Source organism: Lates calcarifer, linkage group LG4 (genome assembly GCF_001640805.2).
Source record: "Lates calcarifer isolate ASB-BC8 linkage group LG4, TLL_Latcal_v3, whole genome shotgun sequence".
Taxonomy (NCBI): Eukaryota; Metazoa; Chordata; class Actinopteri; family Centropomidae; genus Lates; species Lates calcarifer.
In genome coordinates, this window is record NC_066836.1 from 11,821,508 (window position 1) to 11,882,455 (window position 60,948).

Sequence of the window (60,948 nt, forward strand, 5' to 3'; positions counted from 1 at the left end):
CACAGTGCATCTAGGAATACACATACATACACATGGTTCTTGTTCTACCTAACTGAGTTCTTTCTGTAAGTTTCACTTTGACTTTAGCTATGGATATATTGAATCCAGGTGACCACCCAGACAAGACATGCACATTGATCTAAGCATTCTGACCCTTTACTCAGTACTTAGTTGAAGCACTTTGGCAGTGATTACAGCCTTGAGTTTTCTTGGATGCGATGCTGTTGGAGCTGGTGCAACTGTGATGGCGTAGCATAATTTATAAGACAATGATATGTTTTGTGTGAAAATTTTATTTGTAAAGTAACTATAAAGTACTAATTTAATATAATCAAGTAAAAAAGTGAAAACTTTTCCCTCTTAAATGTAATGGAATAGAAGTACAATGTCCTATAAAATGCAAATACTTAAGCAACGTGCATAAAGATTTTACTTGTATGTTTAAAAATGCACATACCACATCTTACGTTGAATCTCCTACAATATCACAAAAATATTGCTATAATTTCTGTACATTGATAAAAAAAAAGTTTGGAGTAGGGTAAGTTGAAATGGTCAAAAAGTTTTCACACTGACAGAATGGTAATTTAATGTGTAGCTCTGCAGTCTTCCAAACATCAGTGGTTTTTCTAAATATTGTGCTTACTTCAGCATGTTGTCAGACCTCTGATATGACTAAGATGCTGAGGCTGACTGAATCACCATGCGGTCGCACTTTGTGCAACAGTGCCACTGTTTGCTCAGCAAGCCAAATCTCCCGACTCCTCCCCCTGAGCAGGCTGTTAAACTCCCGTGAGGTGATGCCTGCCTGGTAACGTAATAAAGTTGCTGGATGCAATCCCGAGGCACAATGTGCGGATCATGTTCGTCTGACAGACCTGCTCTCTGCACTGCTCCTGCCTTCGCACTGCCTGCTGCTCTTCTGTAAGTACTGCAGGTCACAGCCGTCTCATTTTTTTTGATGTGATGAAGGGAGAGATGTCTCTGCTGGTTGAATAACTCACCAGGACTTATGAATGAAAACACATCACACACAACGGGGACAGTGAGAGGGAGAGCAAGTTACTGCATTAGGTAAGTTTTTAGCCCTTTAACGCTAGGAAAAAGAGATGACTGAAGTTATCACTGCAACTTTGTTGCCTCAGAGATTTGCTGAATATAATGTAGTGACATTAAATTTTAATATTTGTCTATGTGTACAGTAACCTACACATATTTTAATTAACATAAATCATGTTCTCTTTAGCATCAATAGTCAAGTGATACATTTTTCCTTCATCCTGGTTAACATTGTATGCTTTGACTAGGTGTGATAATTTGCCCATATACACAATGTTTAAAGAATGGTCTGTATGGCGTTTTGTGATGGAAAGTCACTAGCTTAAATCCCTAGTGGAGTTATAAATGTTGTACCCAGAGGCAGCCATCCTGATAGGATTCAGTACTTTTTCAACCACATACACATGCCAGGAATACGTAAGTAGGCTAATCATTTTGCTCATTATTCTTTTTGCCAGGAGGTTCCTGTCCTGGTGTAACTGTCAGAGCATAATGGTGGCATTTAAAGGGATCTGGACCAAGGACTTCTGGAGGGCTGTATCCGGAGAGTACCTGGCCACTCTCATCTTTGTCCTTCTCGGTCTGGGCTCCACCATCAACTGGGCTGCGGGGGAAGAGAATCCTCCCCCGGCCGACCTAGTCCTTATCTCGCTGTGCTTCGGCCTCAGCATCGCCACCATGGTGCAGTGTTTTGGCCACATCAGTGGCGGACACATTAACCCGGCTGTCACTGCAGCTATGGTTGTGACTAGAAAGCTGAGCCTGGCCAAAGCGTTGTTCTATGTGGTGGCTCAGTGCCTGGGAGCTATTACAGGAGCTGGGATTCTCTACCTAGTTACACCTGCTGCTCTTAGAGGGTCCCTCGGTGTGACCACGGTAAGAATCTGACCGTATTCATTTGTAGCTGTGTGTGTGATAAGTTTCTATGAGCAATATCTCCTCTTTCCAAGGTGAACTCCAAGATCTCACTAGGGCATGGCTTTCTTGTGGAGCTCCTCATCACATTTGAACTGGTCTTCACCGTCTTTGCCACTTGTGACCCCAAACGCACAGACCTGGGCGGCTCTGCTGGCTTGGCCATTGGCTTCGCTGTAGCAATCGGTCACTTATTTGCAGTAAGTACCATCCATTGATTTAGATAAGAGATAGATTTAAAATGGTGAAGTTAGGAGAATATTTATAGCAGCGATTCTTGAAGTACTTTGGCCTGTTACCCTGTCTCTATGTTCCAAAATTCTCATGACTCCATCATGAGAGTGGCCAACTAGATAGAAATGATTTTCTATTTACAGCAAACGTTCAAACTGTTATTTACAATGTCTACCTACAATGTAACAACCCAAGAAATCTTCTGCACCCCCATCTTCATATCAGCTGACTCCTCCAATGCTCCCAGCCCCAACTGTGAAAACACCAATTTAAAGATTAATCTCGAAGTCATATTAAATTCAACACACCACATTAAAGAGTTGTTGAACAAGACTAGTTCCAAGTGCGTGCCTCTTAAGCACGCACGGAAAGCTGGAGCACCGACGCTTCTTGAGAAAAAAGCAGGTGCATCAAAGCATCTATTCTTCAATGTGTGATATTGTACTCTTCTTAGATTCACACCCACGTGCACATCTTTATTGGAGGCTGCCATCGCATGGCAACCAATCTCTGGGGGCTCCCCAGTACCCTGCAAATGAATGCACAGGGAAATAGATGTTATCTCTTGCACTGCTCAACTGATTTCTCCCTTGCCCTGTTTAACAAGTGCACATATTTTGACTTGTATAAGACATATTCTTTAGTATCAGACATATCCTGTCAAAGAGAATAAAAGAGACAGTATTATACTTTAAAACATATCTCTGTTGATACTGTTATACTGTAACTATGATGTTTCAAAGCTAATATGTGTCTTTTAGATTCCTTACACAGGAGCCAGCATGAACCCTGCTCGTTCCTTTGGGCCTGCAATGGTCACACTTAACTTTGAGCACCACTGGGTAAGAGATACTTCCCTAAGAGGATAATCTTTCTTTAAGGAGTTTGCATGGCCAAAATATTACTCAGACTCCAGTCAGTGAACATGTGCCACTTCTGTACAAATGATAATGCTTAAGAGTCTTTTTGCACGTCATAAATCAGCTTACTATTTCAAGTGTTACGTCACGGCCTCATGTCAAACTGCTCTGAAATAATTTGCAGCAGCTAATGATGATCTTATTTTACTGTCCCGAAGAGGGCTGAGAATGGCATGTTGTAACCTGGTAAGGTCACAGTTTCAGCACCGCTGCAATAACAGTAAAAACAGGTGTGACCAAAAGACAAAATCGAGGAACATGTCTTTCACTTACATCTGTAAATGTAAAGAGAAAACCTACAGTGGTGAGGTGGTTTGAATGCTCACTAAAAAACCTTACGTGTGAGTCTTGAATTTACAACTTCATCCAACAAAAGCGGTGCCAGAGAATCACAAATTTACAGCTTTCCACCTCTAGCGACATAATGAGATGTCACTGAACAAGGTGTAAAATAGCATTAGCTCTGAATTTATGTATCCAGGCAATTATTTCCACTGAGCTATTTGCAGGCAGCATGGTGTCATGTTGTGTGTGTGCATGAGTGTGTGTGTGTGAGTGTGTACGTGCTGGGTGATGCTCAGTAACTGTCAGTCTGGCTGGTATCATATTCACAACTCTTGGTTGCACATGCTTGATACCAAAGACACTGTGCAACCTTCCTCTGATAAAAGTTGACCCTCTTTTCCCAATCTGCCCGTTTTGGTGATTAGCCAACTGACATAAGGTGCTTGTCTTACTGTTTATGGTCAGGTGTACTGGGTGGGACCCGTTCTCGGGGCCGTGCTGGCTGCCGGCCTGTACGAGTACCTGTACTGTCCTGACCCTGAGATAAAGAAGAGGCTGAAGCAGGTCCTCCTGAAGGACCCATCAGGGAAGTACAGGGAGGTAGAGACAGAGGACATCGCTATCAAGACGGGCTCTGTCGACCTGGAGAAAAGTGAGAAAAAAGATCCTTTCCAGGACTCAACGGGAGAGGTGTTGTCCTCTGTATGACTATCACGTGCACTGGAAATGGAGACCAATCTGTAGAGCAGATCAGCTTTGGAGTATGTATCTTGAGCCCCCCCTTGCTCCAAAAGACTTTGTCCTCATTGCAGATTATGATCTCTGACCACGAGCAGGGTTGAATTACTCTCATTGTCATTAAGCTAATATGACGTTATGGCTCAATCCCATAAAACATCTGCAGCCCCCCCACCCCACCCCCCCACACACACACACCCCACACCCCACCCCCCTGAGTGATTTTGTAGTAGTGTTGGCACACAACGCGCATTGCACGTAATACGTCACATTAAAGAAATATGTGTTGGGGCAGCCAATTAGGTGGGGTCATCTCGCTGAACTGGAGAAGTGAAGAAGAAAATGTAGCCTTGTTATTTTTGGATTAGTGTCACATTTGGTCCATGTATTGTGTGTGTAATAACAGGAGAGACTTTCCTTGTGATCATTAAGCACATTACAGGTCCCAGGCGAAGTAAGACAGTTGTGACAGGGTTTATCATCAGAGTTATAATACAGTGATCTCTATTTTCAGTGCATTAGTCAGGGAAACAACCAGCTCATCTTTACAGAGACATTGTGTCTCTGTAAAGAGTTATCTCTGCTCTTTGATGTTCATCATATCTATTACTATATAATGATTTTTTTTTCATGAAATTATGATACTTAGCTGTTATTTTGCAGATCTAGATTTGGTTCATGTAAAACATTTCTTTCTGTATGATTTGCTGCATTTCATACTCAAGTATTTAATTTATTGATAAGATATTTGGCTGATCTTTGTAATTTTATGCTCAAATATTTCTCAGTTATAATTGCAAACTCTACATGCTACAAGATGTAAAAGATACAAGTTGTAATAATAATAATTTTTCACATTTCTAAGTAATGAAAGATTTCTCTTTGACTTTAACTGACTTCAAAATGTGCAAACAAAATATCTACACAAATCCACTGCAACTTCCAAATATTTATAAGAAATCTAGTGACCATACCTACAGGGTTTTTCACTGAAGTCACTTGTTTTTGGTACTAGGAGCTAAGCACCAGGGAGAGGAGAGGTCTGGATCAATGATGGATCGGCTCATCTACCTTTAGATAATGTCTCCCTATGGCCAGATAAATGTCCATAATGTGTGTTTCTTGTGAGTTAAGTCTCTGAGAATAGCTTCATATAATCTCATTCCATCAGCAGAGAGCACAAAAGAATGATACCATTTTGTGATAGGAAATAGAGGCGATCTGTTATGTCTACGCTTTATTTCCTTTGCTAAACGAACAGGTGCAATTCAGTCTTCTTTTCTGTAATATGGAGGAAATGATCAGCCCCACTGATCCTGCTGCATCAACTGAAGTTGTCTACATGGTGCAGCTATATTGCATTTGTGGAGCTAGAATGCTGGAGTAATTCAGATACTAAATCAAAATTGTTTTTTTACTCCTTCATGGACAAATTCTCTCCCCATCTCACCTTCCTTCCTAACATAGATGTTTTTGTGTTGCAACAGCATCACCTACTGGCTGCAGTGTGAATCTCACATTGAGCAGAAATGCTCCCATTTGTATTTCTCCAGGGGAGGGCAGCCACGAGCCTTGGATGTACAGGTTACGCTGCAGACACAGGCAGACACAAGTCACTTTTATTCATAAGTCTGAGCCACATTTCATTTGAAACTGGTCCAGGCCATTAATTCAGAACTACACAGGAGGATTAAGTGTGGCATAGCCCTGTAACTGAGGCCCAGTGCTCAAGCAGGAGCCTAAGCAAGTTAATACTAAAGTACTTTTTCTGTCAGCCTTTGTATTCTTAGCATTTTTACCATTTCATGAGAGTATGAGAAATGCTTATTTTCACTTGAGCTGCCTAAATTGAATTACATTCCCCATACTTCTCTGATTAAACTCCTAAACACCAGAATGTTGTGGTGTTAACAAATGCTGTTCTTCAAGGCCTCCTGGAGTTGAAAAAGGACAGCACTTAAATTCTTAGCAGCACTATCCTCCACCCGCGGGCACACTGCCTGTATCCCTTAAGGCTCTCAGTGGCTCGAGGCCAGCACCCTCTCAGCTCCCCCTTCATCATCTTTATAACCCAAATAAATGAGTACATAAATCTGATGTTTCATGCATTGACTATTTCCTCTTGGGACAGCGGATGGGAAATGGGCTCACTCAGATATGATTTATCGGCCCTTGCTCATCTTGAGATTAAATAGAGGGAGACAGGTGAGGATAGCACTCCCCCATTAGATCGGGAATTTGGTTTTGTTATGAATTCCATATTGGTGATGGAGAGCAAAATCTTAAAGGGTATTTATTATATGCGGCTTCTGTGCATATACAGAGTAAGACTCAAACCAGTGCCACTACCAATCACATCCTCAGATTACATTAGGACTGCATCCTCTCTGTGTGTTGACGACTTCCAAAAGATTGCCGCAGACACCTCAATTATCAAAAAGCAAACAAAAAGTGACAGCAAATAATAGACCAACACTTTTCCAGCTGTTTGTTTGTTAACATCTGCGGCGGCTTATCAGCAAGATGTTGAGCAGAAAACTGATAATGCGCGGACAGCCTTCACAGTGGCCGACTCTGTAATTCATTAATTTACATTCGCATACATCGCAAATACCAACAATGGCTGTATGATGTGAATATTGTTATAACCAGAGCTTCATTTGCACATCATACAAGATGCCAGCAAAGTATATCTCAAAGTGCATCTTATGCTTATCTAACTGAGAACAGGCAGATTTCTTGCGACTTGAAAATTCAGATTCTCAATTCCCAGCACACAACAGAAGGGGCGAAAGATAAAACACACACCTTAAAGATCATTAGCAATTAATATTTGGGGATTCATGAAGAAAAACAGCGTTAAACACTTGTTTAATAATTCATACTATAAACAAGAAAGTCTCCCACTTCCTTAATAATTTAGACGTAAGCTAATGTTGATTTATTCAGGAAGGTCTCTGCCACCAGCACCGCCTGGAGTGCCCAAATTTGAATTAAAGTAGGACAGTAGCAGGCGAGTCTGTAATAACATTTGTATAATTTTATTATTGCTCTGGGCTCAGTTCATTTCCTCCTCCAGTAGCTGCGTGAAATTGTTTGATTCTGGAAACTGCCTTGAGTCTGCGGCTCTGGGGTTGGAGGGTGGTACAGGAACAGGAAGGCATGCGACACTCTCTCTCTCTCCCTCCCTCTTTCCTTCTCTCTCTCTCTCTCTCTTTCCCTCTCTCTCTCTCTCTCTCTCTCTCTCTCTCTCTCTCTCTCTCTCTCTCTCTCTCTGTCTGATGCTGTCAGACACATAAACACAGACAGACACACGCACACACACACACACACACACACAGCGCCATGTACACACACATACACACATGTAGAGGGAGAGATAAATAACTTTATTATTCTGGGTTTTGTAATACTGTTACATTGGCTCACTTAATAACTCAAGCTGTCTTGAGAATATGATTGATATTCTCACTCACCTTGTCACTTATGATAAATATTTTACTGCATTTATGCGACATAGCTAAGAAACGGAATAACTCATTCATTACATTATCAGATCATATGAATATGAGAGTTTGTGTTTATGTCTTTTTCCAGTAGAGAAATTGCCATTTCTGGTTTGCATTAGAAAGAAAGTCCCTTCCACTGTTTCTGTCTGTGTGAAGAGTTTGTTTGTAAAGAAGCTGATCTGATGAAATTCCAGCTTTTTTGTAACTTTACCACTAAGAAATATTTCATTTCATTTGGCCCACGAGGAAGTATTAAAGTTCATAATCATTTGGAGGTTTTTACTGAGCTATCAAGTCTTATCGTGTGATTTCTAGTTTGTGGTGTTCCTCTACTATATTGTGATTTTGTTTACCAATGATAGGACTATCATTTCCAAAATGGTAATTTACAAAACTCTGATTACTTGAACACAAACAATCAAGTTTGGGAGGTATTAGCTCATGTAACACACACCTGAGACCCCGGTGGCTTTGACACAGGAAGGGAGGGTGGAGAAGTTCTGATTGGTTTCCTCGGGGGCTGTGCTTCCAACTTCCCACCCGCACACATTCCCTCACTCCACCATCCACCCCCCCCTCCTTCAATTCCTTTATGCAGAGCAGCCCAAACTGCAGTTTGATGAAACACATTTGTTTGACTTAACTCTTGCCTCGCCATCACGGCTAAATCTCGAAGGCCTGTCGGTGTAATGTGGCCCAACAGCAATTGGGTTAATGAGAGGATATATGTGCAAGTGTGGGACTTGACCGGAGGAGCTGTTTTCCATTTGGGTTTGGTCTGCTCGTGTTATTAGGGAAACCTTTATTATTGTTGCCCTCTAGTGGGAACCATATAATAGGATTACATTTTATTAGAGCCTCCCAGCATTACCCAGGCAGCCCCCTCCTCTTGTCTCTCTTCCCCTCACAGTCGTGTCACTGACTCCTCTGTCCACTGTGGGTGGGATGGGTGCATTTGGGACTGAAAGGGAAGCAGACAAGTGGGGCTGCTGGTGATACCGTACGACAGGGAACCTTGTCTTCTCTTAGTTACAGATAAAGGGACTTGTCAAAATGAAGTCTTGATTTTCGATCACTTTTGTCAAATAGCAAACTGAAACCCTTTTCATAAGCAGAGTAGACTCTGGCATTTGTGCCACCCTTCCTCTGTAACAACATTACATCACTGTCACTTTAACCTGTTCTGTGCATTAGTCTTTATATTTATTGACCTGTTGTTGTGTTGTAGATGTTTATTTTTATTTCATTCTTTATATATATTTTTATGTATGTATACTACTTTTATGTTTACGTTGCTGCACTGTGGGTTTAAGAGCAACGAAATTTCAGTCCTCTGTATGTGCGTACATATGGCAGAATTGCCAACAAAGCTGACTTTGACTTTGACTTGAAAGTGTAATAACTCCATTGCAGCAGTGAGGCAGAAACTTCCTGTATGCAAACTAAGTTTCGGGAGGATGGGCATGAACACAAGACACAACTATAATACACAGGCTTGTTCATTGTCTTTACTGTTTGCTATTACTAACTGAAAAACTCCTGTGTCATATAATTACCACTGTTAATGGTTAAACTTCAAGGTATGACTTGGATTACATTGCAGCAACAGAGGCATCCTAAGCTAAATTTCATTGTGCCAAAGATAATATTTGATGAACAGTTCTGGCCTAAAACTGTGCAACCCTGCAGGGCAGATTGAGTCAGGCTCTGGAGCAGCTTCAGCACTTTCCTTTATCCATCCCACTCCCTTACATAACCACGGGCCATTAGAGGGGTGTGGCGAGTATAGCAGCAGTTATTAATATGATCTGAGGCTAAACCAACCATCTCCTCTCAGTCCATTCTGACTTGCAAGGACCAGGAACCCCAGTGTCATTCAGTAGGTACAGTGGTTGCCCAAACAGCTTACCCACTTAAATAATATCTAACACTAGAAATAATGGTTATAAAGTACCTTTATTCCTAGACAATTAAATACACACTCAGATGCAGAAAGGTCTCTGCTATGTTATTGTGTTAAAGTGTTAAAATGGGGTCAGAGTCCAGCTTTGATGTGAAATATATAACTTTTGATAAACAGCAGCCATTTTGGCCATAATAACTACTGGGTGACGGTAAATGCTAAATGCAGTTTAACAATAGCACAAGTAAAAAAGGGACATAAAGCCAGCAAACCGACTCAGTGATGTCTGTCTTACCGGTATCTATTTAAAGTTTGCCAACATGCGCTTCAATTAGCTTTTAATTTGTAAGAGGATGAATGTGTTATTTCTTCCTTTAAAACTTAGTCACACTCCCAGTGTTTAGGTTGTGTCACAAAGGATTCATAACCAAACTAATCATTAATCATTTTCATACAATTACAGGCAGTTTCTCAACATTACATCAATCCAAGTAAGTTTTCCAGGGTTCCTCTCTCCTGTGTATGTGTTTCTAACCCTATGATGTCATTCAGGCTAGGGCAGTTTCTGTTTGGGGCAAATGCACACATCTGCAACCAATCTGGATAATTTGTCCACCAAAATATGGCGCAGCCAGCCAGTGCTCGCCTGCTGTTGCTGCTGTAGCAGTTAGATCCAAGGAAAATACTACCTCTCCACAGCAGCATTAGGACAATGACTTTGTTTTTTTGGCATCAAGCACCACATGCATTCAAAGGTCTCCACTGGTTTCTGTGCTCTCAACAATGTCTGATGCGTATTTTAAATACTGACTTTAGGAATGGGCTCTATTTCTGTGGAAAATGGATAACATATGGAATTTTAAGGCCTCAGGTGTTCTCCATTCACTATAGTTTGTCAGATTAATGGCATAAAAAATGTGCGTGCGAGTGTGTGTATCCTTAGTAGTTGAGGCTTGGTGCATTGTGTGTTGGCCGGTAACCTCTGGGGGCAAAAAACCCTCAATGTAACACTTTAATCCCGTTTGTTTGTTTAGTTTTCCTGTGGGACACGCTGGTCAAAAAGTGGAAAGTTTAATTTTCCCCTGGATCGGATGGGATAGCTGGCCCTTCCTCAAGAGTAATTCTGTTTATCATCTACAAAAGATGCTCTGAGAGAGAGAGAGAAAGGGGGGAACTCTTTTGATGAGGAAAGCTGGAAAATGCTTTTTTTGTTTGCATCCTTCAGTCAGTCAGGGCCCTTGACGTGGCATTCCTCCTCCACTGTTGCCTGAACTTCAAAATAAACTCGGATTCAGTTTCCTCCCCTTGGATGAACATTCAAATCCTCAGCCTGTTTGTAAATATTTGTTTCAAATGGATGCTCTCTCTGTTCTTGTCTTATGTTTGTCTGCCTCTTATGTTGGGTAATGTTACAATAACATGGCTAAACTGATTTGCTCTCATAGGCTGCTGCTGAAAAAGTTGAAGCTCTCAACAGTAGGGGGCGCAGGACTTATTCTGTTGCATATGATGGTGGTGGATAAGTGTTGAGAATGTAAAGAAATAACTGTGTCAAACCCACGTCCAGATGGGCACAAAGTAGCAGTCCTGACTCTGACAGAATAATTATGCGTGTTCACATGAAGGGATTTTACAAAAGGAATGTCTTTAAACAAGTAATTCCTTCACTGTCTGCATCCCCCAAGTAATTCTGAAAGCCTCAGAAGTGCCTCAATCTTCCTGAAATCATGCATGGTTGAACATTTGAAATGAGCTCGCACATCACCCTCAGGCACTGATTCAGACTTGATTGGGGCAAGGCAAGCTGCAAGTGCTTATTTATACAACTACGTCATTTGGAGGTTGTCCAAAGGGAGGAAAGAGACTGAAAAGATCACAAAGGAGAGAGGAACACAGTGAGAATTTTATTAACCACATTCCATTAATTTAATAAGTTGATTCCAGGCTAATCAACAAGTTGCCCTAACGCACATGCAGTGTGTACGGCATGTGTTAAAGACTAGATAGGTTAGATGTTTTAGAGGTAAGAGAGAGTGTGTGGGGGGGGGAATCAAAAAGCTCCACCAACAATCTATATAATTATCATCATCTGCTGCTTTTCCTCCCTGGCAAAGAAACACTCCATCCATTTGTAGAAATCGCCCCGGGGAACGTTACATCAAAACTAATCATAACGATTAAAATCAGCTTCTCTGCGAGAGGGAGGCAATAGGCAAGTTGGAGGCAGGAGGAGTGAGGGTGTTGTAAATGCAGGAAAAAAAAAAGATTTCTTTATTTGATTTTATAAAAACATAAACTCAACAAAGACTGAGGCGCTGCCGCTGTGATCTCTTTGCTCGCAGTTTTATTCTGAAGATTGGTTTAGACTGGGGCAGAGACATGAGCTAATTGTATCCTGATCTTTGCCTTGAGGGGTTTCGGGAGCCCTGGAGCAAGTATTCTCTGTATTTTGTTCTGTCTACCTTAGCCAAGCTATTGCATTTCTCACTGGTGTAGGAAGAGAAGCAGATCGTGGGGCCAAATCGGAAGGGAAAAGGTGCACAAAAAGATACTTTATGCCGCTCTATGTTTCAGGTAAGCGGAGATTTATTTGGTTTGCTGTTATTTCCGAGGCTGGATGGACTGGGACATTGAGGCGCAGCAGCTTTTACGCATGTGCCAAGCGATTCGAGCGGTACAGTTCTTAAAAATATTTAACCACTTCCTGGCTATTGTTCCTTAGTTACTATACAAATGTATGCGCGTAACTACAATATACGAGGCTCTGGTACGTCTCGGCTAAACGAACGGCGGATTAGACCGCGATCTTGTCGAGCAAACACTCTTACTTATCCACCGTGTGAATTCGCTCCTGGCGCGTTTCAAGCTCCGAAACACACATCGCCGTCTCTCCGGCGTCGCTGTTGTCGCCGTCTAACTTGCTCATAACTTAACTCAAACCTGCCCTTGTCGTCCCCCCCACCGTGATGATTTCTTTTGTTGTGTTTTTGGTTTTTTGAAGTCAGTTTTTTCTCTTTTTTTGGCCATGAAACAGTTCTGCTTCCTGGCTGCCCCATATCTTCTAATGAAAGACGCCATTGTGGAGTAATTTTGCCGCAGGCGTTTTTTTCTTATTCTGTAAGACAGGATGTACCTTTTACACACGTCAATGCAGAATCTGTGAATCATCCTTTAATACGATCCGTGTCCGTGTTAAGAGAATCGTATTTATGTAAATGAAGCCGAAAATAGGAGCGGAATTTCTAACCTCTCTCTCTCTCTCTCCCTCCCTGTCTTGGCTCTCTGACCGCGCCGTGCGTAATCAACTCCAAGGTCCGGATGCGAATCGGAAAATGTAGTTTACTAAGTACTAATGTGGACCTGTGTCGCCGGTGGGATCATGTATTGTGTAAATAAACACCTACTTCTCCTCATAAAGTTTAGACTTATAAAATGTATATTACACCCTTAACAAAAAAAAAAAAAACAGGTTGTGTGTTTGGTTACTTAAACGTTTCTCCTGGCACCGCCGGCAGGGCGATACTTTAAATGACATTTATTCAGTGTAGCATTATAAAGAAAACCCTCTAAGTTTCAGTAACCTGAAATGAAAGCCAGTGGTCGGATTCACCAGTTTCAGAGGCTGCGTTAATAAACAAGAGTGAGGCTGAGATGTTGGGGATGTCAGGACCGATCACTTGATGGCGCTGTAATAACAAAACCGTATTACTTTACTATATGTACAGCATCTCCACATCTGTTTACCATTAAAAAATACTTATTTTTTTTTACCAGCAGACTGATCATGGAGAGACAAATATTTAGAGGGCGAATCAGTTATTCTACTTTACATTTGTCAGGCTGCACCGTCGGCTCTAAGTTAGAGGAACTCCTTGGAGAGGTATACTGTTATTATATTTCATATTATGGCTCTGCCACTCCTGTGCCCTGGGACAGTTCAGTCTGTGCCAGGGAACACGCACCGCCGTCTCCAACAGCCTGCAGCAACACAGCCCTGATCACACTTCCTCATCTGTGATGTCACTGGCAGCAGTAACTCCACAAAGAGCTAGTATAACCCTACTTTGAGATCAAAGTCAGGGGATAATTATGTGCATGTATTTGATAAATACTGTAGCTCTGTGCTGTGATCTGTAACCTGATTGGGTGTAAAATCTGAAACTTCATATGAGTTCAGATTGTGTGTTTTTTTTTTTTTTTTAACTCATTGTCGACAGAACGGCTTAAGTTCTGTAACATTGTTGATTCTGTGGATTCTAAAACACAGATTGGATCACCCTGATCCTGAGGCGCTGCAAAGGATCATACCCCTCATATGCCACCTTTACCTTTCTAGAGATAAAATGCAGTTCATCCAGATATTGTAATTTCACTTTAAGGAGCACGTCTCCAAAGTCTATTTACTCTGATAACTTTTTTTCTTCCCGACAACCTCCTAATCCTTTCATTTAACGCCAAAGTATTTTGTTGACACTCAACACCCCGAATTTATAGAGCTGCTGCTGTTTGTGTGAAATATGCTCTTCAGAAATACCTTGGTATTTTTTAAGAGCCAAGGTTAAACAATTATATTAGAAAACTATTGTATGTTACATTCTCATAACGACCCGGCCTTTTTGCTTACGACAGTCTCTCTACCTGCTATTTTTCTCCTTTCCAGTCAGCAGTGACTGAAGTTAACCCAAAGTCTGTAGTTGCCTGTGTGTGTGGACATTTGAAACAAATGGCCGCGGGCAGCAAAGCAGAGACAACCCATCCAGATTATGTAAATACCAGTCTGCCTGCCTCAAACTGAATGTTAATGCTCTGATCTGAAATGCTAATTGTGTCTTGTGCGATATGTTGAAACACTGAAGAGCTGCATTGTGGGATGGAAAATTGAAAGCTAGTTTGTTGTATATGCTGATCCCAACAGTTGCCCTTTGATTACTGCAATAGCAGACAGATACTTGCTTCCTAAGTTTTGGGAGCAGTAGTGGATAATAGCCTGTGTTGTACAAGATGTTGAACAAGAGCTATAGTGTTTGTTGCTTAAAATACAGGGGAAGAAAATGATAGTTTTGTGTAATAGGCATGTCACAGAGAGACTGCTGGTGGAAAACAACGGGAGAGAGTGGAACAACCCAAGAACTCCATGCTTTGATGCGCTGTGTCTGTTTTAGATTTGTTTGTGCATACTGTGGTGCAACAAAATTACACAAGCTGAGTAAACAAGCAAATGCCCCTAAACACATACGTTTCGACTTGTGTCACAAAGGCTGGAGACTCTGGGAACATGTCCACAGACACGACTTTTGTAGCTCATGTAACAATGAGCAGTGGCAACAGGTTGTGCAGTTGCACATCTGATGGCTGATACATTAGCATCAGTGATCCTTACGTCACATGCTTTCTGATGGATTCTGGATGATGCGGTGACCTTTGAACTGTCCTTGTGATGACAGATGTAAAAAGCGCGGCGGTGTGACGCGGACATCGACCCAGGAAAAGGGTCAACAAACGAATGTTATCTTCACTTCCACCAACTCAAGAGTGATTCCGTGATACAAGAGCACAATCCCACAAAACCCCACTACCCTGCCGCCACATCCCACCCACCCAACCACCCGCTCTCTCTGTCACTCTCTCTTCTCTCTCCCTCTGCAATTTTCCATAATGCCTTACAGATTTTACACTCAATCCACCTTTGCGATGACAAGGCTTTGAGGAAATCCAATTCCACCAAGCTGTTTTCAGAACTTACTCTCCACAGGCACACACTCACTCACTCAGTCACACACACACACACACACACACACACACCACCATCTCCACAAATTAGTCAGGGAACAAATTACCTGCATTCTGAGTGTGATCCCACGCACTTTGCCGGCTGCCTTACACAGGTCCCCTTTTGAAGAGCAGCCATGTGATTTCTCTCTCTTTTGCCCTGCAGGCCCCTTTGCCTTCTGCGAGGGATTCTGGAGTTGAATTTTAAAACTATGTATGGCTGCTGCCTGTGCTTATCAGCGCGTGCACAAGCGGCATGCAAATCAGACCAGGATCACACACCGCATTGGAGGCCTACACTCAAAGGCAAGCTTAATTGCTAATTGGGTATCTAGGTGTGAAACCCACACTGCCAATGAGAGGCAGGAATGTGGATGTTTTAAGGCCAGTGGTTGAACTAATTAATTTTAATCTGAATGTTATTAAAAATTGTGGATTCCTTGCATTTTCTATGAAAAACAGCCCAGGAGAGTGCTGTGGCAGTAGTTTTAACAGCAATTGGGCATGTTGTGGTCTGGTTTTATGCTCCATGGTGTCATTAGAGCGGTGGTTTTGCCGTGTTGTTGTGGTCATCGGTTGTTATACGGTAAATCTGACGAGTTTGTCGAGCATAAAGCCAGTGAGAAGCTGATGGAGAAGATGTTTTAAGTGTCTCTATCTTCTCTGAGGGATTGAGGTTTTGATGTTTTGTTGTAAAGGGCGCTTGAGTCATTCATATTCTGTATGTAAATGATGAAAAGAGTGGTTTTATTAACAGTGCATCCGGGCAACTGAGAACGCTAATACTGGGTGCTTTTGTGTGATTGGAAAGATCATGATCAGTCAGGTGGCTTATGAATGATGTGTGTGTGTGTTTGTGTGGGTGGAGGGTATAAGGGTTTTTTTTTTTTTTTTTTTTTTTTTTTTTTTTTGGTCCAGGTTAGGTTTTGTCACTGACTTAACTTTGGACTTTGTGGGACTGCATGTTGTGTTGAAGGAGGGTTTGACCAGCTGAACAATGGGGCAGCAACAGTCAAGAGGAGGCTGACCCGTAGCGGCGCACGGAAACGCACACTGCTCCTAAAGGGCAAAGGCCAGCTGCGGGAAGGTCCAGATGTGCGCCTTGACCGCCCCCCAACCACCCACCCACCCGGTACCCCACTCCAACTCTCACACAACCAGACGATCACATTTTTCTTTTTCCTTGTATTGTCAGGCGGCGGAGGGGGTTTGTTTTATTCTGAAAATGCGACACACATACCTGCCACTGAAACAGCGACAGCCCAAAAGAGCCGCGGGCGCTACAATGCTAATGTTGTCGGGGGCTTTGACTTCTCCCAGCCATTGCAAAGACGCCGCTCCGTGTGACAGCCACGGCAGCCCCGCTCTTCCCCCGGTGCTCGCTATATATCCATCTCCACCGCATTTTGGCAGGTGTGTTGGAAAGAAGAAGAAGAAGAGGAGGAAGAAAAGAAAGAAAGAAAGAAAGAAAAAGCCCGACCGCGTCCTATCTGTTAACCTTAAACCCCTCCGCGCGGTTAAATGGACGAGACGGATATCATGGACTTAACGCATCAGAAGGCGAGAAAGCGACCGCGTCCAATCAGTTCCGTGGATGAGTCCGTGCACGCTTCCCTCAAACGGCTCCCGATCCGAGCGTCGGAGTGCAGGGAGCCCTCACTCATGTTCGCAGTCAGAGGAGAGCCTGCTCCCGCAGCGTCTCTCAAGCAAAATGACCACTCGGTGACTTCATCTCCAACCACAGTGATGCCGGCGCAGGTAAACGCGTAAAGTCCGATATTGTCTGGGGGGGTTAGGTGGGGGGGAGAAAAAGAAAAAAAACAGAAATAACTGTGGAGTCTGGGATCGACCTGTCACTTGAGCTGGAGGAGCGAAGTGAATACACTTAGGTTTGAATTGAATGCTGTGTGTGAGTAGATTGTCTTCCTGCTGTCCTTAAATGTGGAGTGCGCACTTAATTGTCACGTTATTTCAATATCACGCACGCACGGCCTTCTTGTTCGCTACTTTCATGTTCTGTTAAACCTTTTAAAGTCGTTTTTCCAACAAATGTTTGTAACATTGAACCCAGTCATCCTCAGTAAATGGTGAACGGTGATGGCACAGACGCTATTCTTTCTTCCCATCCATTTATCCATCCCACCACTCCACCACTGTGTGTGAAACTTTTGGGGGTGAAGTAATTTTCCTTTTCTTTTTTTTTTTCCTGAGAGCTTGACAGAAATTGTCTGCTAATGGTGTTTGTAGGTTAACAGGAGACAGTTTCTCCAAATCCTATTACAGTATTCAAATCAAGAGTCATTATTGCTCATTTCCAAGACTGCGAGATTGATGCTCCAAATTAATTTGGTTTTGGAGATTATGGCCCACAGGAGTGGATGCATGTGCTTTGTGGCAACATTCAGGTCAAGGTCAGGCTGCTCTAACTTGCAGAGAGAAATCTTCCCTTGCACTCCTGGCTGTGGAGTGTGGTGCACAGCAGAGATATCTAGATTTTGGTGGCTAGTTTTTCTTTCTAAATTGAAATATTCTGAATATCAAAGCAGTGTTTGCTGCTTTTTATCTGCAGAAAGCCAGAATCCGAAGGATGTACTATCAATCTTTCTTTGCACATGTCATAATATTTTCCCTCCCCCTCGTGTTGTGTGAAACAGGATAATCGCTCCAGCATGTCCAGGCCCATGATCACACGGTCGCCAGTGTCTCCCTTGAGTAACCAGGGCATCCCCACACCTGCGCAGCTCACCAAGTCCAACGCCCCTGTGCACATCGACGTGGGAGGACACATGTACACCAGCAGCCTGGCCACCTTAACAAAATTCCCAGAATCCCGGTGAGTCTGCTCACACCGTGCTCGTGTATTTTAAAGTGTGTCACAGAGGTAAAGTTTGTGTTTTTCGGGGGCCTCTGGTGAATGCTTGTGTCTGGGATTTTTGCTTGTATTCTGTGTTTCAGAGGGAGTTTGTTCTGTTCAAGTCAGATGTTTTTTGTCAGCATCAGAATTTCCTCACAGTTTAATGCCAGCCAGTTTGATGTTTAATGTCATCCTGTGACATTAAACAGTCAAATGTCACATCTCCTCAAATCACAAATATATCTCATGGATGCACTTGGTCTTTTTTTTTTTAATGTTTGCTCCTCATATCTTCTCCATCAGTTGCTTTAGGATTTCTCAGGTAGTATTACAAAATGTCTCCTTGTCAAGCAAAGCCTACAGTTATTTTGAGCAGTAAACAATTTGTAGGCGCTTCAAGTGCAGAGTGCAGCGCTCAGACAAAAGCAACTTGGTTATTCTGACAGATGTCACAGCAGCAGTAAAAGGGCCAAAGGGCATGGGGCCATCTGGAGGCCGGGAGGCCGCACTGTCGCTCCAAGCACGAGCCCGAGGGTGACTGGCACCCTGCCTAGGGCGACCAACTACCAGCTGGCCCTGACCTTTCCAGACCACCTCTGTTTTTAATCCTTTCCTTTCTTTTTCTTTCTTTCTGTCTGTCTTTTCGCCCCCCTCCTTCTGTCTTTCTTTCTATCCTTCCTCCTTTCTCGTTGAGGCGTGTGTTTAGCTCGGTAAATGTGTGCTTGCCTGTGCAAAGGTGTGAAAAACATTTCAGAGCTTTAGAAAATTGAGTGAGTGAGTCACAACCCTTTGCACATGCCCTTGTTTTGCTGTAGCATTTTGACTCTTCTTTCTTTTTTTTTTGTCCTTTCTCCATCCCTTGTCTCCCTCCACACAAGGTCACGTAAACTCCAGAGTAGCACTCCAGAGATTATGTTTTAAATAATGTTATGAATAATGTCATGAACTTCTCTTAATATTGACATACTGTCCAATCCACCCCCGCCCTCCTCCTCCTCCCCCTTTCCCTTCCTTTCTGCCACCCCTCCCGTCGTCTCTGTGGGTAGAATTGGTCGCCTCTTTGATGGCACAGAGCCCATAGTCCTGGACAGCCTGAAGCAGCACTACTTCATTGACAGGGATGGACACATGTTCCGCTACATCCTCAACTTCCTCAGGACGTCCAAGCTCCTCATCCCAGATGACTTCAAAGTGAGTGGTTGTCCATCCTAGAAACTGTAAATTCCCATCAGCCAGTCAGCAGTCCTACAACTTAGCGCACACACACACACACACACACACACACACACACACACACACACACATGCACAATGAATGCTGAGGCCATGGAATGCCTTTTGGTCACTTGTGCTTGTTGAATTGCTAAAAGTGGTTCCCATGCTGGAGACAAAGTACGAGATGCTCTTCCAAACAAAGCTCAATCACGATGCTTTTACTCATCATGGGGCACAGTCTGGTCCCCTCCAGCTGTTTAGCGGCCAAAAGATTCTTTGAGATATTTGAGGAAAGCAATAAGCTTGAATTAAGACAAATAAATAAATGCCATGGCGCCCCCACGACCACATCGCATGTGCTAGATTCCTCCACTGCTCTATGTTCTTGTGCCAGTTGTCCATCCAGAGTGAGTCTCACTGTATGTGACACATTAGCATTCCTCCTTTTTTTTTTTTTTTTTTACTCTTATGTGTCATTTAGTCAGTAATTACTTAGCTTGCCCTGGGAGAAAACAAATAACCGCATTATCTGATGGACTGTCCACAGTGTGACTCAATCAGCGGAAAGTATGTCAGCTAAAATAAGCAAAGACAAAAGACAGGCTCAAGTTCAGGCTAAGGCCACATTCACATCGGGTAGATTTTGAGAGGAGCATGAGAAAGCTCGAATGTGGTGCGATTTTAGGCCCTGCAGTCCTGTGGGTAAAGGATCTCCTCCTCTACCCCACGCAACCCTGTGTTGCATGTCGCACTACATCTCCTCTAGTCAGTATCTTTTGTAATTTTTGCTGAATGGTGTCTTGGCCAGGGTTTATTGCCCGTTCATGTAGAACAGCAGTTTCAAACCTCTCTGTTGCTTCTTTTTTTGGGGTGGGGCAGTGTTACATCGACATTAGAAAGAAAAGCACAACCTTGAACTGATTAACTTTTTCAGTTTTTGGTTATTTTGTTCTCTGGTATAGTAAGAATGTACTGCAAACTGTGTTTAGCTAGTAGCTTCCAACTCCAATCCAGTGCAGGGGCACCTTGATACCCAGGGGATGTATCTTTTAACAACGTGTGTATATATGAAAATTTTACTGTGTGACTCAGCATACTTTTATCACTGTCATTTTGTAATTTTATACAGCCTGTTCGTGGGGTATTTTTGACTTAATAGACTTAGTAGACAAGAGACAATATAGTGCTGGCAGGAAATGGGAGAGAGATCACCTCTAATCCACCAACAGGCCCCAAACCTTTTTTCATTGATGAGGCTTTATTTTCCGTAGTTCAAACCATATTTTTTGTAAGGACATATACTCACACATCTCTTTCCACTCCTTCAGGACTACAGTCTGCTGTACGAGGAGGCGCGGTACTTCCAGCTGCAGCCCATGCTTGCCGAGCTGGAGCGCTGGCGCCAGGACCAGGAGCTGGGCCGGGTGTCGCGCCCCTGCGAGTGCCTGGTGGTGCGCGTCGCCCCCGACCTGGGTGAGAGGATCACGCTCAGCGGGGACAAGGCCCTGATCGAAGACGTGTTTCCAGAGATCGGCGACGTCATGTGCAACTCGGTCAACGCCGGCTGGAACCATGACTCCACGCATGTCATCCGCTTCCCGCTCAATGGGTACTGCCACCTCAACTCTGTCCAGGTAATGGGAATTTTTGGCCACTGTGGGTATATGGTTGTTTAGAATGACTGTAAACACTCAAAGGTTAGATAAAGTAGTATTTTTCCATTGTACACCCAAGGAATTGACCAAGGTGATGATTTGTTCATTCAGCTTCTTTTCATCTGCTGTTATACTGTAGACTTTTCAAATTTTAGTGATGTCTGATTGCAAAATCTTATCTTTTTTAATCTAATCGAATCACAAGAACAGCCTTGCAGAAAAATAATCTCTTTGATGGGTTCATCAAAGCGTCAGTTTAGCAAGCCATCATTACACAAGTCTACCACCATCTTCACTTTTCTGTGATCTGACTGGAATAATGATTTGGACTTTGGCTCTGGAGCTGGTGAATAGTCAGCTACAGTAGTTACTTCTTATGTATCTCTTTGCAACACTCATAACAGCCCTTCTGTGTTCCATGAATAAACTGTTACAATTAAACCCTTGAGCCATTTAGACTGTTTTAAACTTTCAATGTTAAGCGGGCATCGGTGCCAACCTGCTAAAAATGGACAGTAAAGTGGCTAATAGTAGACTTCATGCCATCAAGTGAGGGGAAATTGGACAGCTTAAATCACAGCGGAGAGTCACATGAATATGGTGGTGGGGAGACTGCAATTCTTGTCCAAGCCAGTGGTAAAGGTCTACATCAAGATAAAGCAAAGTTAGAGAGAAAAGTAGTAGAGGCATGTCTTGTCTTCACACTTCTAAGATGTTGGGAAAGTTCTAGTGGAGAAAAGCTATAACTTGAAGTCTTTCATCATCCAAAGATGGATGTGTAAATAAGTTTCTTTTAAGGACTAAAGACTAGTGTCCTCTTGACACTTGCTATTAAATGTATACTATATAGAAAAGTTGAATAGTATCCTTTCTTAGGCATAATGGGTACATGGCCAAACCATACTTGTAAGACTAAAACAGGCCTGTAAAAAGAAATTCAGACAAATGTGTTAAATTCATCTTTTATACTAGCATGTATTTGGCATTATTGTATTTCTCTAATTATATATTGATATTCCACTAATTCATTGATGGTAAAAATCCTCAGATATGCATCAATAAATGATGGGAGAGGCATATTTAAAAAGATTTCACAATGATTTGGACTGTGTCTCCATCTGAGGAAGTCAAATCTCCATCTCCTTCCCAAAAACACACAAACAAACCCGTCTCTGAAGTGTGTGAGTCGTGGAGAGCGAGCAAGAGAGTGAGCATGCTCCCTGGCAGGTTGTCCCCAGGCAGGGCCCATAATCCTGTTTGGTTATTAAAGCACGCCGGCGGTGGATGCTGTATCTGCGGCTAATGGAGGCAGGGCGGGGGTTTTGAGAGAAGGAAAGGGGGGCATAGAGAGCTGCCAGCAGTAGGGGGACCTTTGTAGTTTTGGCGGAGGCTTGGGCCTGGGGGCTGGGGGGAGAAATGGGGAGAGGGTTTTTTTTTTTTTTTTTCGCTCAGCGGCCCACACTGAGCCAAGTGGCAGAGAGAAAGCCTCACTGCTCCCTGGGGCCTCTTCGATGGAATGTGATCCTACAGCCCCCCCGGTCACGTCTGTAGATGTCTGCAAGGCTGTGAGATCAGGAACAGCTACACACACACGCAGACAAACACACATATACACCAGAAAACAATGAAAATGAGGCATGAGGCAAAATGAGAGGCTCTTGGTTTTGTGAAAGTCTCATCCAAATTCCCGTCACAGGCCGTATGTCGCTGCAGCTCACTCCCAAAGCTGTTTTCAGTGCTAGACTTAGCACTAACTCGGCAGCATATAACTGGAGGAGTTTGAGATTATTCCATGCTCTCCAGCTTTGCAGTGATAAACAAAAGGTCAGAGGTCACATGTTTGTTGTAGCACCACAGTTTATAGTGACATGTAACCCCCCACAAATAATTTTTCTGACATCTTAGGATTAGAACTGCTTATATAGGGTGTGAATTATGTTTTTTCCTCCTGTAACTGAGTTCTTGTATTCCTCCTGACATCTTCCCCTTTCTTTTAATTCCATCTTTTTTAGGTTCTAGAGCGTCTCCAACAACGTGGCTTTGAGATTGCCGGCTCCTGCGGTGGAGGCGTGGACTCCTCCCAATTCAGTGAGTACGTCCTGAGGAGGGAACTGAGGAGGACAGGTCAGCGAGGACCCAATTCAAACAGGATAAAGCAAGAGCAGCTGGACTAGAATCCTCCCGAGCAGTAGGAGGTGCTAGACTTTCCTGTGGCAGCAAAAACGCTCGATGCTACAGAGCTCTGTGGACTCTGGTTTTCTTCGTTTCCTTGTTGATGTTTTTGTTTTCTTAAACTTGAGAACCATCTAGAGAATTAAAAAAAAGGAGATTTTTGCCATAAGAAGATACAAGACATTTGATAAGTTTGAGATTGCAAGGACATTTGTGATTGTCTAGCCCCCATAAAACAATTTAAAAAGGATTTATATACGCTGGATCCCCAAACAAAGTTTGTTTTAAAACTTGGAGCCTACATTAGGTTGAATATGATTTCTATTATTCCCATATAAATTAAAAAGGCTTTTATCGCTTATGTAGTACGTTGCATAGCTTGTCACCAGTGACTTGATTTTGTTGTCTCACTGGCAAATTGGCTAAGTCTGTTTTTATCCCTCGCTGTAAAAAGGTCACTAATGTGTTGCTTACAGTACAGAATGTCTCAGTTGTCATAAACAGTTAGTTTCAAAAAGCATCTTTTTTCACAATTAACATGATGTTGAATATTGTGATACAAATGAAGTGGGGTTTTTTTTGTTTGTTTGTTTTTACTTTAATGGAAGTTATTTTATTGGATTATGCCATAAAATATAGTTGACATAAGTATCATCAAAATTTAACATCAAAGACCATTCTATACACAATAAAGAAAATAATTTAGTAAATTATTATGTCACACCATTTGCCTCATTGGGGAGTATGAACTACTAACCCCCATGTGCTACCTTGGGAATTATTTAATTGGTTCATTATATTCCTCTGAGTGATGACCTGTAAATTTTTCATTGTATATGTGTTTGTGTTTTTTACATCAAATCTTTTTAAAGCAAATTTGTTGCCTCAGACATGACTGAACAGATTAAAAGCTTATTGTACCACCCACTCCAAGATCACTTTTACTTGTAGCACATATTGATATGAAGTTGGATATAAAGTATTTCTAAGATGACTGACCCACCTACGCTCCCTAGATTTGAGTAAAGAGGAATGTAGCAAAAAATGTGAAATAAATCTCAACTAAAGTTGTCATGGTGTCTGTTCGCAGTTTTTGCATTGCTGTAGGGACTGCTTTCACATTTGCTATGTCTGCCCAGTGCTGCATTTGAAGCACAGTGGTTAGATAGCACTTCCTTAAACTTGAATTTACTGCATCTCCCCTACTTCTGAAGATTCTTTCTAGCATCCTGAATGTGTTGAGTGGCAAAAAAAAGAAGCAAAAAATCTTTTATATTATGCACTGTTTCAGCTCTCTACAACCAGAGAGGTAAAGCTAACCTTACCAAGGCAATATTGTACCTTGGAGGATTTATGCTGGTGCATCAGTGACTACTTGGGGCATTCTTTACTTAGTTATATTGAATAGAGCCGACTTCTCCACGCAAGCCCTGTCAGTTGTGCTTCCTCATATCCCTGCAGGGCCAAAATCCAAAGTGAAATCACACACGGAGCCCTGTCGTCTTGTCTTCATCCCTTTTGGCAGAATCTCCACTTTCTTTGGCTATCTACGGTTTATGCTATATGTCTCCCTTTCAGGCCTCTTTGCCCTAGATTCCCTTTTGACTGACTGTTATTCTCATAGGCTAGAGGTGCAACTGTGATGTGAGTGGTACACAGCAATGCTTTGCTTTCAATCATAAAATCAACATGTTCTGCGCCTGTGTAAGTAACAGGTATTCATGGAGCAGATGTCAAACACGTCATCTCTCAGCTGAAACCATTAGACTTGGAAGAATGAAGCACAATATTCAAGTGTTTAGGAAGATATCTCACTTATGAAGCATTTTTTTAAAAACTGAAATATAATCATATCACTATTAAACCCACATCACAAGCCACAAATACTTACATAATACATAATTTCAAATGAGGAAAATACTACCTAAGATAAGTATTTAAAACATGTCACTTTAAATAATTCAAAAATACATGTGTTTCTTGGCCCTGCGCAGTTCTGGACTGCACGCAGCCAAGCTAACGGTTTTCCCTGTTTCCAGTTTTTGTGTTAAGATAGTTGAACTAGCTGCTGGATGTAGCTACATATTTATCATACAGACAGTATCAATTTTCACATCTAACTCCCAGCAAGAAAGTGAATAAGCCTATTTTTCCAAAAAAAAAAAAAATTACATTAATACATGCTCACAAAGATTTTTAGAGTGAAAATGATAGATATCTGGCTACTGAGTTTGGTTGGCTGGACCAACAACAACGGATGACGGTCAAGAAGAGTTGGTGTTTTCCTAAAATAAAGACATTGTCGAGGATGGCGTAAGATAGAAAAGGAACATGTGTTCAGATAAAAATTCAGCAGTACTTTTTGTGCACCGTATGTGATTTTTAAGTTTGTTACCTGTGGGGCAGCCTGAGTATAATGAGACCCTGTCCAGCCCTATTTTCTCTCACTTCCTGGATTCAGACTAACTTGAAAAGGAATTAGAGATATCCTTCTCTCAGGACACAGCCTGTTGGAGAAAAGATGAATGATATTAAGAAACTGACTTCCAGTCCTTTAGAGGACAGGGGTTCTGAGGAGAATAAAGTAATTTGAGATCCTCCTCTTTTCTGTGGTGTGTCTGTGATCATGTCTCTTTCACTCGCTTTCTCTCTAGTGATTATTTCCAGTCATCAAAAGGCAGAGTAGGGCCTGGAGAAAGTGGCTGTGGCCATCTTTCCCTCGCTCCCCAGGCTCTGCTTACTCACCACTAGTGAAGGTCAGTGGATGGACTCATTCACCTCATCTTCAAATCACCAGCCCTCACAGTGCTCCGTTCTACAGCCTAGTGCAAGCAGTGGCTACTGCTCCTAATGAATGTCCTGACTAAATACACTTATTAGATGATATACTCTGTACTCTGGATTTAGTCTTATTCTATCTGCAGTCTTCTCTCTCTCTTTCTCTGTGTTGATCTGTAGGTAATATTCTGCACTGTAGGTGCCTCCTACCTTTATTGAAAAAGCCTCCTAGCCATTTTATGCCAGCAAGATAATTATAAATGTAACCTGTGGCAAAAAAGCAAAACACAACTCCCACATCTCTCCCTTGCCATTTCTCTCTCTCTCTCTCTCTCTCTCTCTCTCTCTCTCTCCCCCTCCCCTCCTCCCTCACCCTCAGCCTCGGGAGCTGATTTCAAATTTTCAAAGATATCTCATAGTGAGGCTGTGAGACTGAAGTCTCATAAATACCTTTATTATAATATAATGGCCACATATTTCTAGCCATTATTTCTAGTGGAAAAATTAGTTCATCTGAGTGATGAATGCCTCCACAGTCTTTGCGGCTTTAAATGTTCTTAGATGGACAATCGCTGGTAGGATAATATCTCAAATGGACACTCGCTAGTAGAATAATATGTCACAGTGCTTTTGCTTGAGTTATAGAAATTCAAGTCTTAGAGTAAAATGGAGACAGTCTAAATACAAAAAAATGCAGCTGAACACCTAGTGATGGATTCTTGGGCTTGAACTTGTTTGAGAAGCCTGTTTCAGGCAAAAGAAAAAAAATCCTTGTTACTTTTGTTTCTCCTGGACCATATGAACATATAATCCTTAATGTTTTTCTATTTTGTAGGAGCCCAGGGCAACTTATAATAATACACTTTTAATGTATAGCAGATGTTAACCCATTAAGCTCTGATAATCTCTCCCTGGTGGTTTAGTGGACCCAGGGTGGCTAGTGACAAAAGCGAATAATAGTGAATAATAACATAGTTTTCTAATAATCTTGAGGGTACTTCAGTGATTCAGTATTGCACTCCCATAAGGGATTTACAGAAACTTATCTTTTTAAAGGATGGTCAAAACTGATGCAGGAGAACCCGGGATGTCCTTACTTTTAGTCCCCAAGTGAATCCTACACTTGATAAATGGACATGTCTTTCAAACACAACACCCCAAGTTTGTAACATCAGTTAACAGCAATGCTAGAGGCTATACATTGCTGCAAATGCAGCGTGCCAACAAGGACACTACTAACATGATGATTAAGCAGGTATAATATTAACCAGTTTCATATCTTAATTCACCATGTTTGCATGGTTTTGCTAATTATCACTATATTAGCATCACTTGACCCTTTGACCCTTCCCTTGAATAAAACAGAAAGTAAAGGGGAATCATCCTAGTTGCTTATATAATAATAATATATAATAATATCTGCTAACTCTCCATTATTAAATATAAACCTTTACTTCTGATAATGAGTACTTAATAAGAATTCTGTAGATTATCTGTAGTGGTACAAACATGTATCCTGTGCCATGCTACAGGAGGACTACACTTCAACTGCCCTCTTTGTCAAAACATTAGATTTTATACACCAACCCTCATCAGACCCTCTACTCGCCTCATGGTGATTGGGCTATAATATGGGACAGTGCTCCAAGTGGAGGATTTGAGGTAATGCTTCGCAACATGCTGCACTTTCCATTGTTTATTTATCAGTCAGGCCTTGAGTTATGGTGCGCTTGCAGTGAGGAATTTTAGACCGGACTATGGTCGCTGCAGGCCCCCTGGCATACACTGTACACTGAGAGGGAATCATTTATATTCTACTCCAGAGGTAACAGAAGAACATGAGATTGGGAAACAGCTCAAACACCACTCTGCTTGTGAGGCTTAAGGCACAGAAAAGTCAAGCTGCTTTTTTTTTTTTTTTTTTTTTTTTGGGCTGCAGAGCATATTCAAGCAAGTTCTGTTTTTCTTTTCTATTTTTTTAAATAGTTTCTCCACAAAATCTCCTAATATATATGCTGTGCCCAGTTATACCTACATGGTCACACATTTTACAGTGAAACTATAAGGCTCAGTGGAGGTGTGATGGAATGCTGGCTTTGGTAAAATTTTGAGCAGCAATGAAATCTGACCAGTGAAGCTACCTGTAAATGCTGTATGGTTTCTACATTCTAACCCGTACTGAAAAAGCCTGGAGGGCGTTTTGAACCACTGAGATAATTGCAAATGTATCCTTTGGCAAAAACATCAGCAAACTCACCCCCTCCCTCAATCCTTTTCTCTTTTCTCCCCCTCCCACTCTCTCTTGGATGAGAATTAATAAGGGCTACCTAGCCTTGATTAAAAGGTCTCAACTGTACTGTATTGCTCACCGGTAGCACCCCTCCCTGCACCAGCCTTACACATGGGTAGACCTGCATGTTAGGAGTGCTCTAATGATTCTGGAGCTTGCCATTCGAGGGCCACCCATCCATCATAGTGGTAAGGCCAGCGGCTTTATTATAATACAGAGGACAGACGTGCTCTGAGGCTATGTGGGACACAATAGAGGTCTTTCAACAGACCTATAAATACATGATCTGTCAGAGTTGCTGTCCTGAGGGCGCTCTCAGCCAGGCTCTAGCCCTCCGGTCGGCCATCACTTATGCTAAGATATGCGCTAGCCCCCAGGCTAAGGCTAAGGCTCAGTTCATTTCAGCCCCTCATCAACTACCACATTCTACCTCCAGCCATGAGAATAAATAAGAACAAGATGAAAAAAGTGATTCATTATGATGGAGAGCAAAACCTTAACAAAACAAACAAATGGAAGGGAGTGAAAACAAACAGTGATAGCCTACTATTGACTCTTTGGCAGCGGCAGCAGCATCTGAAAAGCTGTTGCTGAAATAACACAAGGCAACAACACACTTTGCCGTGAAGAAAAAGGCTGACCGTACAGGTTACACAATGAGACATTTGTTTTACTATCTCACTAGCATGGACAACTATATTCAAAATTCTGACAAACAACGCTGCACCTTCAAGTGTGTGCACTACATAAAAGGCACATCTCTTGTACTGGTGTGAGTTTAGAGAAGCAGCAGAGCATCACTGTCTCCCATCAGCTTTTCCTCCAGTATTATGTTTTTGAAAGTAAATTTTAAGTGATATAAGCAGCCCCTCCTCCACCTCCTCCTCCTCCTGCTGCTGCTCCTGCTCCTCTCCTCACTTTATCTCAGGTGAGAATCTCCTTTCACTGTTGCCTCCAAGCCAAGATCAGCAATCTGGGAGTTGGGGTGTGTTCTTTTGGAGATTAGTGTGGATGGAGGCTGTTGCATGTTAGAATAATAAACAGGTGAACACTTTAACTCTGCATAATTCTCTATCTCTGGGCCACCTTAATGTATTAAAATCATATTCTTCCTTGGGGCAGAAAACCAGCAGCAGATTATGTCCAGGGCACGGTGAGTGGAAACCCAATGACAAATCCCACCACTCGCACAACAATGATCACCTGGGCAGGAGCTCACTATTTATCATGCTTTTTCACTGAATCCTGGCATTTAAGGGTGTGATTCGAGCTGTTTGAATTGTAAGTATTGCTAATGTGGCTGGTGATGTGGTAATGCCATGTTTACACTGGGACTCACTTCGCTGTATCTACAAACAACACCTTACCCGAAACACATGTTCGCATACGCACCCCCCAAGTTCTTCCTGTCCCCATCCAGAGCGCACCCCCCCACCCCCACACCCCCCTTCGAGTACTCCAAGGGTTATTCCGGTCCCCTTGACAGCCAAGCCAGGTAGGGGGTAGTGTTCATAATGGCTGGTGTTCTAAGCTTTAGATTTTAGTGCCCCCCGCCCCCTCCTCCCTTCACACACACATGCACACACAACAACGCCCCCTGCACCAGTCTCATCCACCACCAACCCCCCCCCCCAGCGCTCCCTCCCCAACTCACTCTTCTCCTTTCCCTTCTTCTTCTTCTTCTCCTTCTTCTTCTTCTTCCCCCAGATCTCTCTTTGCCACAGCTGCTGCCTCCTGGCCTCGCCCAGAGCCTTCAGGAGGCTTCCCAGCTCCCTCTCCTTTCCCCTGCAGTCAAGAAGGAAAAGCAGGCAAAGGAGGAAAATAAAACTTCAGGCACACCACGCAAGGCCATCTGGGTAATCTTGTTCAAAAGGCTTGAGGTGATAGCTGCAATTTACACAGGCAAAAAAAAAAGAAAAGAAAAAAAAGAACAGACCTCATTTCCATACCTACCAGCCTCAAGGAGATGAAATTGAATAAACTAAGAATTAGAAAAGAATTACAGTAAAACCAATACGGAATATTCAACATTAGTTCATTTTGTCCTTGCAACACCCCCTCCTTGCACACACACATCTCCTGATTTCCTAAGAAAGAGAACAGTTGTGCTGACATGAAGGTGCCATGGACAACTAACAGAAGAACACAAGCGTGCACACTCGCATACACACCGACACAGCTCCACTCAAATACACGTGCAGGCACACACAGCCGAGGGGAGAAACAATATTTGCGATGAAAGCAAATCAAACTGAAATCCAACATGTTAAAGTCAAGTTGATTAGTGTGAAAATGTAGAAGCATCTTCTACTGGCATATCCCACAGTCATAAAGATATGTTAATTTGCAACTTAATGGCTGAAAGCATAATTTTGCTTATATAAACCTTGAAACATGCTGCATTTCTGAAATGTGCCTTAATTTAATGAAGTAAACACCACCACAAAACAATAAATGCCCCAATTAAAGAACAGGCATGAAGAGAAGTGTCTATTTCCCATTTTGCCCCCGCGGACATATGTACCCAAGCGTGTCTGTGCATTTACCCACACGCACAAGCATATGCATCGTGTGCAGCTCATAAACATCATGCCTTCACGTTTCACATTAGCATATGTGCTGTGTTGTTTAAGATGTAGGTTATCTGGTGTGAGATCCAGGCTACATGTTTATGGCAATATCACTAAGCATGCATGAATGTGCGTGTATGTGCAAGTGTCTGTTGGGGATATGCGTAAATGTGTGTTTGTGTGTGTGTGATAGTCTGTAAGTGTACTGTATGTCTGTGATGGTATGGTGTTACTGTATAATTAGTACATAATACAGTCAGGGTAACCATTCATAATTGCGTGCATGTTATTGGAACATATTGTGCATGAAAGGCAGGATGTGCCATCCTCTATTCTTTCTTCCTTCTTTGCCTGCCCCTGTGTCTGTATGTCATCTGGCCTGCTTCGCACCCCTGGGGGGCATATCCCATCAGGCTCGCTGTGCGCCAATGTGTCCCGACAGACCTGATGTGATCTGAGTGGCTGACGGGTTTGTCCCTGCTGCCCGCTGTCTTTTCTCTTCCCCTGCTTCACTCACACATGTGCCTAAGAAACACACAACTTGATGCAGCCTGACTTGGATTTTGCACCTCCCGTGGAAATCCTCCAATCAGTCCGTGTGCAAATTATCTGCCGCATGTTGCTGCCACCGAAATGTTTTCAGCACGTCTGAGTTTGTGTTTGACACCTCATGACAACAATCTTGAGTTTAATCTTGAGTTTTCCGGGTTTTTTGCCGTGGATAATTTGAGTGCGGAGCGCGGTTACGTGCTTCACTTCTACTTTTAGTATCCATTTGAATGAGTGCATAAATGTGAACGTTCAATTATGAAACCCCGCTGGAGAGAAACAATGCCCTCTTGGTTCAGTAGCCATCTTACACACACACACACACTCACACATACACACATGCAGAAGCCTGAGGGGATGCAGAAAGAGTGGGGGTTGGATACCGTGAGACTAGGGCATCAAACTGGGGCTTAGAGACAGAGATATACCAACTGGAACCTTATACCTACAGGGTGTGTGTGTGTGTGTGTGTGTGTATGCTTACATCCTTGTGTTAACACAAACTCACACATATGGAGGAAGCAAGTGTCATACTGAGGAAGGGAGAATGCTGCATAGGGGGAATACAGTTTGTGGAGGCTGCGTGTGTGTGTATGTGTGTTTGAATATAATCTAATTGCTTACTAGTGGAGGACAAAATTGTTTTGCCTGCAGGTATAAGTATGGGTGGTGCTGATGAGAACTGGTCTGATATCTCAATCCACCAATCAGCTATGCAGGGCCACTCCACAGCCTACCCCTTAAAATCATGTCCTTCATGTACTAATACTGTCTTTGTGAGCATTACATTTTTTTGCTTACAAAATCTGGTTATTTGTTCTCAATTTTTTTCTTAAAATGGACAATGAAAATGAGAGTGGTTTAAAGTCTCCATTCAACAGCAACAGGGAGCAAGCATCGGGCTTTTAGCCTTTAATTAAAAAAAGATCAGGGGGATTTTTATTGATATTTTTCTGTGCACTTCAGGCACAGAACTATAAAGCCCCGAGTCCACAGTAATGTTTTTTGATCAATGATTAACTACCTTAGTCGGGATCTTAGATCACCTTTAGGTGCTCCTCAGAAGCTAGTTTGTCTTGTGGCTAAAATGAACCACAACATGGAGGAAAGGGCTGCAGAAAAAGGCTCAGGGAGGACGGTGACGAAGCAATGTTATTATCCAGGCTTGTGTCCATTCAAGCAGCACGACTCAAGCATTTGCTTGAACTCAGGGTAAAGGTCCAATGAGACAGGTGCTTTCTATCACTAAAGTTGCTCTCAGTGACTATTGTGGAAATGATGGATGGCTCACTTAGTTTCACTGTAGTGCTCAAACTTTTTCCACATGAATAATATCGCAGCTGTACTTCTTTAAGATGACACATAAGGTTGTCCATTTCTGACATGATGTTTTGACACTGTCAACTCAGAAAATTCTTCCCTCAAAAGCCCAAGGACATAACCGCCATTTTAGGGAGGGTGGGTGGGGGCACGTGTGACCCTTATGCTGTATGTGATCATTCTAACTGGCTTGCCGACAGGAAGGGGGGGGGGGGGGGGTTTGCAAGAGGCCAGGCAGGTCAGGAGTCACTTGAGTCATGTGATGACCCCCCCAGGGCCGTTGGTGGGAGTGACAGGGAGACCAAGAATCAGAGCTGTGTGGTGTGGCTGCGAGCCCACGGGTGAAAAGGAGGTCAGTGGCCACAGGAAGCAGAGCTAAAGTGCCCAGGGCTACTGTCCTTAATGAGAGCACATCCCCTGGGGTGTATATCCCAGCAGCCTAACTGCCACATGAAAAACTCCAATCTATATAGAGTGCTGCAGGCGCAAGAGAGCAGCCATTTTCATGGTCCATTCCCTAAGCCAGGAGCCATCTTGTGAGGTAAACAAACCCAAGTACAAAGATGTGGTACAGGGCCAGTGCTGTTCCATCATTCACACTGTGCTCTATAAGTCCTTGTCTCACCATTTGGTTTTGAAAGATCTTGACTTCTTGTGTCTCAATAGGGGCTTCCTCCAAAGCATTGTAAATTGATTTATTAATAAAGTTTGTGTGGTGCTGAGGAACAGAGGCTAATAAAACAGGAGCCCTATAGGGTGAGGGGGAGAAATACATTTGAAAATAAACTTTGAGTAACTCATTAGATTAAGAAAATTATAAGAATAATAACCCTCAGCACTGCCTGGGGAGGGAAATCTCATTAACAGGTTTTTCGATTCCTCCTTTCAATACATTTGTTAAAAGTGCCAGGGAGTGTTCAATTATCACCCGCCCTCTCACCTCCAAGACACAGGGTGACAAGAAACCCCAGAGAAACCTGCAGGGCCAAGGAGGGGCCATGCACACAAGAGCACGCACACACCAACACACACCCACACACGCAGGGTTTCACTTCATTCCGCCCTGAGTAATGGGCTTTCTGACCATTTGTTTAATACTGTCAACAAACAAGACAAGAGCTAGAGGGCTACTCAGGCAATGCAATCCCACTCTTGAATGAGTATGAGCACATGAAGTACACACATGCATACTCTCAGGTCCATACATGTCCAAGCATTCATACACAGCAAACGAAGCTTTTGCCTATTGAGTCATTTAACAAAAGTATTTCTTACATTCTAAAGAAAACACTTTCATCCAACTGGCTTTCATAAGAGCAACCAAGAGCCCCACCTAAGTTTCTCTCTTTCATCTGTTTCCAATCTTCATATTGGCCCTCAGGCTACATCCTTGAGGCAGGAGGTTTGGAAGGCTATATTTGCTCTGGAACCATTTACTGTGCCCTCCCTCCTCCCTGAGACATGGCAGAGAGCCCGGGGGGTGGGGAGGTGGGGTTGCAACTCAGCCCACCTGGAGTGCTGTGTCTCCACCTAACCCCCCTCTGGTGGTAGTCACCAACACTGCACAGCATTAGTTTGTGCCTCGCAGGCTTCCAACTGCAGCAACCGATTGGAAAGACATTGCAATCTGAAGATCAAGATTGAATAGAGCCAGCTTCCAAGCATCAGTTTGTATGGTACAAGGCTGAGAGAATGGATTTGAAGCATTTGTGGCCAAGTGAAAACTTGACCACAGGTATGTTATGGCAGTGCCCATCACCGTTTACCAGCTGGATTGTTTTCAAAAGATGAAATGAGATGCTGGGTAAAAAGAAAGTTAAAGCGTATGCTCAAAGTGCACACTGCACTACTTCCATATTTATTTCTGGTACCAACTGGCTAACAGTTAGCGTCACTGCAGCAACACCTGGAGGTGACACCTCTTGCCAGCTAATACCCCTTAAAATAACCTCAGAGATCCATGCAAAGAAAGCGGAAAATGGACTGGTAATCATAATAACTAAGACAGCTAAGTAGCGTCCTAATTAAAAAGTGAGACTTAAGTCAAGCAATATGTGGTTAGGCTGCCTATCAGTGCCAAATTTTGGATATTATGCAAAGGCTAAAAACTATTACTCGTGTACTAGAAAAACAGCTATTTAAATTGTTTTTAGTTTTTACTCTTGCTAAAAATCCATATTTTTAATTTCTAATGTGTGAATTGAAATATGCCTTTTGTGACTTTGGGTGTTGTGTGAGATTTATTTGTCTGATCCTGAAAAAACAAAACTACCCATATGGAGGTTGTTGTGGAGTTTGAGTGACAACCATCTTGCTGTCAAATAAGACTTGCAATCTGAATAAAAACCTCAAGGAAAAAAAGATATGAATGTTCCTATGTATTATGATGTGATTAAATAACACATTGTGGACATAGATGTATGGTGACTATTTGGTATATTTGCACACAGAGTATACCTGTTCTCATGTAAAGAGGCAAGATGATTTGCAGATAGGTAAAAATATAAAGACAGCCTCTGCTGGAGGCAAGAGAGAAGTCATTTCTTTTCTGGCCCTCTAGCAGCAAACCTGGCGTCATTCATTTCCATTTCTCTGTTGCCTACGCCATTGCTGGAACTGCAGCAAGCTTGTTTCATTTTATATCCAATGGATTGGCATTTAGTGTGACAGAGGAGAAAAGAATAAGTGAAAAAAAATCAATGGGCTTTCATCAGCTACAGTGTCTGATGATGTGGTGAGTAAATGAACAAGGGCACAGAGAAGCATTGATGCAAAGCACCAAAAACCAGGACTAGACAATGTCATCCAACCACAAAGCTGTAGTGACGACAGTTTCGGACATGTATGCCAACACAGCCTGTGTCACCTATCAGTAATAAAACTAAGAGCAGTTTTTAAGCAGCAGAAATAGAGGATGTAGAAGAGTATATGTGTGGGTGTTTGAGGTTAACATTTTGGTCTCTCTTGTCTGGAAAAGTTTGATGTTTGTAGAGGGAGGAAATAAAGGATAAATTAATCAACAAAATCTGTAAAAGCTAACATGAGGTACTTAATAGTCAGTTATAATATTTATTTGTTTTCCATTGGAGGCTAATTTGACACAATGTTACATTTTGACTAGTTATTTTATTTTAGCTATTAAGTGGGACAACAAAGGCTGTAACAATCATTGACTGTAGGTGGCACAAGGGTTAAAATTGTATACATTTCTTTGCCTGCAGGTGGCGACATCCCTGTGTCTACATGTAGGTCTAACCTGTTGTTAGTGGCATGACATATGTAAAACTGGCTTGCAGTGACTGAATAGCTCCCTCTTGAGCATACTGAATGTGTGTGCGAGGGAGATAGATGCAATTTTAATTAAAAAAAAAAACAGAAAATATAACCCGGCAAACTAGTGTTGCTCACGAACATTTCTTCCATGTCTAAAAGCAAGGGTTTGGTGTACAGAATATGAGGTAAAAAAAAATCAAAGACTGAACCAAAATGAGTCGTGGTGCATTCATGATAGAATATAGTGCAAAAAAATGCAGGCATACACATACACACACACATGCACAGTCAAAGTTTTAGTGCTTAGTTTTGATTCAGCTCTTCATTAGCCACAGGGCCCAACTCCGGTTAGCTCCAGTATTAGGCTCAATTAGAACAAGATCCAATTAGAGGGCTCCTTTCCCCTGGGGCAAGGAGAGGCAGGAAATGGAGACTGAGAAATGTATAAGTCGACAACATGCGGACACAGCCAACATAAACAAACTTACTTTGTTGATCTCTGCTGTTGCTACGCAGGAGTCCTCTGGGAGTTAAAGCCCTGCTAGTCTAAGCTATGAGATAAAACAAAATAAAAAAAAGCCCCGCAGCAAAACATGAACTCTGTGAACACAAGGGCTCCGACACCATGAAGGGAACGTCTGGGCCCAGAAAATGAAAAGCCCACAGGCGTTTTCCATTTACAGCTAAAAATCCAGCACTAGCTTCTAGCCAGGGTTAGTATCAGACTCTCAAAATGAACACTTACACTACGGGGGGAACAAATGAGTATCTTTCTATTGTCACTCTATTAAATCTGTCGGTTAATAGACATATACCTTACTACTGACAGAAATCAATAATGTACAATAAGATTAAGGGCAGGAGAGAGAGAAAGAAAAGAAGGAAAGGTATAATTGGTGAAAGAAAGAGAAAAAAGGAGAGAGATACAGATCTAACTGCGTGATTCTGAGCTCAGTGTTTCCTCCTATCCGTATGGTTAGAGGTGGTGATGGCGGCGATGTTGTGTGAGCCGTTTGGGCTTGCCCTTGCCTCGGGCCTCCAGTGTTCCTCCCCCAGGCGGCGTGTGAGGGAAATGGTGTGTGGTGCGAGGGTAAACCTTGACCTGCCTGCCAGGAGGCTGCACACGGAATGAAATGAGCACAAACAAAGTGGGGGGGGGCAGAGGAGGAGGAGGAGGAGGAGGAGGAGGAGGGGTGTCAGGCAGCGGTGGAGAAGGTATATGGCTTCACTTGTATCGCCGCTACACCCCCTTTTTGTTGCTGTCTGATCTGAGTGTGAGTGGCAGGATACAACGCTGTACATCTGTGGAGAACACACACACACACACACATCTCACTCGTTTGGGAGCACTCAGGTGTTGTGGGTGGCATCCTGGTATGTGGCGAAGATGGAAAGTGAAATGTTGCATTTCCCTTCATGCTCTGCCAAGTTGTGTTTCGGGGGAAAGATGGAAATCCCATTATGTCACATGCCTAACTTGGCCCTACAAACTCTGAAACTCATTTGTGAAATTGGGTTCAGATCTTAATGAGTTGCAAAGTGGTTCTGGTCTTATAAGTCTGCGGAGGATATATTTGTTGAAAACATCAGTGGAAGTGTGGCTATGCATCAGCTCAGATTTAGAGTTTACTTACAACTGACTTGCAACCTGGCCACCTAAAGTTACAGGTCTATCCTGTTCTTTTTATTCTGTCATTTGGTTCTGCTTGCAGTAGGTGTTTGAAGACATGACAATTTCCTCATCTTTATCCGGTGAGAATTAAATAAATTTAAAAAGGTGTAATCGCTGTAAACCAGCGTGTTGACAGAAGTGTGTGTGCGCCATATCACCCTGCTTACCTGTGAAAAGCCCAGTGAAATCCATTACATACTTTAGAGACGACTCATGAATGGAATAATTAGCACAGCATGCTTTCCGCCCGGCTGGAAGTCTCTCTCGATAATGAACAAAGGAAAGGAAATTAGCTTTTGTCTCATAAAGTCACAACTTCAAAGATCCCTGCCATTGCATTAATACAGCCATAGCCTGCAGCGGCATGGAAGAGAATAAAATAAGCACTCTCACTCAGACCCCATTCCTATCAAGGTCTTTCTCAGGACAAATACCGGGAGCTTGGCTCTTATAGACCACACACACTGGACTAGATCAGTAAGAGAAATTAGAGAGAGAGAGAAAGGTATGCAAAGCGATCCAAGTCAGCTCTCATAATGTGGTAAAATAGACAGCTTTCTTTGTGGGTTCTGACATAAAATATGGCTTGCATTAGTTTAAAAAAAAAAAATCTCCAGGTGTAACGCTATTTCCACGTATTATCCCTCCGTGCAGCTGGATGTACACTTAATCACATCGGGTCAACACTTTGGCTCAGGGGTTCCCAGCTGTGGCCTGGGCGACCTGCGACGGCCGTCTCGCCTAACTGCTGTTCCAGTCAGCTGCCCTCAGGAGTGTGAGTGGTACACTGATCTGGTGCTGGGTCATCCGGCACTGGCACTACTACATTACAGCACATTAAAAAAAGACCCAAACAGCCCAGTGTTTTGTGGTCAGGCTGACGGGATTGATGGTGACGGATACAGTTTAGGTCACAAATTGAATCAGTGTGGAGGGGGGTGGGGGTTTCCACATACTGTGCAGTGTAAAACATATCCATGTGAAGTGAAAGCATGCTGTGGACAAACTGTATTAAATATGTGCTTTTTTAAAAGATAATATCATCCAAAAATGAGTATGACTACAAAATGATTAGCCTTTCTTGCTGTACGTTCAACTATTTTGTCCTAACAGTTGTTATTGTCACTGTGTCAGAGCTGAAAGGAAGCAGCACCAAGGACCAGGGCGAGGCAAGTATTGTCCAAGGCACTCTCTCTTCGCCTATCTGCTCCTTTATCTGCCAGGATCAGTTGTTAGTGCTGGCAGTTTTCCTCTACTGTCCTCTGGAGAGAGGTGGCTCTCAGCTGGAGAGAGGCGCCAGAGGCTATGCACTGTCTCCATTGTGTGGAGAGACACACGGAGGACTTGAGAGACTCAGTGCAGGTGCAGAGAGGAAGAGTGAGAGGGAACACACCTGAGGGGGTTGATTCCCCACCCGCCACCCCCCCACCCCTCACAAAAGTCAGCCTTGTTTTTTTTGAGGGGCCTTTTTAGTGCAGGGACATTTGTTGTCGGGAGGACAGATTTACTGGAGGTACATTATACTGGAGGGAGGGAAAGGGCCCCTCAGTTAGAATGCTTCCTCTCTAACTGCCAGAGACATTTGGTTACAGACGCAGACTGCCAGAATAAATAAAATTTTCAGCGTTGAGGACAAACTGCAGGACAGTGCTATCACTGCCAAGCTAGCAAAACAATCTTATGAATTCAATGATTCAAAGCAGCACCTCGATTGAACGCGTAGCGCGGGTGGGATGAGGTGTGAGACTAGTCTGTGTGGGGTCATGTTCCTCACTTCAGTCACAGGCTGGGTCTTCCCATATGGACAGGACACAACAAGCTAAAGCTGATAACCTCACCTCAGACTGGGTGGTTTCCTGTGAAAGTGATCCTTTTGCTAACTGTTTGTTTAAAAGCTGACAGGCTACAAGAGTCTCTGTGACAGCATCTATTCATCTCAGGGTGTCAGAGAGAGAGAGAGAGAGAGAGAGATAGGGGGAACAAGGGAGGGCTAAAGAAACAGAGAGAAGAGGCAGATGAAGAGAGATGGTGAGAGAAAGCCCAGAAAGGAGTAAATAGGGGATTGATGTGCCTCAACAATAGGCTAGATTTACCTTTAGCTTTGAAACATCTTCAGATCATCCTGGTAGCAATTTCAGAAATTCATCTGGCGAGTGACTGAATGAGTGCTGATGTTTTCATCACTTTGGTTTTAATTATATGTCTCATTCAGCACAGTCTTCCTTCTACTCGGCTAATTTAGATTGAGATCCTTCCAGGCTTTCCCCTATCTTTCATTTCCCTCCCCTCCTTCTCTCCTCTCTGCATCCCATCAGCCCCTTTGTAGAAAAAAAGAGGAAGGAAAAAAACCTTCATGTCTGTGACTTTCTTGCCCTCCAGCGTATGAAGCCCTCTTTTATTTTGATCATCGCAGCACAATGGATTCATGCCATTCTGGCAACTTTATTCAGTATCAGCCCAAATTTACATACTGCTTAACAAGTTTGTGCGTGACTGTTGATGCCTCTGATCAAAGTGCTTTTGGAAATCTTTCTCATCTGATTTTTTTCCCGTCCTTCATTTCAAATGCATGCTGCAGACAGGCATCTTTAACTCAGGGGCAAAGAAAGGTAACCTTAGTGCTGCACAAGCCCAAATGTCATCCAACAAGGAGGGCTCATGTCCCCAGGATAAAGATAATGTAATCTAAGCAGTATACAGTGTGTGACTGTGTGTCTTTGAGTGTGTGTGTGTGAGTGTGTGTATCCATGCTAGCCTCGGTGTTTGTTGGAGGCTTGGTTTTGGGGGCGGAGGGAGACAGGGGATGACAAAAGTCAAAGCAGTCATGTGTCATTTTCGGTGCTGAAGGGCTGGGACCTGCCTCCAGGGCTGTCCTCTCTGTCAGACGCACTCAGATATCTGCGCTGAACTCTCTCGCTGTCTCTTTTTCTTTTGCTCTCTCCATCCTCCTCTCTGTCTTTATCCAATGCACGCGCATGTATGCAGCTGCTGCATCTTAACACGGCGATTCTGTGCTCTAAGGAGCGTACAGTAAGGTAGATTTAAATCACAGAGATGTAAAACATAAGATTTGAAACCATAAACATCTGCTTTAGATAAACAAGATGCTATGACTCATCTTGTATTTTGAAATAATTGCATCTTGTCCACATCTGCCACAGGAGAAATACTGGAAGGGACGTGATTTGCTCCATGACCAGTGATACATGTGCCCCCCTCCACAACACTGTGAGGCTGCATTAGGACAAGTGGGGAAACATTTTTTTTGACAAAGATCAGGTTGTAAATCAAGATATCTGAGGCCACACTGCAAACCAATGGCCCATGAAATTCCCATGGGGATAGAAGAGGAGGCTGCACAGAAAATGTACTGTAGCAGCCCATTGCGGGAGCACAGTAGCCTCCATTTACAATAATACAGCACATGCGTAAATATACGTGGCTACCAGAGCAAACAGCAGAATTGAAAACATTAAATAAATGAGAAAGAAAAATGGATTCAAAAAATACAATGAAAAGAGGGTGTGGGTGGAAAGAGAGGAATCGTGGGAATGCAAGATTGCACCTCCCTCAGGCAATCGAATTATCCTATGGGCCGATGGTTCCTCCTTATGCGTCGGCTGACATTTTCCTGTAACCCCATCCCGAGTAATGCTATGTGATGTGTGTGACTGGCTTCTGCCACGGCCCTGAGAGGCCACGAAGCCCCAGGGCCATTTGCTTTTGGCCCGCAGCATCCTGGGAATTGTTTATTTTAGCTCTGTCTGCTCCTTTTTGCCTCTCCCTCTCATTTTGCTCTCTCCTTTCTTGTCTCTCCTGTTCTCGCCGTTTCTTCTCTTCCTCTCCCTGTTTCTGGCCCAGTGGTGTCTACTTTCAATTAGAGGAGGATGCACTTGTATTCTCCTGTGAGACAACCCCCCCCCGACAGGTGACTCTTGAGGGGTAACTCGAAACCATGCCTTTAGTCTCTTCACACAAACTGTTAGTATTCCAGCGCCTTTCAGGGGGACACAAAGGTAAACCACAACCAAAGCTGACAGTGGTATCTGTTACTCAACTGTATATGTTGCCCTGTGTGATGGTGATAAGAGTGGAGGGTGTGTTCAAGAAGAAAACAGTTGAAAATCAAGATCTGCTGTGTGTTGTGCATGTGTGTGTGTGTGTGAGAGAGAGAGAGAGAGAGAGAGGGGGAGAGAGAGGAAAGAGATTTAAGGACAGAGAAGATGAGATGTGTGATATGAGATAATAGAATGATATTCAAAATGTATCCCTGGAGCTAGAAGTTAAAAGAGAACATTAAAAGAGAACATATTTTGATCGCTTATGGATATGTAAGCCGGTGCACCAATATACCCAAACTTTACTTCATACTGCAGAGCCCTTAAGGACATAAGTGGAGGCGGGCCGATCTGCTATACACAAATAGTGTATGTGTGTGTAACTGTCGACATGTGACAAGCAGAAAAGGGACAGTGTTGAGAACGTAGCCTTTTATGACCCAACACACTTTGACAGCTTGGCCATCGCTCGGGGACACGAGCAATGTTGCTTTTTCATCTGACAATTTTAAGCAAAACAACTCGCCCTCGATGGATTCAATTGTTCAGAGGAGCCTTTGTGGCTGTGTGTTAAAAAAGCACTGAGACAAAAACATGTCAGTAGCCCGTAGATTTCTGCTTGCTGTTAGCTAGAGGAGTCATACTGTCAATCTGTAGGACAAAAAAAGTGAGATGAAAGTGTAAGCGATATGATGGGGAAGCGCTGCTTTTATGCAACACTGCACTCTGCTGGCACAGAAGGTGATAACACCTTGAGTATTTCAGCAGCAGGAGAGAGACAGTCTTAACAGAGGACTAATGTAACCTTAGTTCTCCAGGGATGCCTGTGTCTGTGTTCTTCTACCCTTGAAGCAGTTGCCTTATTTGGACCTAAGGACATTCTGCACTGACAAATTTTAAACATCCCAGGAGGGGCATACTTTGAAATATAGCCACAGGGTGGCACATTAGAATGATAAAAATGTAGATCCTCAAAGTGAAATCTGCTTGTGACTTGGAAATAAGCTAGAGAGGAGGGTAATGGATATAGCTAGAAAAGGGTCAAACTATTGATGCGAGATACAACGAAATACTTAAATCAGATGTGAACATGAGGAATGTTTTTTCCCAGTATTTGTTCTATATTAACTACAACATGAACACACTTTGCCTGAAGTGTTACGTGCATGACAGATCAAGAGAAAAAGAGATGCGGACACTGTTTTAAAAAATCTGCTGTGTGTTCACATTAATACAGTCTTTGCTATGCGTATGTGCAATTGGCCTGTATGTTGAGTGTGTGTGTGTGTGTGTGTGTGTGTGTGTACATACAAACAATGCACTCAGTCGACAGCCTGCAGCAGTGTGCATTCTTGCTTGGAGAGTACATGTCCTCGGGCCTCGTTCCTCCGTCGATGACCTCTGGTGAAGCCATTATTTTCTGCATTTGTGATGAGCAGCAGCCAGTGATGAGAGAGATGGACTTTGTCCTGAGGCACAGTAGCGCTGATTATGGGCAACAACAATGCCAGCAAAAAAGAGAGAAAAAAAGAAAAAGAAATAAATAAAAGAAAGAAAGAAAGAGAAAACTCTTCCCACAAGCAGTTCAAAAGCCTAGGAGTCTTAGCGGCAACACAGAATAAGCTGCTCTTGCTCTATTGACAAGATGGATCAGATAACCTCGGTAGCTAGAGGATTACCCAGAATAAACTTTAAGAAAGGTTACCTATAGCTTGTTTTATCATCCAGTGGATTCAGCACCTCTCTGTCTGCACCAACAAACAAGCAGACTGTGACAGCATTATAATCTTATCAAATTCTGACCTGAAATACATTAGTGTCTGGCAATTAGTGTACGGATAAAAGGACTGCGAGTGAGTCATACAAACCCCATTTTTTATTGCCCTCCTAGGATTTAATGACATCATGTATGGGAGGTAATATTAGGAAGTTTAATTGATCCTCTGACATCAGCCCAAACACCAACCTCTATAAGACTCACAAACAAGACAAACTGCAGACAAAGTGCAATTGCTCTAGTCAAGGCAGCCAGGGCACCCACTCAGGAAATCCTGGCTTGGGGAGATGACTCTAAATGAAGGACTTTACCATTCACCATTATGTCTTTGGTGAGAGTCAGAGGGAACCCCCGGGGCTCTTCAGCACAGCACGGCACAACTTTTCAAAGGGCTCCAGATTAAAGTCACTGAAAGTTCCCACTGGGGTCTGAGGCCAGGATCCCATTAAGCAGCCCTACCACACCGCCGGCCATAATTGTGTCGTTGAGAATTCAGAGCAGCGGTTGCTTGATAAGCGAATTTAGGGTGAAATAAAAAAGGAGAGGCAAAAACGGGGTCTCGTTGGGCCACCATTAGACACTTCATTCGCTCATCGCTAATTTGTTTTAAATGACTGAGGGAGAGGTGAGCACTTTATAAAGCAATCTGAGCTACCTTTTTTTTTTTTTAAACTCCCATTTCCAGGTCTGTGCCGCAGAATGCTGATAAATGAAAAACATTGCAGTTTATAGTCTCTCTCTCACACACTCTCACACACACACTACACTGCCGCTAGTGGTGTTTTAAACTGTAGTTATCTTTATCGCAGTACTTGCTTTGCAGTAGGATAATCAATAAGACCCTCTACTGTCATCTTGAAGAAAGTGGTCAGTGCACCACTAGTAATGACAATTATTATTCAGAAGACACCATCTAGTAAAGCCATTTGGCACAAAAGATTTTGGCAAACTACTTTTATAAATAACATAAAAACAAGCTATAAACAAGTCAGCTTTTATTGAGTACTTTGTTTCTTTATGGTTCTAAATGTTACAAATGGTTTATTTCAACATTTGAGATTCATCACCATCAGAGCCGTTTGGTGAATGATATAAAAACATCCCGTAAGCACACTTTTAAGATCTGAACCCTAACTTGAGAGCTATGGATGTGCTCTTGCACATCACATGACTCACCAGCTGGAAGTGTAGGAACTAGTTATTCTTTTCTAATACTAATACAGTATCACTTAGATGTGTGAAAAACATCATAAGATCTCAAGTCAGGATTCAGCTCTTTACAATGGAATAAATGAGAGTATACCCTCTGAAACATACTAACATTTGCAACCTTAATATGCTATTGTCATCCAAGTGCAATAAAGAAAAACTCTTAAGTTAACTGCTTCAGGTGGATTTTTTCTGCTTCTTCTTCTCTGCCTCCTCTTCCTTCTCCTTCTCAATCTCAGCCACCAGAGTCTCGATTTCCTTGGATTCCAAAATCTGCAAACAGCAGAGAAAAGCAATTGTTAGCCAATAAATAAAAAGAGCAGAATGTGAGATAAATGATCAATATAATTCGCAGGAACTCACCTTCAGTGGCTGATTCCGTCTGATAACAGCAAGTTCAATATTCTTCCCTCCTGACTGGACAACCTACAACAAAACAAGTAATGTGACAAATCGAAGCCAAACATATACTGACTACTTTAACCTCTGGCTCATGTTAAGAGGCTGTGTGGGTATTTAAGTGCAATTAAATATAGCAAAATAAGTCCTCAGTTTCTGTGAGTAATTCTGAGTTTGAATTGAGTGCAACTTTAATGGCAATTAATTTGCATCACATCCAACACATTACATTTGCTTCATTGCAAAACTAAAAACAAATAACAGGTTCTGCTGAATGCAACAAGCAAAGTCACATGTTAATGATTATGGCGGATCACTTTATCACTCTTTGATAAAGACAGGACTATAGTTAGGTTCACACTGTGGTAGATGTAATTACATTTGAAGAGACAATTTCTTCAGCTAATTTTTCACATTTATACACCCCGTCTCTCTGTGAAATGCTCTGTGTAAAACATTTTTAAAAGGAATATTTGTACGGCAGTGGGATAATGTTACTGTAAAACAGTTCAGTAATTAATTCAGTTTAAGGATATGTAGTTAATGACAAAGTATGTGAATTCAAATGTCAATTCAAAGAATGAATGTGACCATACCTCAAGCAAAGCTTTGATAGCCAACTTGATTGCCTCATTGTCGCCAGCAATGGCTTCATCTGTGTAATTCTTCTCCAAGAACTCCCTCACAGTTTTTGCGCTGCGTCCGATTGCGTTTGCCTGATATATTCCAAGAATAACAAAAATCAATAATTAAACAGTTTCATACTGATGAGGTACTTGTTGTACATGTGTTAGAGCAGAATGAAGTGATGTACAAAGAGCAAACTCACTGACCTTCCAGGCATGGTAGGTTCCTGACGGGTCTGTCTGATACAGCCTGGGAGTTCCATCGTAGTCAAAGCCCACAATTAACGCAGAGATGCCAAATGGCCTGCGCCCATTGCTTTGGGTGTAGCGCTACAAATACGACCGATATACAAACTGATGTGACCGGTTATCCTTACAAATCCTTATTAAAAATGTATGAGCCAGCAACCAGGGACTGGAGCACAAAAACTGAAACTAATGTTCTTGCCAATAGAATGTGAAATCTTACAGATGCCTTATAGTAACAAATGAATGGTAAGAAGGTTAAATACCTGTTTCAGTGTAGCTATGTAGCGTGTGATGTATTCCACTGTGACTGGGTCCTCAACGGTTAGCCTGTGGCTCTGGCACTCAACCCGAGCTCTGTTTATCACAATGCGGGCATCTGCTGTCAGACCTTGAAAACATTTAAAGAGATTAAAGAGCTATAAAACATACAAGGAAAATACAACAGGAAAGTCACAAAATTCTTATATATGGAACTGATATTTGTGATAATATAGAATTTGTGACTACTAGTATTATTAGTATTTAGAATGCTCTGTCACAACAAACTAGGGTGTGACAACATAAGCAGGTGTAGTCAACTCTGCAATGCTACATAATTAAAGAATTACTAAGCAACTGAAAGAGATTGTGTTGTTTGAGGTACCTGCAAATGCCATGCAGACGTGCTCATCCAGGGCACATATCTTGCGGACAGTCCTTTCCTCCTGCAACTTTGCTACAGATTTCTTCTCAACACCAAGGACAACTATGTCTTTACCTCGAATTCCCACCTGCAGAGAAAACAAAAATCTAAATTAATTTCTGATATTGGCAACACAGAATATTTCACTCTCATGTGCTGGTAATTGTTGGTATGACACTAGGTAGTAAATAGGAAGCATAGGTTTTGAGTGCCCTAACAGCCTCAACAGTGCCTTCTACAGGGTCCACAGTGACACCTTCAAGTTTATCAACAAGTTGTGAGAGTAGTATGGAAATGTAAACCCAGCAATTATTTGAACACCAAACTGATCAGCTGAGCAGTAAAACCACAGTATTAACATGCTCATTTCTTAAACACATAACTACTACAGGCTTAAATTTAGAAATACTGCATGTTAATGGTTTAGAGACCCATCAAACAAACACCAGCGCATTATATCAAAGTTTATTCAACAAAATTGGCTTGCCATTACTCAGATTACTCTCAACAATTAATCAAGTTACAACTTGTTTCATACGTCTTTAGATTAACGTAAATAACGCAAGATTCAATGCAATCTGAAAGTCGGATGTAATTCTTCCTGAACTTCTTATACAAGCTACGGTCATTTTGTAAATATATGATTAGTTTACAGTTAGACAACAGACCTACAGTTGCAGATAGTGAACTTTAAAATATAATGTAAACTAACATTAGATATAATCCTACGTCTTTGCTACCCTCGTAATGTTACTATTGTAATGTGTCTCCAGTTATTATGACATTTATACAATTTGCAGAGCAAAATTCAACTTCGCAAACCTTGCAAATCATAAAAAGTGTTTCTAGCGCTGATTGGCATTATCACATTGAAAATGAAACTACCGTGAGAGTGACACAGCGACAATATGCTTGCTAATGATAACTTACTCTATTGATTTCCAGTACCTAATAAATATTTCATTTATTACACGTGGAAGCTACAGACCAGTCGTCCAAAAAGGTCGTAAAGATTACAACACTTGCGTGTAATATATTTTGTGGCACAACAAAATTAGCTGAATACATGAGCAAAAAGAGTGCCTGCTAGCTTAGCTAGATGGCTAACTGCCGTTTGCGAACGTTAGCATTTAGCATTAGTTTCATTTAGGACTTACCGCTGTGGAACCCTTTTTTACAGCTTCTTGTGCATACTCCACTTGAAAGAGATGACCATCAGGGGAAAAGACAGTAATAGCTCTATCATATCTTGCCGCCATTGCGTTGCAAGACACGTACAATCACAAGAAAAGGGGAGACTTCAACCAAATGATTCAGCTAGTTAGCAACAAGCTGCTCCGCTATGAAGCTGCCGTGTGTCGAAAACGGCGCCTGCGCAAGACCTCTGAACTCGGGCGATACCAACAGCAGAGGAAAGCTGCGATTAACAACAGTTAAATACTGTCAGTTTAATTTGCGTCACTACTAGATAAATATTTTTACGTCGAAATTTAAAATACATAAAATTTTCAGGATCAGTATCAATACGATTCATTCACCTGGTTCATTTAATGAAGTGGGCAGTGTGGACTGATGGTGCAATGTGTGCCACTTTTAAACACAATATGAATAGCAAACACTCTCATCAGCTAGTATTACCTAAAATTACCTGCAATATCATTATTATTTTATAGAAGTATATTAAAGATCGGATTGTGTTTCCCCTTTTTGTTGAGCAGTCCATTTCCCGTGGCCTTTCAGACTAGATCTAGACTGTTCCACTTTATGACAAATCGGTGGAATTGTAATTCAATTAAGCAATAATGTAGGCGCTTTCAACTATATTAATAAACGTGTGTTGAAATATTCTAATTAATCTCAAATGACTATGAACATCACGTATCCCCGTGTGATCAAAATAATCAATCCTCAAAAACTATTTTTTCAAATGTGTTAAGTCCCCCCCAAAACGGACCACTGCATTACGAAATTGCATCCTATTCTGAACTGTTTGATCTGAGTTCTCCCGATTTGTTAAGTGTGTTAGCTACTTTTGACTTTTATGCTCTAGTTCACTTTAATTTCATAGAGTATCACCATGTCGGTGGCATTTGCACCTCACAGGCAGCGTGGGAAGGGTGATATAACACCCGCTGGAATACAAAAGGTAATTCATCTTTTTAGCGCGACGCAGAATGGAGGCTATGGTATCAGAGGCTGCTAGCCGTTGAGCTAATCAATGTAGCAGTGCCCATCCAAGTCCAACTGTGAATAGATCGGGAACAATGTTGCAGGGTCAAAGCGCGGTGAATATGAACCTCTCTGGAGTCGGGACGCCATGTGTAGACAATGTGCTCTAGGCTGATTTACCGGACTAACGCAGAATTTTATTTCAAATGAATGGAGGCCTGCGGTTTTGTTAGCAAGGGACAGCTAGCTAGCAAGACGCGTCTTTTGTTAGCTAGAAACGCACACTCATATTTAACAAAACACCCCCATCCTGCCCGTTGTTTTCAAATTATGGTAGAATAACTATCAGTAAGCAAAGGGCTGTACCAAAATATACTATACCAAAATACCCATTGTCACTAATTTAACATTTTGTATTCCCACTCAAAACATAAACGTGGTATAAATCTCTCTGCATTTACTTTTACTGCAGTTACTTGATGAAAACAACCAGCTGATCCAGTGTATTATGGACTTCCAGAGTAAAGGCAAAACAGCAGAGTGTTCACAGTAAGTTATGAAAATTCTCTCTTGCGTCCACGTTACAGTAATTTTAAGCTCACGTCGTCTTAAAATCTGTATTGATGACCCTCCACCTTCCCAGGTATCAACAGATGCTGCACAGAAATTTAGTGTACCTCGCCACGATAGCAGACTCCAATCAGAACATGCAGTCTCTCCTCCCTGCTGTGAGTATTGGTCCATGCTGATTGTTTTGAATGAGGGAATTTTGAATTACAGTGTAATTTGTCTATCTCACAAGGTAGTTAACATTGTGCTCTTGTGTTATCATCATGTTCAATGTATGTTACTTTGGTGTTAGTTTAGGTAAATTACTTGAGCCAATACTCATAAGAAGAAAAAGAAGAATACAGAACAAAGAGATCAGAACAATATCACATCAAGTTATAAACTGTTATTTTGGTCACTCTAATACACACCCAGACATTTATTTAAGGTGAATTTCCCACCTTGGGACTTGACCCATACATAATATCTCTGCCCTTTTTCTCTTGCAAGTCACACAACTTTATGGAAATTAAACACTGTATACATAGGGTACACCTTAATGAATGCGCTTCCTACAGTAGATCTTCTTTATGTACATACATATATAAAAAGTAAATATTTTAGGTTGCTTAGACAACTATTGTATTTAGAAGTGTCTCCTCATCATATCATATCACATGTAATGCTGCAATAGCCTAAATTGGAGTTATTATTATTTAACTGATAATTGTTTGTCACATCTTTTGGAGTTCTCTTTTACACCTTTTGTAGTCCTTAATGGTCACCAGCTGTGACTTAATTGGGTCTAGTTTATCCAGTGATTATGTTATTATGTATTGTTCTACATGGGTATTTATTTTCACTTTTAAATATGCATTGTCCTCTGAAATTGTAATCATCATTGATTGATTCAGGTACATCACAGTTATGCTGAACTATAATATTTTTGACATAGATCTTGGCTTTTATCTGCTTTTTTTCTTGAGTTTTTTCCTTCAAGTGGCACAAGCTCAGATGTGTTTGTAGCCAGCTGATGTGTGTTTTTGTGTCTGTGTTGCGCGCCTGCAGCCGCCCACTCAAAACATGTCCATGGGCCCTGGTGGTATGAGCCAAAGTGGACCCCCCCCTCAGCCTCCTCACGGTCACAACATGCCCTCTGAGGGTATGGTCAGTGGTGGCCCTCCAGCCCCACACATGCAGAACCAGATGAATGGACAGATGCCTGGTAAGTGACCCCACCACCACCACCACCTCCTCCCAACTTCCCTCCCTCGTCTTTCTCTCTTTTCTCTTTCCCCTTCTTCTCCCTCAGTCCCTGTCTTACTTGGGTTGCCTAGCAACACCACAGAACTGTGAGGGAGGTCGCTCTTCTGAAAGATGATGTCACCCATTTGCCAGCTGTGGTGGTCTTACACTTGTTCTCCATTTGGTTATGCTTATCCTCACCTCATTAATGTGTGCTTTGGTTTTTGTTTTTGCGAATTTAAATATTACATTATTTTCTCAGAACATAGAGACGGCTTGAAATACTGTTGTTATTTTAAGGCAGTGATTCGTTTATCACAAAATGATCTTAGTCTGTAAAAAGTAAAAGCTAGGGCACTATATTAGAAACAAGAAAATGTTACAACTAAAGTGTCACTTCTCCACTGGCATGGTAGTGTTGATTTAAGCTGTACCATGTTATGCCATTCTGTTTTTTTTTTTTTTTTTTTTTTTTTAATTTAAACCTCACAACAGAGAATATACGTTCTGGCTGAAAATATCCTGGTATTGTACGCTGTGCCAGTTTGGAGGACTTTTGTACCTCCTGCACAACACTTTGCTGTCCATCAAAGTGCTTTTTCCTTCATAACTTACCACTCCTCATTTAACAGACAGTAAGCCCCCTACTCTGTTTTTTGCCATGTTATTGGAACAGTTTAAGTCTGTTGCAATATTGAGATTATGTTTTATGCTGTATATATAGTGTTGAATTGATCACGATTGTTATGCGATAAAACTAGACAGCTGGTAAATCCTTATTTATCATTTAAATTTGAAGGATTTAGTTGCTTTTTGAGGATAAATCCGCTTTATTATTACAAGAGCAGAATGGAATGAAAAGAAGATACAAACAGAAACAAACTGGTTAGACAGAGGAGCAAGCAATTAATTACAGTCACTTACAGTTTGGGGAATCCTGAACTTCAAACATGTGATCAAGGTAAGTGATTATATTTTTCACATATCATTCAATTCCTGTTGTATGGAAATACATCCTCTGGTTACAGTTGTCCACAGGGCAGCACATACCACAACATGACAGAAATTCAACTTGATTTTAAGTATGTGTGCTAAGGAATAATGCGGGAGTCATGAATTCTCTCTTGTTATTTTCCAGGGCCTAATCACATGCCCATGCAAGGTCCCGGACCAGGCCCCAACCAGCCCCCAAACATGCCCAGTGGCTCTATGAATATGCCCCCCAGCAGCCATGGCTCAATGGGTGGTTACAATCACACCGTCCCTTCGTCCCAGGGCATGCCAGCTCAGAGCCAAATGAACATGACCCAGGGCCAACCCATGGGGAACTACGGGCCACGGCCAAACATGAACATGCAGCCCAATCAAGGTAAAACTGCTCATTTGTTAAGCTTCCACTTGGTTGCATTAATTTCCAGTGCCTTATCACCTGCCTCGCTGGTTTTTGCTGCACATCATTCACCTGCATTTGATAAACCATATAGTGCTGGTATGGGTTTTCTGTCAGTTTGAGAGTGAACTCTTTGTGGATGCATCACAGGCCCCATGATGCACCAGCAACCTCCCTCCCAGCAGTATAACATGCCTCCTGGTGGTGGTGGACAGCACTACCAAGGACAACAGAACCCAATGGGCATGATGGGGCAGGTCAACCAAGGAAACCATGTCATGGGGCAGAGGCCAATGCCTCCCTACAGACCTCCACAGCAAGGTATACCCCTCAGAGTGTGTCTGTTAAGTGTGCAAGTTGTGAGTGTTGGTCTTTCCTCTCCCTAACCTTCCCTCCTGCTCCCTTTCTAACTATTGTTCCTCTCAATTTCCTTTATTTCCACCACTGTAGGCCACAGACATCTCGATGACTAAAGATGTAATCTAAAGCCTCCAATTCTAAAATTAGTCGAGTCACCAAAAGAAAGCTTTCTAACAAGAACTAGCGGCAAGGAATCCATCCTCTCTGCTCTTCCCCTCACACAACCAATCCAACAACACCTTGAATCTACTTGTGTGTATGTTGTGTGTATGTGTATGTAGGACCCCCTCAGCAGTACCCAGGGCAGGAAGACTACTATGGGGACCAGTACAGTCACGCAGGACAGGGAGCCTCAGAAGGTAGGAGAATCCTCCAGTCACCTGGAGAAAAAAAAACAACAAAAACATGAACCCAGGATTGTGTTAAAACACAAATGATGTAAAGAGACTGTGACAGAGGCAAAATTTTCAGTTTCTTCATTATTTTCTGGGAAATCAAAGTGACTTTGGACTCGAACAAAGAAAACAATATGGTACCTAATGTTGAGGAAACAAAAATCTTCACTTGCCAGAATGCACCCTATTCCAAATGGTGCTGCAGTTCGTGGATAAGTTGGCACCCAGTCTTGTTATGACATCCCCCCAGTTGTGGCTGGTGCTCTACCTGTCAGTGTGACAGAGAAGTCAGGGAGAGTGTCTTGCGTGAGTCCTATTGGTCGAAGCTTTATCAATAGATTGCCACGTGATGCTTTTATAACTAGATGGCAATACTATGTGTTTACATTTTTGAAGTAGTAGCCAATTAGTGTATTCATACGTGAAGCAGACCACGATTGCCACTGCATTATCCTCTAAATTTAACAGTTGACTTACTGCTAGTTTTCTCCATGTTGGTGTGTTTTGGGGTGATGCAATTACTTTTTATTACACAGTAGCCTCACTGAAAGATTAGTCATATCAAACAACTCCTTTTCTTTCTTTGTCCAATTAACATTGACTTTTTTGTTGTTTGTTTTTTTCCCCCTCTACTCACTACACTATTTTCCTTTTGACCTTTCAAACACAAGTGTTTTCCTTTTTTGAAATAAATAAAATACAGCCCTTTATGGAAAAAAACTTTCTCAAAAACTGCTGCCATCAAGACACTACAGTATGTTGTGCATCTCTAAACTCTTCAATAATATGAACAATCTCATCTTATCCCTCTGAGATTATCTTGACTGTTTTAAATTCCTGGCAATACCTCAGTATATTGAATGTATTAATTTAGCTTCATGTCTCCATGTTGAGTTGATGTAGGTTATAATGGTTACAGCTTGCAGCCACCATATTCTGATCAAGACAGAATTCTTATGTGAATTCCTCCCACATTGCTATCATGGAGGGTATCATTATAACTTCATCTATTTGCTTTTGAACAGTATAGAGTAGTAGCTAAAAAATGTGTATCTTAGGAAGTAATGCAGTCAAAGCTGCAGCTGAGATATGCAAATCAAGACTTGTCTCTTCATTTTTGCTTGAATGTCCTCCAATACTACAATGTGTATCATTTACTGTACAATAGTATATTATACTTTGCTGCTAGTATTAGATAGTTGGATAATGTTGTGTATTTTAATTAATGTATATGCCAGCATTGTGTTACCATTACACATGCATCTTAAAAGAACCATCTGAAATTGATGGAAAGTTGATCTCTTAAGTAATAGCATAGAGATAATCTTTATTAATTCTCTTACCTGTTTGTTTTGCTGTTGTGCTGTAGTTGTCAATATGTGGCTCACATTGCCTGCTGTTACCCCCTGAAGGTAATGCCCAGTATGGCCAACAGCAGGAAGCATACCAGCAAGGCCCTCCCCAGCAGCAGGGCTACCCTCCTCAACAGCAGTACCCAGGTCAACAGGGCTACCCACCACAGCAGCAGGGCTATGGTGAGTTACCTTCTGTCAAACAGAGCCAGATATTTTGTCCTGTAGGAGGCACTATCAGCTCTCTCGGGCTGTCTTTTTAACTGCTGAATAATAATTCCTCCTGTGTGAATCGGTGGTTACTGCCCCTCAGAAATGTAACTGTGCCAAATACATGTCAAGACATCATCAAGAGCAAGGAATTAAAGGACCACCTTAATGAACGGTTGGGGGATTGGAGCTTGGTGGAAGAGAAATTTAATCAGTAGTGGTGACTGGCACCACATTAGCATTTCTCCTGGTGCTTCAGTTTGATGTGACACACTGTTCTGAGAGAGTGGCAGAGGAGCGTTGGCCGATGGGCACAGACTTTTTTGAACTCCCAGCAATTTAGCACATTATATTAATAGTTAAGCAATGTGTTGATAAATGATTGGAACTTTTAAACATTTCTTAGCTCTTAATCTTACAGATAGTTAGCCATCACCACACACCAAGGCAAGCTATGAATCGTAGTAAACACTGGAAAAAAGTCTGCAAGTAAATGCTTAATTGACTTACAGCTGCTCATGACCTTTAGCTAAAGGGTATTTACATTAAGGTCATGGCTTTGAGATGTAACCATTTAACCACAATTAATAAAGTGTAAAATTTGTTTTGACTCGCAATTTAAGTATTGGAGTTCATACAGCTCTCAAGGCTTTTTTCCTTCATCCCATTTTTCACTGGAACTTTCCATCACTCACCCTCTGTCTGAGCCAGAGCTCATGTCAGTAATGAGCTAGCAAAGATTCAGAGGCTGTGAGGTGAGATCCATCTGGCACACAGACATGCTTTCTCTCACTGGCCCCCACAAGGTTATGCTCAACAGCATAAGGCATTATGAGCGCCTAACGATGCTGCGTGGGCCTCATTTGACTCCAGCCCCAGTCAAGCTTTGCTCGGTCCTTCACATCACCCGCATAGACGGCTACAGTGTATGGGGGCTGATGAAGTGATTTTTTTCCTCCTTTTTTTAATGAAGCCTGCTCCTCTAATGAAGACCAACAGAATCTCCTTGATGTCTCCTTGCATTAGGGAACCACTGCCTGACTCCAACCTGACTCATTCACTCTCATTCATTACTGAGTCAGGCGTTGTGGAGGCAGCCAAAACAAATGGGTCTGACACATCCACCAACCTCTCTTTGTCATCCATCAGCTTTTTTTTTTATTGCTGCCCATTAGTGTTAGTAAACTAACAGGGATTCCCCAGAGTTCTCAGAGTAACAAGTAGGAAGCAGAAACAGTTAATGAGCAAAACTTGGGCCATTTTCACACTGGGTTCCTTTTGTTATGTCTAAACCTGAGTTTGATTGTCCCACCTCTTTCTAAGCAGGTGATACGACCCGTGTTGGGGGAAAAAAATCGCAAGGGGCGGCTCTTTCAATATCGTGTGGTGTCAAGTTGTGCTTGAATGTTATTCACTGCTCGTATGAGTGAGGTCTTTTATATCTGCCACTAATGTTGATATAACATGCACACATGAATAATCCTCCTGCTGGAGTACAAATTGTCTTATGACTAAATGCAAAACCTCCTATGTTTAAACAGGAAGTGATCATAGTATTTTTTGGCCCACATTACCAAATTCTTACACAAACTGCCCCTTGATTCAAAGGAAACTGCTCAGTGTGAACAGAGCCCATGTGGTTCTAGAAACAAAACAGGCTGATGATAAACATATTAGAAGCAGCTTAGTTCAAGGTTTCTGTGAACTGTGCCCAAAAATCTTTCTCAAATGCTTTAAAGTTTACTCAAGGCTTTCAAGCATACAGAATTTTACATGTAGTTCTCAATGTTTGTCGTAGGTCCCTCCCAAAGTGCCCCAGGACAGTATCCCAACTATCCTCAGGGGCAGGGACAGCAGTATGGGGCCTATCGCCCACCTCAGCCTGGACCCCCACAGGGCCAGCAGCAACGCCCTTACGGTTACGACCAGGTGAGTATAACCACAACACCAGACAGTCACAGAGACAGAGTCACAGAGTCTATACATCGGTCTTAAATTGTCCCTTGATATGTTTATTACCAGACTTAGTTGTATATTTTGTGTAGTTCTCAGTGAGACCAGAGATCAATGTGAGTGAAGTTAGGAGGTAAACATTAAAAGGTACTGTGTTATGCATGCTGTCATCATATTGGGGGTTAGTTCTGTTCTTCCCCAGAAAGAGTGTATGTGTTGCTATTGTCTTTCACTTGTTAATCTTGAGTCTTAGTTACATATCCTGGCTAATGTGGTATACCATTCCAGTGAAATATGAGGGCTATAACGGGATTCTTCCTTAAACTTGATGCAGACTGCTCTAGTGTTTAAAGGGAGATCTATTTGTTGCCCTGTATTTCCTATGGTCTTATGTGGGGACCACAGCTACACTTTGATATCTTTATCTTTGAATATTCAGGGGCACATGAGGAAATAAAGACCCAGGGATTTGAACCCCTGACTAGCTCTGTAAGAAGCAAAGGTAATGGTTGCTGTGAAGACCTCAACGTCCAATCTAGACGTTTGACCACCTAGCCTTAATTTGCATTTGTTATGTTTCTTCTGTCTCTTTTGTCTCTATCTTTCTTCCATCTTTCTCTTTTTATTTCTTAAGTTTTTTCTTTTCTTTCTTTCTTTTTATTTTCTTTTGTTGTTAACCAGGGGTCGAATTGTAAGTCATGAGGTCCAGAAACACAGCATGCTTAATCTGCAGTGAGACAGCCAAAAGCTTACCTGCTTTGGCTGTGTCCTTAATTTCTGCAATTTACAACTCTGGTTTTAATTACTTTTTTGCTTATGATAAAACTGTAAAATATAATTGAATTAAAATGTTTTGTATGTCAAGGCTGTCAAATCATAGTTTGTTACCAAATTTGATTCCTTTGTATTTTCCATTAATACCACAAACTTCGACCCCTGTTTAGAAATGCATCAATTACTACTGTTCTTACACTGAATTTGTCTCACTTGAAAGTAGTATCCACTGTTAAATATGGATTATTGTCCTCAGCCATGCTGCTGCCGAAACCTGAGGTATCAAGTTAGAATTTAGAGCTCACGAGTTGTGAGGCCATGCTGCCACCTGCTGGTCATTACCAGCAAATGCAGCCATAAATCATCATGGTTTGCAGTATGATATGGTTGAAACCACAGATGTTTGTTTGCACCCTATTGAGATTTATGAATATAAGCTTTTACTTTGCACCTTTGAGAAGGTGAGTAACATGCATCTGTCACATTTCTCTCCACAGGGCCAGTATGGAAATTACCAGCAATGAGAGATGGTCACAGCAACCCACACAGCTCTGCTCTCATCTCTGTCTGAGCTTTGACCTCTGGTCACCTGCTCAGCAGACTTTAATGATGGTTGCAGCTCACTGATATTCTCTCAGACACGAACATACAACACTCAAAAATACAAGATACACACCCACCCACCCCCTCCCCAACCCCCCTCTCTTTAGGCTCTTGTCCTTGCCTGTAAAATGTATTCTGTCGACTTGATAGCGTCAAAGTCCATGACCCACCCTCTGGTCCAGTATGTCTCAAAGCAGCAATGCCTTAAAAATGGAACTGCCTTATCCTTCAGCATTGCAGATTGTGAAACGAGCTAACTAAATTTTGGATATCAGAGATGATTTAAATGTACAGTTTCAGTCTACTGTGGTGCATTGTTTCTCTATCATTCAGCTCCCTGTCCATAAGAAGCAATAATGCCAGCAGTAGGGAAATGTGTGGGGGCTTCGAGATGCAATAATGCAACAGGCAAACTCCCCGCTAGGCCATGGTACATGTCTTGATGTATGTGATGATGTAAAAATATATTTTATGCTTTTTAGACCAAGCTAACTTTGTATAAGACATTGGAAATTAGTACTAAAGCTGTGTTGTTTATTTCATGAAGTGTATGTGTCAATGTGTTTTTTTTTTTTTTAATGATCTTTAATGATGATCCCATCCAGCACATTTTGTTTTTGTTGTGTTTTTTTATTTCTTTCTCGTGTTGAATTGTTTAACTATTGAATTGGATCTGCTACTTCAGTGACATAGACACTGCACAAATTCTTTGTGTAAAAATGGCAAATTATCAGACATGCAGAAAAAATCCTTGAAGGACAAATACCAACAACATACCTGGAATTAGAGATGTTTAATGTCTGAAAACATGTAACAGTTGCTATATTCTGTGTTGAGCTATTTTTTTAAGTCACTGAAAAATATGTCAAATTTGGATCATGAATAGATTTCTATGACCACATTACCTGACAGAATAATGGCAATTGGTCTTCATTTAACACGTTCTCAAAGAGGTGATATGTAGCAGATGCCACTGTTACTGCTCTGTGGAGCCTTTTTTTTTTCTATACAAGCACCTCAGTCTTGTCCATTGACTGCAAATTGGTGAATGGGAAAGAACTCGGTATCATAACGATTTCTGATAAGTAGTTTGTTTTGTTAGTCTTGAAAATGCTGGAATCCCCTCTCCCCTTTGAATAAATGTCTAAGTTGATGTCATTCAAATAGTGTTGTGTGTGAATAATAAAGATTGTTACTGTCAAATATGTAACATAAGATGTGAAAATAATGTTCTGAAATGGATTCCTTAATTTCACAGTAAAGACTGGTTGTGCAGTTTTATATCACTGGCTTGATATCTGTTTTATGGTGCATACTTTATTGATCCCATATGTACAGCAGCATAAAGAAGAGGAGATCCACGTCCTCTGGTATTGTTTATATATGGCTGTTTAATATTTTGCATTCTGCACCCCATCCAAGTGGTGGTCACATTTGTGTCATGGCAATGTATAACTGTACATTATAATAAATTGGAAGAATCTTTAATATATTTTGACTTGCGTTATTTATAGCATTTGACTTTATATTGAGGTGCTGCTAATACAACAGCGCAAAACCATTCATCCTGACAACAACATAAACAACATGTGCACTATTGGTGCCGTCATAATGTGACAGTATGATATAATTGTTTTGTCTTCATTTGCTATGTGGTAGTCAGTTTCCAACTGATAATGACCCTGCCCTGCTCAGCAGCGTGTCTGCTTTGTCCAGATGCATCCAGAGAGGTCCAGAGCACATTTACACCCAAAATTACCTTCCGTGTCCCTCTTTCCCCTTCTGCTCCCTCCAGAGAGGGAGAGGGACTACCTGTCACATTGGGGGGAGTGATACAGATGGTATGCCAGATGTGTGGCCGAAGCACGTGATGGGAGAGCGGCGCTGGTGTTAAGAGGGCCACAGACTGCTTGGGTCGCGCTCGGTGCCAATGATGAGTGTTTGTGTGTGTGTGTGTGTTTGTGTCAGTGTGGGCGAGTGCCGCAGAAGTGCTTTAAGAAAAAGGAGGAAGTGTGGACTTTTTTTTGAGTGTGCCTATGTATAAAATTTTGCTCAGGTTTAGTGGCATCTCCTAGTCACCCCACCATCCTGCTGCTCCACAGCTGGCCGCCCCACCCTTCCCAGCTGCCACTGGGGCTCCCCCTGGCCCCTCTGCTTGGCAGAGCTGGCGTTTTGGGCGCTCCCCCACCAGTCCTCCCTGGCAGCTGCTGCCCTCAGCTGTGCTCTCGCAGACGGTATTGGGGTCGGACAAAGTCACTCCTCCTGTGACTGTGTCTGGGGCCGTTGGGGGAGGATGAAGAGGTGGCAAGGAGACTCTTACCTCCTATGTAAGATCTCCTTTAAATGCTCATGAATTTAAATTGATGGACACATAACTTAAAATGAGGCAGTGGAGGAATCTGTGGTGGTTTATTAATGACTCACTGAAGTAACTCAATATTACAAGGCGTAGTCTAGATGTCTGGCTGTGTAGTTCTAAATGAGTTATCAAGAAAGCTTACAGGAGAGCATTACTCCACGCATGTTCTATGATGGTGAGGCAAATAGTGTGAAAAAGTGGCAGCATCATTTCAGAGGATGATTATCTTGTTCAATATTTTGATAATTATAATTCAGGGCACCTTTCAGAGGAGGCTCCTAAGCACTGAGGGGAAAATGACATTGTGATCATAGCTGGCAGGCAAGATGTGATCTCTCTCTCCCTCGCTCTCTTTCTCTCTCTCACACACACTAACTCTCCCTTTCACTCTCTCATACCCACACTCTCAGTGTGACAGAAAGTCTATGGGGAGGTATAAGAGGTAGTTATGGGGGGAATGCAGCAGCCTCCACAGTTTAATTGGAGATGTGTCACACTAAATAAATGGTGCAAAAACAAGCGCTGACTGGAGGCTTGAGGGAGGGGCCCTGGGGATGCAGCCTGTTTTATTGGGCAGGAGCTTTGCACCGCTCCAGGGTGAAACGGGGCTATGCACTGCTGAGATACCCTCCAACCACCAAACCACTAGGCCTTCCAAAGACTACTGTGGAGGAAAAGACAAAGGCATTTGCTTCACTCCGCAGAAAAAGCATCTTATTGGTGCTGGGGAGAAGGTGTCCATGAACTCGGCGACCCGATTGTTCCTCCCCCCAATAAAGGGCACATCATCGTCCTCATCTGAAATTTCAATTTCTACACACGTGTGAACAAATCCATAATTGTAAAATCTTGAGTAAGTGCTGTCTGCTTCACTTGCTCCCAGATCTTATGTATGTCAATTTATGTTTTG

The 60,948-nt window shown here is 42.2% G+C and overlaps 4 protein-coding genes across 8 annotated transcripts; 3 read left to right on the top strand and 1 right to left on the bottom strand.

Moving 5' to 3' along the window:
* The first annotated feature begins 541 nt into the window (after positions 1-541).
* Positions 542-7,946, top strand: LOC108883430 (aquaporin-4). Of its 2 annotated transcripts, none has more exons than XM_018676542.2 (5): positions 542-924; positions 1,518-1,935; positions 2,010-2,174; positions 2,970-3,050; positions 3,879-7,946. In XM_018676542.2, exons 1-5 carry the CDS (start codon positions 833-835, stop codon positions 4,119-4,121), a joined length of 999 nt encoding a protein of 332 aa, XP_018532058.1. In that variant the 5' UTR covers positions 542-832; the 3' UTR covers positions 4,122-7,946. The 2 variants fall into 2 exon arrangements, with proteins under 2 accessions (XP_018532058.1, XP_018532059.1); XM_018676543.2 differs by having other exon boundaries at positions 855-1,074.
* Positions 7,947-11,757: 3,811 nt separating this feature from the next.
* LOC108883431 (BTB/POZ domain-containing protein KCTD1) lies at positions 11,758-24,299 on the top strand. Of its 2 annotated transcripts, none has more exons than XM_018676548.2 (5): positions 11,758-12,137; positions 17,987-18,165; positions 19,233-19,377; positions 20,729-21,034; positions 23,068-24,299. In XM_018676548.2, exons 1-5 carry the CDS (start codon positions 12,129-12,131, stop codon positions 23,227-23,229), a joined length of 801 nt encoding a protein of 266 aa, XP_018532064.1. In that variant the 5' UTR covers positions 11,758-12,128; the 3' UTR covers positions 23,230-24,299. The 2 variants fall into 2 exon arrangements, with proteins under 2 accessions (XP_018532064.1, XP_018532062.1); XM_018676546.2 differs by lacking the exon at positions 11,758-12,137 and adding an exon at positions 16,240-17,090.
* Positions 24,300-44,492: 20,193 nt separating this feature from the next.
* Positions 44,493-48,061, bottom strand: psma8 (proteasome 20S subunit alpha 8). The gene is made up of 7 exons (XM_018676549.2): positions 47,837-48,061; positions 46,641-46,767; positions 46,261-46,385; positions 45,956-46,078; positions 45,719-45,838; positions 45,087-45,149; positions 44,493-44,996 (listed from the first exon to the last, which is right to left on the bottom strand). The coding sequence occupies exons 1-7, from the start codon at positions 47,936-47,938 to the stop codon at positions 44,901-44,903; spliced, it is 756 nt and encodes a 251-aa protein (XP_018532065.1). The 5' UTR covers positions 47,939-48,061; the 3' UTR covers positions 44,493-44,900.
* Positions 48,062-48,632: 571 nt separating this feature from the next.
* On the top strand, positions 48,633-59,167 carry ss18 (SS18 subunit of BAF chromatin remodeling complex). Of its 3 annotated transcripts, XM_018676552.2 has the most exons (11): positions 48,633-48,825; positions 49,321-49,397; positions 49,492-49,576; positions 50,466-50,622; positions 51,781-52,011; positions 52,183-52,353; positions 52,674-52,751; positions 54,200-54,322; positions 56,148-56,278; positions 56,742-56,804; positions 57,574-57,722. In XM_018676552.2, exons 1-10 carry the CDS (start codon positions 48,757-48,759, stop codon positions 56,757-56,759), a joined length of 1,140 nt encoding a protein of 379 aa, XP_018532068.1. In that variant the 5' UTR covers positions 48,633-48,756; the 3' UTR covers positions 56,760-56,804; positions 57,574-57,722. The 3 variants fall into 3 exon arrangements, with proteins under 3 accessions (XP_018532068.1, XP_018532067.1, XP_018532070.1); XM_018676551.2 differs by lacking the exon at positions 56,742-56,804 and having other exon boundaries at positions 57,574-59,167; XM_018676554.2 differs by lacking the exons at positions 52,674-52,751; positions 56,742-56,804 and having other exon boundaries at positions 48,634-48,825; positions 57,574-59,167.
* The last annotated feature ends 1,781 nt before the right edge of the window (positions 59,168-60,948 follow it).

Coding starts and splice junctions, on each gene's coding strand:
- LOC108883430 (XM_018676542.2), top strand. CDS start 833: ATGCAATCCCGAGGCACAATGTGCGGATCATGTTCGTCTGACAGACCT. Junction 1,936..2,009: donor GGTCCCTCGGTGTGACCACG/GTAAGAATCTGA, acceptor CCTCTTTCCAAG/GTGAACTCCAAGATCTCACT. Junction 3,051..3,878: donor TTAACTTTGAGCACCACTGG/GTAAGAGATACT, acceptor GTTTATGGTCAG/GTGTACTGGGTGGGACCCGT.
- LOC108883431 (XM_018676546.2), top strand. CDS start 16,854: ATGGACGAGACGGATATCATGGACTTAACGCATCAGAAGGCGAGAAAG. Junction 19,378..20,728: donor TCATCCCAGATGACTTCAAA/GTGAGTGGTTGT, acceptor CCACTCCTTCAG/GACTACAGTCTGCTGTACGA. Junction 21,035..23,067: donor GCCACCTCAACTCTGTCCAG/GTAATGGGAATT, acceptor CATCTTTTTTAG/GTTCTAGAGCGTCTCCAACA.
- psma8 (XM_018676549.2), bottom strand. CDS start 47,938: ATGGCGGCAAGATATGATAGAGCTATTACTGTCTTTTCCCCTGATGGT. Junction 46,768..47,836: donor TAAAAAAGGGTTCCACAGCG/GTAAGTCCTAAA, acceptor TTTTCTCTGCAG/GTGGGAATTCGAGGTAAAGA. Junction 44,997..45,086: donor GACGGAATCAGCCACTGAAG/GTGAGTTCCTGC, acceptor TGCTGTTTGCAG/ATTTTGGAATCCAAGGAAAT.
- ss18 (XM_018676551.2), top strand. CDS start 48,757: ATGTCGGTGGCATTTGCACCTCACAGGCAGCGTGGGAAGGGTGATATA. Junction 49,398..49,491: donor AAAACAGCAGAGTGTTCACA/GTAAGTTATGAA, acceptor CCACCTTCCCAG/GTATCAACAGATGCTGCACA. Junction 54,323..56,147: donor ACCACAGCAGCAGGGCTATG/GTGAGTTACCTT, acceptor TGTTTGTCGTAG/GTCCCTCCCAAAGTGCCCCA.